At 30.3% G+C, this 72,089-nt stretch overlaps 3 protein-coding genes across 3 annotated transcripts; 1 reads left to right on the plus strand and 2 right to left on the minus strand.

The window, feature by feature from the left end:
* Positions 1-16,192: 16,192 nt before the first annotated feature.
* Positions 16,193-18,062, plus strand: RAD52-2 (cobalt ion-binding protein). The gene is made up of 4 exons (XM_079084834.1): positions 16,193-16,790; positions 16,910-16,947; positions 17,385-17,476; positions 17,761-18,062. The coding sequence occupies exons 1-4, from the start codon at positions 16,384-16,386 to the stop codon at positions 17,899-17,901; spliced, it is 678 nt and encodes a 225-aa protein (XP_078940960.1). The 5' UTR covers positions 16,193-16,383; the 3' UTR covers positions 17,902-18,062.
* Positions 18,063-18,274: 212 nt separating this feature from the next.
* LOC145165916 (Gut esterase (DUF1350)) lies at positions 18,275-21,766 on the minus strand. The gene is made up of 11 exons (XM_079084833.1): positions 21,621-21,766; positions 21,190-21,418; positions 20,730-20,802; positions 19,938-20,062; positions 19,744-19,852; positions 19,600-19,663; positions 19,467-19,522; positions 19,279-19,386; positions 19,058-19,207; positions 18,801-18,971; positions 18,275-18,719 (listed from the first exon to the last, which is right to left on the minus strand). The coding sequence occupies exons 2-11, from the start codon at positions 21,414-21,416 to the stop codon at positions 18,486-18,488; spliced, it is 1,317 nt and encodes a 438-aa protein (XP_078940959.1). The 5' UTR covers positions 21,417-21,418; positions 21,621-21,766; the 3' UTR covers positions 18,275-18,485.
* Positions 21,767-31,567: 9,801 nt separating this feature from the next.
* Positions 31,568-33,454, minus strand: LOC145163625 (uncharacterized). The gene has a single exon (XM_079082441.1). The coding sequence runs from the start codon at positions 33,452-33,454 to the stop codon at positions 31,568-31,570; it is 1,887 nt and encodes a 628-aa protein (XP_078938567.1).
* Positions 33,455-72,089: the final 38,635 nt, after the last annotated feature.

Below are 72,089 nucleotides of genomic sequence, written 5' to 3' on the forward strand. Positions count from 1 at the left end.
ATCCTCACTATGAAACAATTTGAGGAAATCAAAGGTTTCAACAATAACAGATAAAAGTCGTCAGTGAAATTGAATAAACATCTATCACAAAATTTATTCATGGATTGAAAAGATTACATACATCACTTATGTATAATTCTTTGTAAAGCCTTTTGTTCTTTAACTACTAATAGATAAAGACACTTGTGAATCATCTTCCCATATAAATAGGATCCACATATATGAAATGAATAATGCTCACCTGCCTTAAAAAATTTCATCCTTTTGAAGTTAGTATTTGTATTTCTTATTTATATAGTCATGATGATTATGACATAGATAAGTTCCAATCAAATATCATTTGATTATATAGGTGTTATGATCAGAATTATTAATTTAATGAAAGATTATATATTTACTTCATAAATGACATTATGAGAAAATATTCTTTAACACAAAATACATTGTTTCAGAACATGAATGTGAACATTCATCAAACAATAAGTAAATCTATATTTATTCATAAATTACAACTGTTACATGTCCCTATAAGGATAGGTACAATAAATCTATTGTTTAAATAAAAGACTATAACAACACTTGTTATATCTTCAACACGAAATACCATTCGATTGTCATCAGTTGATCATTTCCTCTAATCATCAACACATAATATCAATTATTAGTGTCACATGAAGTATTACATACTCAAGTGAATGATTGAAAAATAAATAGTTCTATCATATAGATATATGAAGTCTTGTCAAAGTCAGTCTTGTTCAGCTTGATGAGATGAGAGGAGCAATTCCTCCTTTAGTGTCTAATTTCTTCCACAATAGAAACAACACTAATCATTTGGTCATTTCTTGATTTATGGGTTTATGTTGTATTTACCCTAACTGAACTATAAGTCTATATGAGTGCACAGTCTCTTAGACTTCCTTTTATTCAATGCTTGAACATACTTGAAGCTATTTCTAGTGTTCTGATTGAATATATGCTTTACCCGATGAGACATCTGATATGTTTCATAATTATCCAAGACTTTCATCAAGTGATGGTTAATTTCTTCAGTATGATGTGAGACACATCAATATCATCACAATAATACTTCCATAAAAGTATCATGATCAGACTACTTGGTTGCAGAGGTTATTCAGGTATGGGATCTTTCAGTATATATAATTTCTATTTATCTTAAAGGTAGAACCTCAGGATATTATACCAGTTATAGAAATTATAACCATCAAATGTTAATGTCTCTTGAAACTCAACAAGATAGAGGTTATGCAGGGTGTAAAATTATTAACAGTTATCAACAGAATTTAACAAAGTTTCATTTAGTATTTTCAATATTTAGTCTTTAAAAGTTAATACCTTATATTGTTTCTTAAAACATTAATTTATTAAAGTCTAGGATCCAAGTAAAGAAACAAGTAAATGGTTAGGTGACCTTTATCCCATAAACTTAATCAAACTCGGTAGGTAGCGATTACCAATTGCATATGATATGTAACTCCTAGATTATGATATCCTAAACAACTATTGCTTAGCTTGACATGTTTATCCCATCTATGCCTCGGACCTCTCATGCTTAGGTGATCTTTATCACATAAGATTTCGATCAAGTCATCCTACTTGAAACAACTTGTTGCATTGTAACTAACCAGTAACAAGGTGACCATGTAGAAACCAGAAACTACAAAACTACCCCGAACATCAAAATCCAATCCTTGGCCCAGGTGACCCCGTGACGCTTAAACCCTCAAATGATAACGAATGTTCTTCAAAAGGACGACGAGGACTTGTATTTTTAGAAAAGGTTTTATATATGTTTTACATTTATAGTTTATAAAAAATATGGTCTCATGAATATTGCATGCATCCAACAATTCATGTACCCTTTTGTAAAATTCATATAAGTTGTTATGAGGTTCTTTATGTGCCAAATAAAACTTCACTTTATTGTCATTAACTGCGATCAATTATAGACTAAAATCTGGTATTTTAAAGTTTAGTCGTAGATCGGTTTTAAGAACCGATAATAGTTTTAATAAAACTTTATTTTATACTTAAGACTTGGAGTTTTGGATGAGTTATAAAATCGCTATTTTAAATCTCATTTTAACAATAAAAAAACTTATGGCTTCATGAATTTGTAGAACAAACTCATTTTATTTTATAAACTCAATTTCATGCATCTTATGCTAAAAGCCATATTTTGATAAACCAAAACTTGGGTGATGATACTTATGTTTTAAATCTCATTTCGCATGCATAAAACATAATATCAACATGTTGCGTTATGTTTAAAACACCAATATCACATATTAAGTTTCGACGCAAAAAATAATTATTGGTTTTATTATTTGTCGTTATAACGCTATAAACCGATTTTAGTCTTTTTAATAAAAACATCTTTTAAACCATTTCAAATATTTTAAAGTTGGGTATTTATAAGTTTTACAATAAAACTATTTTCAACAAATAAACATCTTATTTTATCTTTTAAATATTTTTTACTCAAACTCCAAATGATATTATCTTATGAAAAAAAATGTTATTTGACATGTAAAAACCATTTTTATCCATAAAACATAACATATATTTAACATAAAATAAACATCACAAACATGCATTATAATCTGTAAAAACCAAGCCATGTCTAGTAATAATTTTTGTAAGCCATCACAAGAATTATTAAGTCTTTCCTAAAGGACTTAAGGGACACTTCAAAAGGTCTTCAAGCTCCCACTTGCCAAGTCAACTCTTGCTTGCAAAAAGACTTCAAATCTTCATGTTGTGAAAGTTGCAACACTTAAAACATTAAGACTATAATTAATCCCAAAACCAAAAGTGGAAGCTTATGGTTTGGATTATGGTCTTAAATGGTTAAGTCGTCTTCAAGAAGGTCATTTATTTATCTTGTTACATTTAAAAAGAAATACAACTAATCTAACTAATTTATTACAACAAATCAACAAATGAAAAAAATACTTATTTGTCTATTAAATCTTATGAATAAATAAATATCAACCAAACACAACACAAATGTCCAAATGGCTTGTTTATACACAACAACATATTAAATATTACAACAAACAACTCTTTTTTTTCTAATGCAACTTTTATATGACCAAAATGCATGAAAAATGGTTATATATAAAAATAAACAGTTTTAACCAAGAAGTTGCCAAAGAAGACAAATATGAATTTTTCTTAACCAAAAGAAATACATGTTTGTTTTCCAAAAACCAAAGATTATCAAACATAAAAATTCATTCTAACATATAAAAGATGTCTCTGATACAACTGTTGGGTTTTGATATGAAATATAAGTTTGTTTTTCACAAAACCGGCAACGGAAGACTTTAAAAATAACAAGTTTATTTTTAGTTCATAGCAAAACCAAACCATCATGGATCCATTTATAGAGGTTAGAATGAAATAAAAACAACCATAGAGTGTTTAGAATGATAACCTTTGAAGCCTTTGAACCCACTTGGTTTTGGCGTGTTGATGAAGATAGCAAAGATCAAAGTGTACGATCTTCTCTACAGGTATCCACCATCAAGAGTAAGCCACTTGGAATGCTAGTTACTTCTTGTATTCTTGAGTGTCTTAAACCTTTAAGTACTTAACTCAAATAAGCACTAAAAGGAGACAACTGAAGATGGCTTCTAATCACCAAAGTAAAGCACCAAAATTCAAAGAGTTGGAGCTTCTTCATACTCACGGTTTTTAGAGAGAAAGAATGGGAAGAAAGAAGACCAAAACTTGGCAAAAATGCGAATCTCATGCATCTGTTATATAGTCCATGCAAAGTAAGACCCTTTTATTAAAATACTCTAAATTATTTCTAGCATTTAGAAGCATGGGAGACAAAGCATGAATGTTGAAAAACAACCCCCATATTTTAATATTTTTGGCCATACCTCTTGAAAAGAGGAGGATTCTTTTTTTTTTATAAACTCCAAGTTTATAAAATATAAACTTTGTCTCTAGGTAAAAGACAAAAGAATCCAACTAGTCCAAAATATTGTGCAAGACTTATTAATTCATACCATATGAAATAATAACTAGTTATACTCTCTTATAATTATTATTTTCACAAAAACAATAATTATTCCCTAATTTAAAATACAAGAATCGATATTATTTATTAATAATCATATTAATAATAAATATACAAAATGTATCAACTCGATAAAGGTGTGACCCTATAGGATCATATATTATTAGCAATATCACTCTATAATGATTTTTAGGCATACTGATCCAACATCCTTTGTCTTCCCATTTTTATCTCTGGCATTCTCGTTTGGGACATGTATTTGTATCCTGTTTGAGTTTTCTAGATTCTAGTGGTGTTTTGGGTGATTTGAACACTTGTGATATTTTTGATTGTAGTGGTTGTAAACTTGCAACATGTTCTGCTTTACTTTTCAGTAAAATTATGTCTTGATTTATTGCTCCTTTTGGTATTTTTCGTTCTGATGTGTGGGGTCCTGCACCAGTATCCATAAATGGTGGGTTGACCTATTATGTATCTTTTATAGATGATTATACTCGTTATAAATGAGTTTATCTTATGAAATGCATATCTGATTTCTTTGGCATTTACAACAATTTTAGAGTTATTGTTAAAGCTCAACATCCAGCTATGATAAATTGCTTCAGGTGTGACTTAGGGGTGAATATACCTCTAATGAGTTTACTCAGTTACTTGCTTCTGATGGTACCATACACCAGTCATCGTGTACTGATACTCCTCAACAAAACGGTGTGGAAAAACGGAGACACCGTCATATTGTTGAGACATCCCGCTCATTGCTCTTGTATGTACAGGTCCCTAATGCCTTTTGGGGAGAAGCAGTCTTAAATGATGTTTATGTGATTAATCATATTCCTACTGCATTGAATTCAGGAATGTCTCGTTTTGAGAAGTTATATGGCCACTTACTAGGCTACTCTTCTCTACGAGGTTTTGGATGTACGTGTTTTGTTCTTCGTCCTCATGTTGAGAGGAACAAGTTGGGACCAAAATTTGCTATTTGTGTATTCTTGGGGTATTGTGTTGGATAGAAAGGATATCGTTGCTATGATCTTGTGAGTCAGAAGTTATATGTTTCCCGACATGCATGTCACCTTTTTGGAACATATTCCTTTCTACTCGATTCTTGCTACAACCCATAATGTAACGAAGTTTGGTCTTCTGTATATTGATCCTTTTGATGAGGATACAGAGACTCGAGATTCATCTGTGCCACCTGATCCTCCAGCTCAGGACACACTCCCATCTTCAGAGAGTTCCTCGACTTCTCCTGAGTCCGTACCTTTGACTGTTGAGATTGAAGACCCACCTCCACTACCCCTCAGGAGGTCTACTCATCTTATTAAGTCCACCAAGCTTCCAGGTTTTGCCTACTCTACATACTCAGGATCATTTGCTTCATTTATAATGAGCATCCACCATCTGTTTAAACCTAAATCATATAGAGAAGTTGTATTGAATCCTTTTTGGCAGAATGTTATGGCTGAGGAATTCATTGCTCTTCATCAAAATCATACATGGGATTTGGTTTCCCTTCCTCTTGGGAAACATACGATTGGTTGTCGTTGGGTGTACAATATAAAAGAAAAATATGATGGGTCTGTTGAGCAGTAAAAGGCCATACTTTTAGCAAAAGGGTATTCTCAACAATACGGTTTTGACTATGAGGAGAATTTTACCCCAATGGAAAAGATGACGACAATACGTACTATGATTGCAGTTGCATCTGTTCGACAGTGGAGGATTTTTCAAATGGATGTCAAAAATGCATTTTTGAATGGTGATCTCCATGAAGAGGTTTATATGTTCCCCCCCCCCCCCCAGGAATTTAGCAACAGTCAGGTGAGGTTTGTCGACTTCACAAAGCTTTGTATGGTCTCAAGCAAGCACTTCGTGCTTGGGTTGAGAAATTCTCCACAGTGATTACCTCTCTTGGATTTGTTCAGAGTAATCATGATTCGGCTTTGTTTATTAGATGCTCAAGCACCGGACATATTATTTTGTCCTTATATGTGGATGACATTATTATTAATGGTGATGACCATGGTGGTATTGAGTATTTGAAGCATGATCTAGCTCATCGATTTGTTATGAAGGATTTGGGCTTGCTGCGCTATTTCTTGGGTAGTGAGGTAGCTCAGTCTAAGAAAGCGTATCTTCTTTCTCATACTAAATATATATCTGACTTGTTTACACGGGCATGCCTCTCTGACAATCGGAATGTAGATAATCCTCTTAAAACCAATGCACGGTACTCTCCTACTGATGGTGTTCCTTTATCCAATCCGAATCTTTACCGGACTATCGTAGGAAGTTTGATTTATCTCACAGTTACTCGTCCAGACATTGCTCGCGTTGTTCATGTTGCCAGTCAGTTTGTTACTGATCCTACTTATGTTCATTGGGGCGTTGTTCTCCGTATTCTGAGATATCTTCGTGGCACTCAGTTTCAGACCCTCTTGCTTCTCTCGATGTCATATCTTTAGTTGCGTTCCTATAATGATGTTGATTGGGATGATGATCGTCATGATCGAAAATCCACCACCGGATTTTGTGTGTTTCTTGGAGAGTCTCTCACTTCTTGGAAGAGCAAGAAACAAGACGTTTCTATATCTTCCACGGAGGCTGAGTATCGTGTTATGGTTGTGACTACATGTGAGATTATCTGGTTATAGTGGCTTCTTGCAGATATGGGGGTTCACATTTTTTCACCTACTTCCCTGCATTGTGATAAGAAAAGTGCGATATATATATTGCAAAGAATTTTGTTTTCCATGAACGGACAAAACACATTAAGAACGATTGTCACTTCATCCATCATCACTTACAGCTCGGGACCATATCGCTTCCGTTTGTTCCATCCACCTTGCAGCTTGCTGATATTTTTACAAAGGCTTTGTCAGCATCTTGATTTCGTTTCTTGTGTGACAAACTCTCAATGCTTATTACTATGGCATTGTGAGTTTGAGGGGGGGGATGTTAGCATATATATGTTTATTATAAGCCCACTTGTTTTGGGCTCATTTTTGTCTTTAGTCCATTAGGGTTAGGGTTAGCTTAGCTTGCCTTTATATTCCCCATCTTGTTGTTCTTTGCTTTTATGCTTTTCAAGAACCTTGTAATCTCTCTCCTTCATTAATCATATGACTCTATTATCACAACCGATATCAGATTATAATTGCATGTATCCAATTGCAATCTAGGTTACAAAGTCAAACCTCCATAGCCCCTACCATGTCCGACAACATGGAATACAAGTGTACAATCCTAGTTTTCACATCCTGATTGGAAACTAATCCAGATTTCAACAGGTACCCATGACACTACATGGCTGATGAAAGGTACCCAACGTTTGAAAGCACCAATCCAGATGTATACTTGTTATTAGGAGGCAGGAAAGACTCATCGTGATCTGAAATCATTGATTTAAACAAACTAACAACTTCAAAAACAAACCCATTATGGCATGCATATCCACGTGCTTCATATTTTTGAGTAAAGAGCGATCATAGCATTAATTTAAGCTATATCATCTTGAGAGCACTGATCAGACACTATGAGATGAGTGTGAATTACTTTGTTGAACTCAAGGTTTTTTGTCCCGCCTAAGTATCTTAAGAGCTTAACATTTTCATGTCGAAAAAGCATAGGGAAAGGGGTTGGCCGCATCAGGACAAACATTACTATAAATCCATCACCTCAATCCGTTCACTGATTCTTGTTTAATATTGTATAAAATTTGATATATATTAGATATTTTTCTACGAAACTTAGAGAATTTAGGCTAATCATTGTTGTTTTATTAGGCCAACGTATCAAACTAGGATCTACTTGTCTCCAAATTAATGATTCAGTTTCTTATATGAAAACAGCTACATAGTGAAAATACTTATCCTATAAGACCCAAATGGTTATTTTTATTAGGGCTGTTCAAATGCCGAAAACATGTAGGTACCAGATTTTGATATCCGAATTTGTATCTGAAATTTCAGTGACATATTCTAATAGCAAATTCTGATATCTTAAATTTTTGTCATTTTTGTTATTAGAAATTCGATTGTGTCAGCCATGGTTGTTGACAATCCAATAGATGTATTTGATACAACAGTATATACTTATAAAATTCTCAAAAGATAAGTAATTATATTTTAATGCTTGAATAGCTCGTCTCCTAAACTAATTTCAAAACCTAAGAGTTCTTACATACTATAAATAGATAAGACCGGTAAGTGTACGAGGCATGATGTTGACGTGGACATGTACACCACTACAACGTGCACACCGTGCATAGTGATGTTGATGTGTGGTGGTATTTTGGGGGAACTTACTAAGCTTTGGATTACATTTTTAGTTTGTGGTTTTAGGTACTTCCGAGGATCGCAGGAATGCGAAGACGTGATCGTACACAACTTCCTGTTTTGTCACTGGATCTTGGGGAAAAACTCTGATTTGAAATAATAGTTTAAAAACAATGACTATTTTGTAAACAATGATGATGAATGGTTGAATTTTGAAAATTTTAAATTTTTGTGATTTTTTGAGTGTTACACTTACCCTATTTATAGGGTACAATAGATGTACAAAAAATACAAGGACTAGACTTGACGTATCGAAACTATAATGCCTTGTAAATAGATACCGTGTCGAAATTGAACAACGTTCGACACTTACAGAGATAAACTGAAAGAAACAGCTTTCGACTCGCACTATCTACTTTCGACCCTACATCCCAGCCTACTCACTCTTGGTACACCCAACGTACCAGGCTGGTCATCTGCGATCACTACTGCCCAGTACGCCTAACATACTCGGCTTATCCCAAAATCTTCGTAACTTCTACTGGCCATAACTTCCGCATCGAAAATCCATTTTCGGCGTTCCTTCTATGCTCAGAAAGGTAATGAGAATCCCTACACTCCTATCAACTATCCTTTTCCTTAAACCCTTCTGAACTTAAATCCTTAATTCATGAAAAGCCCAGACCATTACTTTTACCATTATACCCTTGGGCTCCAAAGCACAAACCGAACTCTTGGATCACATAATCTACATTACCGACATCCAAATGGGTCTAAACATCTCTTTCCCCAAAGCATGAAGCCGTATGATACTTGATCTTCGGGTCATGGCCCCGAATTATGAAACAACTCGAAACAAGGTGTTACAATTTGCACACAAGGGTGTTAATATCTCATCTATTAACTATGGTTATTGCGACTATACATATGAATGTGCAAATCATGTACTTGTCAAACGTCAATTTAACAACAAGGGAATTGAGCACGAGATGGTGTGGTGTGAATTTTAATCATGTTACAAAAGTAGAGGAGCTCCTAAATTAGGCTACCACATGGGGTCGTTGCCCTAAAAAGCGAAAGGTTGTTCACTATCATCTGCTATGGTATGATGTCATGCATAATTGCATACATAGGGCGTGTAATGAGAGAATTTTTAAAAATCATAGATCTTCCCCAACCATGGTTGCAGATAGTATCCGATCCTTAACATTTATATGGTTAAAAAACATAAGAGGAGAGACAGAGAGAGAAAGAGAGAAGCATAAAAGGAATACCAATTGGTATCATTTCTATGTTTGTAAATTGTTTGTAAACTATATGTATGCTTATGAGTCCTTCCCCCAGCTACTTGCTATATATATATATATATATATATATATATATATATATATATATATATATATATATATATATATATATATATATATATATATTTTGTGTCGTTAAAAAAAAAAAGTTGCCAACAAACTTTTATATAAAACTATTTAATGTTCATGGGCTATGCCTTGATAATATTACAACTAGTTATTTGATTCTATTAATTGCTTTTAAATAGGTTGATTGCATGACAACCAAAATCTATATTGTTTTTTATTTACTTGGGCATGAAAAAAAATTATTTTTCAATTCATTCGACTTAATTAAAACGTTTTATTTAGGATAACACTAAAAAAAATTAATGATTTTTCTAATCATTGATTTAAGTGATAATTATGGTAATGAAAACTTATTGCATTGTTGCATATGGTGTTGATAAACATGTAGACTTTGTTGGTCATATTTGATGACATTTTCAGTAATATGTTCATACTAATGTTACGAAAGCTTCAAGACTTTGGTGGGTGCACGGTGGGGAAATTGTCCAAAAAAAAGCGTAAATTGCTGTTAGCTATAGAATGCTGTGGCGAATATGAAAGACGAAAAATAACAAAATATTCAATAATGTGTCTCATCCTCCTACCTCGACTGTTGATGACGTGATCTCAATGATGTTTTCATGGCACAAATATAGGGAGAATCATTATAGTTGTAAATGGACTGACCAGTGTTGTCTCCGTTTCTTTGTTATAATGTGTAACTGTAAACTCTTTTTTCCTACCCGGTTAGCTTCTTGCTAGTCTGTTGCCCTTTTAATATTATTCGTCGTTTCCAAAAAAATCTACGACATTTTGAAAATGAAGAAAGCTTTCGGTTCAAAGTCTCTCTAAAATTGCCACCATTTTCTTACATAACTTGTACCCTCATCACTAAAACACAATATTAATTTAATAATAAAGAATAATACACATATTACTATTGGAAAATCTTTGATAAAGTCTCAATATTTTCGGCAAGTTTACGATTTAATTCTAAATTATTTTTTGTTTATAAAAAGATAGATTATCGGTTAAAACTTCAGAAAAAACCTTTTTTGGCCAGTTTCGCAAATTTAGCCGGTATGACGTCTTTTTTCGCTAATTTGGTCAAAATACTGGGATTTTTTTTTGAAGATTATCAGTTTTTAATCAATAAACAAAATATTATGACTTTTCTGAAATTACTCTTGAATCAATGTATTGAGTATTGACAAATCATTTATAAATGCAACATACATTTTTAATTATAAACAAAAGAAATACAGTTGTTGATAATTTAAAGGAATGAAAAGATGGACGAGTACTTTGTACTCTCATATTGCTTGCTCAAAACTTCAGACCACGTTCCTCTTATACATCGGTGTAGGTGTCATGATTAGATGAACTATGTGGACTTTGAATGACACTTTAGATACATAATCACTCTTTACTCGTTTCCATTTAACTTTTCAGTATGGTGGATATGTGTTATATGATAGTTGTTAATATGTATGGTATAAAGGTTGGATGATAGTTAGGTTAAAGAACATAAGATGAACACCAACATCATAGGAACACCCACATAATGCATCATCATGACATCTACAACTATCATAAGAGGAACGAGAAAGTTTGAAGTTGCCAGAAAACAATATCGAAACGGGGGGGGGGGGGGGGGGTTTATTTAGTTCATATTTTCATTCCTAGAAAATTAACAACTTTATTTCTTTTGTTTATAATAAAAAAATCTGTTATGTTTATAAAAGATTTGTTAACAATAATATACATTAGTTCAAATATAATCTTCAGAAAAGTCTCACTATTTTTATTATTAATTAAAAATAACGCAATCTTCAAATAAGTCTTATTTTTTTGACCAAATTAACGAAAAAAGAAAGAATACCGGAGATATTTACAAAACCAGCCAAAAAAAGTTTTTTTGAAGTTTTAGCAAGTAATTTGTTATTTTTTTTGTAAACAAAATTCAATTCGATATTAAACCGCAAAAATATAAAACAATATATATATATATATATATATATATATATATATATATAGTAGGTTATAACCCGTGGAAACCACGGGAGGTACAATTAAAAATTTTAGACAAAAAGAAAATTAATAATTGTTTCCCTTAAAAAAAAGTAATTTTATGTGGAAGATCAGAAAAAGGTAGTAGACTTTGGGTGTGGATTGTGTCTTGCAATAAATAGGGTGCTAATTTCATAAGCGGGTCCCTCATGAAGAGTTTTTTAAAACTTATAAAATAAGTCTTTAAAACATAGCTTGAATTATAGATCCCTAAAAAAAGTATAAAATACAGCATTAGCAATTAATAAAGAAAACATATATTAAAAAAATATTATTAAAATAAAAATATACCTGTTCATCCAAGAAAACCATTTCGATTGACTATTTTTCGTTAGCATCAAATTTAGAATCGAGTGTCCACAACTTCAATATTTTTACTTTGATTGTGAAATGAGATATAACTGGGTCAATGTCTTTTATAATGTAATATTTGAAGTAGCCATATTGCTGTAAAAAAATTAGAAAAGTAAATCTTTAGTAAACCAGCATCCCAAATTATTGAAAAAGATACACAGTAATGATATTTAGTGAATTTGAAACGAAAACTGATACATAATAACGATGTACCCCTGTGAAAAATATTGAAAAAGAAATGAGGAATTAGATTCACTTCATAATGTTGTAGGATGTAGTTCCTAAATATCATTGTTGTTGAATTAGCTATAGCTGCATAAGAAAGCATTCTTCTATAACTATGTAGTACATTAATGTGCTCGAGTTAATGGGTGTTTCTTTTTGACATGATGTTTAATGTAGAAAAATTGAGAATCGGAATCAGAAATGAGAATATGCATTTCTATATATTTAAAATCAGAAATGGAATATGCTTTTTATAGCCCTTTCTAATTCAAATATCATAACTTTATCATGCAGCATAGTACTAAATCACATTTTCTGATTGATGTTCTATACTTTAATACCGACACCTGATATTTTGCACTTTCTTGTGTCAGTTGATGAGAATCCATTTTAGGAATCCACAGAGGGGTTGGACTCGATAGAAAGTAAGTAATAACTCTTAAATATCTTTTATTTTTCATGACTTGCATGAAGAAATACTATTGTACTTTTTTTTTGCCTTAATGGAAATAATGGGTGACTTAATCCAGTAAACTATAGTATAAATGAGTGTTCTTTTTGACTTAAAGCAGAAAAATCGACTTAACTTAAAAAATTAGGAAAATGAGGCTTTCCGCCATTAAGTCCTAACTTTTTGACAAATTTTCCTCATACATTATTTTTCAATATCATTTTTATCTTTATTCGTTTGAAATTCCAGTAATTTAACAACAAAGTTACTAAGACACAATAAAAAGACCAAAATGCCTTTTTCCCTGATTTCCCACGTTTTTTCAATAATTTGTACAAACATAGCAACTCAGGTGCAAAGTGAAAATGGTTAAAGCAATTAAGAAGTTATATGAAGTTACAAAGACCAAAATAAGATTGTTCATAATAAATGTACGAAAATACCCTTTTCCTAAATTTCCAAAACAATTTTTTTAATAGCGTGAAAGAAAACGATTTTACTCTTTTATTTAAACGGAATCATTTACCACTTAGTTAATATGCACTTTAAGGTGATATAAATACAATCATACTTCATACAGAAGTCATGGTGTTGGTTTTGTTCATAAAAGAATGGATTTTTACTAAATTTGAAACGAATACAGATACACAATAACAATTTACCCTTGTGAAAAATATTGAAAGTAGCATGTTTATTTGTTTGAAATTCCAGTAATTTAACAACAAAGTTATCGAGACACAATAAAAAGACCAAAATGCCCTTTTACCAGATTTCCCACGTATTTTCAATAATCTGTACAAACATAGCCAAGTCAGGTGTAAAGTGAAAATGGTAAAGCAATTAAGAAGTCATATGTAGTTACAAAGACGAAAATAACAATGTTTCATAATATATGGACAAAAATGCCCTTTTCCTAAATTTCCAAAATATTTTTTTTAACAGCAGGAAAGAAAACCATTTCTCTTTTATTGAAACGAAATCATTTACCACTTAGCTAATATGCACTCTATGATGATATAAATCCAATCATACTTCATACAGAAGTCATGGTGTTGGTTTTGTTCATAAAAAATGGATCGAACAATCCACTTTGAAAAATATATTTATCAAGAAATTGAAGAAGAATATTAACTGACTGAAGTGGGATGCGTTTTAATAAGCAGATAAGAATATTTGCTTTTTTTTTTACTGATTTTACAACAGAAATAGCAACAGATACACATACTCCATATGTATTTTATTATAAAAAAGCATATCTTATTGTGAAATTTTGCAGAAAAATGAATGATGGATTCAGAAGAGATATTTTTAGAAAATTGAAAGTACATTGGAATTAATGTATTTCCAGAAAAATGTTATAAATATTGGTTTATGAAGATGAACTAACCAGATTTGTTATGATGTCACGTCTGCAGAAATCGTATTGTTCAAGATGATAAAGCAAAATAACCTTCGACAATGGGAATGAAAATTAAAGACTTGATACTGATACTGAAATAAAAAGGGAGAGAAAATATTAATTTCAAATTGCTGATTTTTTGAATTGATCTCAAGGCCTCAAATTGCTCAGCAATTTGAATTGAAAGTTCCCTAGATAGAATTCAAGAGCAGTAAAGAAAAATAAGCATAAAATCAATGGAGTTTCCAAACAAAATACCAAATCCAGAAAAACCTTGATGGAAAATGTATGCAGAAAAACCTTGGAGCACCAAACACTATATTGTATTACAATTCGAAATAAAACTTGGAACCTTAAAATGATCACTTACCAATTGAAGGGAAGGTAAGACTGAATGAATACAAATAATTTTTAATTCCAAAGTTCTCCTGGGCATTTTATCGAACACCTACAATGCAATAATAAGGAAGGAAGAAATGCCATATTGTGAGTATCAAAAATTCAAAACAAATTTAACTAAAAGCATATTAGTTCTTAAACCATCAGAATATCAAGATATCTAAGAAGTTGATAGCAAGATATTTGTCGAATGGCCACTAAAGTTAACCTGGAGACAAAACTCGTAAATAGAGCAAAGAAAACAAACCATCAAACATGTTTAACCAATTGATCGAGAATAAGAAGCATGAAGCCTTAAGTTAGTTACATTCATTTGGGTTTCCATCGATGTACTGAGAAAGAAAACAATAATTAAAAATTCATAGATATAACAAACCCTCGATCATAATGTGTTTGTAAATAGATAAATGAAGAAGTTACGCTTCAAGCTTCAAAGATTCTGATCTTGATTGTGGGAAGTGGAGCAGATCAAAAGTGAAATACGAATAAGAGGGGTAGGGGTTTGAAATTTGATAATCCAAATCACTCCTCAATCAACGATTTTGTTGCTGAATTGTCGGATAATAAAATACTTTCTATTTGAAAATCCTAATTTGTAGGGACTAAATAAAAATTAAAGACAAACAAATTAGAGAGAAACTTTTAATAAGAAGATGTCATGTGACAAAACAGAAGTTAGAAAAGTGACATGTGCCATTTAAATGATTCATTTATTAGAGGAGGTATATATATATATATATATATATATATATATATATATATATATATATATATATATATATATATATATATATATATATTAGGGCTGTGCATGGGTCGGTTTTGGACCCAAACCCAACCCAACCCATAAATGTTCGGTTTCTGGTTTTCAGAACCCAATATGATCGGTTTCTGGTCGGTTCGGTTTCTTGGGTTCTGAGGTCGGTTTGGTCGGTTTTTCGGTTTCTTGGGTTCAACCCATAAACTCACGGGTTCTGGGTTTAAACCCATGGCTTTTGGGTTTTAACCCATTTTCCAAAAATGAAGCAAGAAGTAAAATACTTCAAAAACACCAAATTGAAGTTAAATACTTCAAAAAACATGAGTCTTACAACAAAATAGTCTACTACAAGTTACAACCAAACCCCGAAATAGTCTATTATAACCAAAAAACAATCAAGTATGAGTCGGTTTGTTGGGTTGGATGGGTCGGTTTCTTGGGGCGGTTTGTCGGTTTGAAGTATGGGTCGGTTTCTTGGGTTGGATGGGTCGGTTTCTGGGTAAAAACCGAACCCAAACCCGACTTTTCGGTTTTTAAAAAATTTAAACCCTAACCATCGGTTTTGCTTCGGTTTCGGTTTCGTCGGTTTTAGTCGGTTTCTCGGTTTGTTGGTTTGGGTTTGCTCACCCCTAATATATATATATATATATATATATATATATATATATATTTCCTATTACTATTTAGTATTTACCTGGTATATATTCTTTGATGTACGATGTACGGTGGGTTTAATTGGGAACTTAAAAAGAAAAATATTAGTCAATATCCAATGCCATTTTTGTTATTCTCAAACCTAGGTTAATATTTGAAAAAAAAATGTAAATTCAATAATTTGGTATTTGTTCGTGGAAAAAGAGAAGAATTTGGCAACTTGCACTTTCATGGGAAGGTGTGACCGGTCACCGGTGTACTATTAGAGCTCTCTCACCTACCCGCCCTGTCTATGCAAACCGCAAATCCCAAACCAAACCCACCCTTCTTCGACTAGTTCAATTCCAGTCAAGGAGAACCAGGAGCGTCTCACTGGCCGGAGAAAATGGCCTCCCAGAGCAGCATGTTCGTCGTACGCCCAATGGAGTCTCCGGCGACCGTAGCTCCTCGTTTTCCGGTGGCGATCACATTCAATTCGCGCAGCGGAGCAGCGGGTTCCGAAAATGTTTCTAAATTGAGCATTAGAAGAAGTGGTAGAAGAAGTAAGTTAGTTTTGGTGTCTGCACTGGGTGATCGTAGCAGCAGTAGCACCGGCGGCGATGGTAATAGTAATAGCAAGGGCAAGGCGGCATCATCAGTGCCTAGCTCGAATTATGTCGTACCCTTGGACAATCCCGCCTCCTCATGCATCACTCGTCCCCTGGCTGAGATTCTTCGAGACCTCAATAAGCGGATCCCTGATAACATCATCGTTAAATATCCTGATAGTATTCAGGCGGCGTCCATCCCTTGGTACATTTCAATACACTCACTCAAACTCTCTCCAAGCACCAATTTCTGTATCTATCTTTAATCTTCCCCTCTCTTCATTTAATCTGATTTTTTTTTGGTGATCTGAAAATGTCTTATAGGTACCATGCCAACAGGATGTTGAGTTTCTATGCTCCAGGTGCTTTTCTTGAACATTGCATTTCCTTTTTTCAGGAAGATGTGTCACTTTCCCAATTTCAATTCTCATTTATAAAGCTACCTGGTAGGCAATTTTGATGCTAGAAAATTATAATGCCAGGGGAAAGAGGGAAAACATAGGAGTAAATCAGATGTAGATATGGGATCAATTAATGATGTATGACTATGAGGGATCTCCATTAGTTTGCTTCCTAATCTTGAATTTTAAACTATGAACATCAGAACATGAACTTGATATTATGTAATCTTATCCAGGTGTTGATAGGCATCTTAAAAGTGTTCATGGCATAACATAACCACAAGCTTGCATTGTAATCTACTTGAGTTTGTTATTATTGTAGTTTATCTGTTTGATGAACTTGTATTTCCACATGTTTCTTTTGTTACCTAACTTATCTTATAATTATTTATTTTCAGGTTGGTGTGGAGAAATACGTGATGTAATTTTCTCAGATACTGGAAGTGTGACTGTGGTGTATCGCGTCACTGTACGTGCAACTGATGGCGAGGTATACCTAAATCATCAGAATGGCTACATTTATTTATATAATATAATACTACATGTAGACTATTTTGATTTTCCTGTACTGTGTTTGGTATGCATTGGACTAAGATTAAACTTTGGCTTACAATTATTTGCCCCACCCAAAAGGTGGGACATGGACTCACTTTTGATCTGTCGTTTGTGCAAAAGACGTGAATGCCCTTTACAATACATCCTGATGACCCAAAATAGACCTAGAAAGCGTTTGTTGTATTTTACTCATAAGCTTGAATGCATATACTGATACAGGCACACCGTGAATCAACTGGAACTGTGTCTTCCACCCCGAATGGTCAGATTACTGATCCTGTTGCTGCAGCTGAAGAAATAGCTTTTTGCAAAGCATGTGCTCGATTTGGACTCGGGTTATACTTGTACCATGAAGATTAATTAGATGAAGTAAAGAATTTTCATATGAGAGAACTTGAATAATAATATATGGTAAAATGTTTCTTTTTTAAATCAAAAGGGTAGGATATCTGAGTACTTCCCATGCTACTACCTTTCAAGGGGTAAACTATGTTAAAGATGTAATAAATGTTGCTTAAATATGTTTTGTTTTTTTTTTTTTTTTTGTATAGACAACTTCCCATCTTTTTAATTTTGTGTTGGATGAGAAATGAATTGTAACACCCCAGTTTTCTTTTGGAGGAGTAAGCTTACAAGCAAAGCATATACCCACAAATAGTTCAAAAGCACATATGCAAGTAGCTTACAAGCAACTTACAATCACAGATAGCTTACAAGCATACATTCAAACAAGTTTCATGAATAGGATATGTTATACACATGCTCTTGCCTATAAATAACAAAGATTTGTATTTTACAACATTTGGTGATGTTGGCATGTGTTTTACCATCAATTTCTATGCACCAATATGCATTTCCATGCACTTGAGTCTATATTCATTTTACAAACTTACAAATATTGAGCATATTATACTCCCATCTTAGCTTTTGGTGGGATTCTAATCCTATGGCTTCAAAAGTTTAGCACCAGTGTTTGTAATCATCCAAGCAGTAATTGTATCAGCAAGCAAATCTAACTCCTTTGAATTATTTGCACGAAGAGTTGGAGAGTCTACACCTAGTGAATTACCTACTTCTTTAGCAACTGCTTCCCATGGTGTCCCTGCAGTTAAATTTGCAAATAGCTCTCCACCCCTGTTTACAGCATCCACCATTCCCGGTGGGACATCTGGCAAAGCCTGATCAATGCAAATAGGTTTACAACACAAGATATATTATTAAGTCAACAAGTCAAAGAGAAACAACAACAGACGCCAAACCTGTTGTAAAGGAAGTCCATGATCACCAGGGAGTGAACGAATTGACATATCCAGCACTGAACTAATGGCAGCCTCTGAGCTAAGCACCTGAGCTAGGGTAGACGTTTCATCAATCGTATCATCTTTGAATTTAATTAAAAGATTCCTTGAGATTCCATAGTATGATTTTATCTGCACAACAAATTCATAATCTTTCAACTTTCAACAAAAGGATTTACATTTACATTTACATTTACATTTACGTAATTAATAGATACCAGTCTTCGAGTTTCTTCTGGTTTTGGAGTGAAATTGTCTCTTCCATTAGCCAACTCCATGTACAAAGGAGGAAGTTGCTCAATCAATGGTATAACTTGTTTCATAATGCGAGGGCTAAGGTTCTCCAAGTTTTTTAAAGTCATTTCTGCCTGTACAAATGGAATCAATCATTTTATATAAAAAAAGAAAAAGAAAAAAAGTGTTTCTTAATTGTTATTACCCCAAAACGGATAGTTGGTGATGATGCAATCTGTGAGAGGATTGGTCCAATGCTTTGAGCCATTGGTAAAAGAACAGGTGAGAGCAATGGGACAGCCATGCTGGCATCCTGAAAGACCAGTGATATTATGATATACTAAATGCAATAATTAAAGAGAAATGGATAATAACAAGTAAGTAAGTAAGTACCTTGTTGTTGAAAGCCATATATACATTACCACACCTCTGTATAGCATACCTGGAACCTGATCAATACAAACTTACTTGATTGTCAGTTTGTCACTGGTTCTAGAAAAACAAAAAAAGAAAAAAGAAAAATAACCAATCAAAAGGTGGATGACGGATCCTAGAGAGTGTCCAATTCCAAAAGATGGAAGATCCCTCACCTATATTATATGTATAGCAACCTTAATTCAGGCAAAAGAAAATGGAAACAAACTTTATATACATAAAAGAAAACACTCACTGTTTCGTGTAGAGCCCTAAGACACCTGTCAAATTTGAACTGAACTTCGTCTGCTATGAAGAAGTGGTCAAAGCCACTAGCATAAGGTGTTGCAATTACCAATGCACCCCTGGACAACAACAAGAAGAATAAATGTTATCAAAATAATTCTTTTATCATTTATGTTTAATGAATATAATAATAAGAGCAGTTACCTCTCTGAAAGGTGTTCCAGAAATAATCGATAAGTGAGCTGAGGGGCTGCCCCAACAAATATGCCACCAACAAAATGCACAACAGATGTTGGCTCTAAATTTCTTGGTTTTAATACCCAGGCTCCCTGAAATTGTATAAATAATAACCCAAATAAATTATCATAGGTGACACTAAAATCACCATCAGTTACATTTAATTCTCTAGTTAATTAGTAGTATTATTCATATAATACAACAAAAGAAGTTCATTTGTTCTGCATCGAAAGTTATGTTCAACCAAAAAAGTTTGGATTAACTGTAAATAAAGATACTATCTGGCAAAAGAACCAGATGAGGTTGGGTTTTTAAAACAATGGAAGGTGGAGGTTAATATGCAGTAAAAGTTACTTCTATTGGGATATTTATGGTGAATAACATAGTACAAGTGGCTTCAAGTATACATTTGTTGTTGCATCCCATAACTCCGTTTTGTTGATGAGTGTATGCACAAGTTGATTTCATTGAAACTACACAACATAGCCATAAATTTAGTAAAAGTGTCCACATTATTATTACAAGCAGTTATAAATAGAACATGGGATATTGGTTTCCAAAAATAAGCACAAAATTGATGAAACATGAACATTTTCAGTATATGAATCATGTGTGAATTGTTGATTGTAAGTTCTTGGTGAAAAATTGTTGTTTATAAATGATTTATAGTTCAATGTAACAACTAACAAAAAGGGGAGAAAAAGTCCACAAGAATAACAAGTAGAATGCTTATAGGCTATAGCACTATGTGAACTATACCTCAACTTCCTGCCAATCTCTTGAACTACTACCCCACCCACCTTGAGATTGCTTCACAGTCTCAGTGAGTAACCTGCAAAAGCACAAGATGTGTACGGTTATCATGAACACATACTGTGTACATATTTAGCACACTGCACATGACATGAAAAATACACCTCAATAGAAACCAGAATCTATGTGTTTAATTAGATCTAAGTTGCAATTCTTACAAAGGATTCAAAAAAAGTGAAATACATCCAGAGGGTGCTACTAATAGTTGGGCAATCGCTCATCTATTCAAGTTGGTTATATATTTTTTATTCTTTTCTCTGTCTCTCTAAAAAGCTCCCCCACTTCCCTTTCTTTTTCTAAACCACAGTTGGTGTCCTTACAGAATACAGAGTAGAGATGAGATGAAGGAAAATTATGATGATAGGGTTGGGTAGAATCAAAATTCAAAAAGACCTGCAGTGCATACCTCTCGATCTCACTGTAAAGCTGGATTCCAGTTCGTCCTGATTGGTTGTTGCTGTCCTGACCGTTGGAATTGCGACAAACTACCTTAAATCTATTGAGTTTGCGAAATCCGACAGATGACTGAGAATAATGATGAATACCATGTAATCGGACGTGACTCCGGCACAATTTAGACTCAACTTGTGGAGAGGCTAATTGCCAATGCGGCATCCACACGCAGGTAGCCATGCCTATGGACCATCAGAACCAAGAACGTGAACTTTAAATATGATCAAACAAATTTTAGGGTTCAAATTCAGAGCTCCAAAATCGAATTCAAGGATTCATTTACAAATTTGACCCATGTATCTACAACTAACAACGAATTGAGTAATTGAACAACTTATGGAGCTCTAAGTAACAAGAATTATGAGAATTAGGAATAGAAATTACTTGGAATTAGAGAAAATATGACCTAATCTCCAGAGCATCAGTCGTCGGAGTAACTATTGGAGAACTTGCAATTTGCAAACCTCCTAATTCGGAACGGATATTTTAGAAAAGTCCACAAAAAGTGCCGTGCATGCAACAGTTTCTAGACGATATTTTTACGGGAACAACGGAAGGTTAAATCTCGGTGACTAATTCGTTTCCTTAATCATAACAAACAAATATTCTCATTGCATATGCTAATGACTTAAAAGATAATCTATTTTTATTTGTATACAGTTAGTCGTTTATTTTTTTTATCAATATTTTTCCATTAAACTTGTTGAAATATACAAAAAAAAAAAACATCCACCTTCAATCGTAGGTTTAACCGGTTTTCGGTGTATTTGACATCTCGGACGAGGCTCCAGTCATCTTCTCGACAAGACTCCGACATTCATGATTTTTCCGGCGATTCTTCGGGCTATTGTTCTTGTGTGTGTATGTATTCATTTGAAAAAAAAAACTCAGAAGTTCATGTGTATATGTATTCATCTGCAAAAACCCAGAAGTTCATGGATCTGGATTTATTTATCCAAGCAACCATCGATCGCCACCTACTACAACATATTCATCAAATATCATATGAACACAAACCAACGAGAAAAAAATATTCAGATCCAAGCCACCATTTTCTCCCTTTTAAGTCATTCTTCATCTGCATCTTTTTTTTTTGTAAGTTGTTTCTTCAAATATCATATGAACACAAAATCAGATTCGATGAACACACACATACACATGATCTTCAACCGTGACATCCCTGATTTTACGGCCAGAAAATACCGATTTTGTTTATGCTTTATTTGAAAATTAGAGTATATTTATGAAGAAATATGTTGCAGAATTTGTTCCCAAAAATATGATAAAGAATTTATCAAAGCATTTCCGAAGAAATGTATTTTCATTATATTAAAAATCTCGGGATGTCATTGTCAATACACATCAAAAGCATAAACAGAAACAACATAGGCATTACAACATTTTATTTATTTCTACTGGCCTATAATCCATAATCCCTCATCAGATCATCGCATTATGCTCTTGTGTCACTACCTGTAATACAAGAAATTGAGTGGGTCAGGCTTGGGAGCGTGGTGAGCACATAGGGTTTACAACCCACAATAATTAAGTTTATTAATTTCATCAAATCATTCAACCCGATTACCCATTCCCGTTATCCTCACTTTCTGTCCCTAAAACATTTAATTCAAGGGACCTAGCCTAAGGATCATCGCGATGACAATATTGCTTAGGGGATTCCTCAGCAATATATGTCAGTAAGGCAACCATGAGGGGGATGGAGTACACCGGTGAACACATCGTTCGCAAACACTTACATGTTGCGAGCCTGCCAGCGTTCCACTAGACTGTCTAGAATAGTCCGTGGTCGTCATCTATACTCCACTAGATGACTAAGTCAGCTTAAACATCGAGGCCTCTCATCATTTTATTTCATCGCTCATCATCTATTTCATCTACCCATCTTTACCCATCATAATTATAGGTATAATATACATATACAATTTAAATCAAATAAAACGTGTATATTTTGTTCATCCAACATAAATATCAAGAACACAAATAATATGCACACATAGCACGTAGTTTATATTAAATACTTCATATCTATGTGTAAAATGAAAGTAACTATGCACTCACTTGTTAAAGTGATGACTCCAAACTCGGGCGGCGCTTCGCTTCTAACAATTTTATTTTCCTTCGACGAAACCTAGTATTATTACCACTAGATTTTAGTCTAATATTTATTGCGACTAATTATTAGTCTAAATTTACGAGCGATATTGTTTTATAAGTGTTAAACAATACTTTTCAACTACTAAGTACAGACAGGGGCCAAACATGAAACACCGGAGGGCATGACCATTTTGGCATTAAAGCTATTTTGAAATCCAACAACCCTATGCGGCCCTTCAAACCAGATTCCCCGTACCGCGAACATTTAACTATTATAATAACACTTTATATTTTATAGTACTTAGCACATATATTGTTTATAGGTTCATAATAACGATAATAAACTTAAACATAAGCTATACTTAAAGTAGGGTAAACATAACTCACTTACAAGGGGGTTTGGCTAGGAACCGGGCTCTGCAGGGGCAAAACTCTGAGCCGAAAGCTCTTCTTCTCGGAGCCTTCTGGCGCTCCGGGACTCACCTCTAGCACTTGGGAAGTACTAGGGAAGGGGAGGGGTTTAGAGAAGTAATTGAGAGAGAAAGAATGGGAAAGGTGTGACAAATATGGAGAAACCTCGCATCTATTTATAGGCTGCAGGATGCGAGTGCGCGGGGCGTACCTTCGGAGTACATGGGGCGTCCGAAGTGCTACACTGCACGTACGAGGGGGCAGGTGTCAGCATCCGAAGCAAAGCCGTGGGGAGCAAGGGAGGGTCCGGATTTGGCCACGTGTCACCCTCACATCCTCTTATAAATTAATAAACTTTTAAATTCCGTAACTTTCACATACGAGCTCAGTTTTTGACGTTCTTTATATCCACGCGTAGGTAGCGACGAGATCTACAACTTTCCTTTAGACTCTGTCGGCTAATTTTGACTTTATTTTTAAAGTTATATTTTAACAGGTCTAGACATATAAAGTCTGTTAAAATTTCATAACTTTGTCATTCGACGTCCGTTTTCGTCTGTCTTTATATCTTTGAGCTCCTATTAACGACATCTTCAATTCTCGTTTAGATTGTGTCGGCTAAAAATCAGTCGATCTAAAATTCGAATTCCGGGCTGTGCACTACTATGTCAAATCTTAGAAAAATCATAACTTCCTCATACGAAGTCAAATTTTGGACGTTCTTTTTATGTACATTCTCTTTTTAACATACACTACGACTTTCGTTTAGGTTACTAAGGCTAAAAAGTAGTTTATCGAAAATTCACTTTTTACGATACACAACGTCGTGCCGGTTTTGTCGCAAAACTTCGACATGTCATAACTTCCTCTTTATAAGTCTCAGCGTTCCTTATATCCTTGAAATCCTTGTTACGACTACTTCAATTTTCTTCATAGATATTGAGTCTATTTATTATTTTATTTTTGACGCTTATTTTTATTATTATTTTATTACATCGTTAATAGCAAGTATAATGCACATAAAATCACACAATTCACATAATACTAAAATAATTCTTCTTCATTACTTCAAAATAGGTTACAATCACTACTAGAAAACATGGAATGGGATACGGCTATTTTTGCAAATATAATACGGATAATCATTTGTATTCTATTGGGGGTGTATCCTATTACAAAATAAATAGAATACGGTTAAAACAACCGTATGCTATCCAACGGTGTACGATATATGGTGTAGTTTGACGTATCTTATATGGTGTATCTTATTGTACATGGTGTATCTTATATGGTGTATCTTATTGTATATGGTGTATCCTATATGGTGTATCTTTTTTACCTTGTTGTATCCTATATGGTGTATCTTATTGTATATGGTGTATCATATATGGTGTATCCTATTTACCTTGCCATATCCTATATGGTGTATCTTATATGGTGTATTCTATACAATTAGTGTATCTACGTGAAGTGTATCCAATCATATTTATCAGCCAACATTCTATCATCCACTAGAATGTGATAAAATAGACGTAAATTACAATAAAGGATAAAAAAAGGAATATTTTATTATATAGATGAAATAGCTATATGTTATGTTCAATATGAGGCAAATCAACTATAAACAACGTATTGTTATGTTCAATAAAAATCTTAATTACATTTGCTTATTTCTTTCCATCTAAACCGTTTTGTATGTAGCTCTTGAGGTCTTCTTGGTCACCACCATAGCATATTCCAAATCTGTTGAAAACATTGACAATATACACAATTAACTTGTAGCTTGAAAGAATCATTTAACATAAATAACTTGTTATTGCAATAATAATTTAAGATTAAGATTTTTTTATTCATTCCCACCCAAACAAAAAATACATTTTTGTAATTTATTTCCAAATTTGAATCAAGCGGAAGATAAAAAAGACCATTATAATAGTAATAACAACTAACCATATAACATAGCTTCATTTCAAATAGTTCTTCACAAAAGATGTCATCCAAAACTCAACAAAATCGTCCAACTCCGCATCCGAAAATGGTGTTTTATCGTTCCAAAGGTTCTACATACAAAGTATAACAAAATACTTACTTTAATAAAAATTAAGGTTTAGTTTTAAAATTAAAAAAACTACTTACTTTAGGAAATCCTCGTTGTCTGTACAACACCATTTCATGCATCCACTTTGAGATGTAATAGCCACACTCCCAATTCGACGTTTGTTGGTTGCACTAAATATAAAATACACATGAGGATATTATATATATATATATATATATATATATATATATATATATATATATATATATATATATATAGAAAGTAAAATTAGTTACCTTTGCGATATTCCATGTCATTGCACGTGATCTGGATTTGGATTGTTTATTTAGCGTTGCAACAGCTCTAAAAAAATAAGCATTATTGATTTCTTAGAATCTATTGAAAAAATAACAGTCACAGAATACTAAATAAGAAACTTCTTACTTTTCGATATGTGTTACGATATCATAGTCTTCAAATGTCTTCATACCTTGACATGAATCCAAAATGTAGCACGCATGTGTACGAGGGCAGACTACAAATAATATGTAGTGAAACCTAGTAAAGTTTAAACATGTCAGCAAAAATTATTGACAAACATATAAGGCGTATAGCATTTTCTAAAATATCATACCCTTGCAAATACGGTGCTAGAAAAATATCTTTATCTTGATGAAAGTTCATTGCATCAACTAACTCATTTACAACAACGTTTGTTCCGATTTCCTCATCGGTTCCACATTTCAAGGTCGTGATTTTTTGCGGGTTTATGAAGGCACATTTATTATCGTGTTGAAACATTGAATGTAGCATCCTGAAAAAAATGTATATATTATAAAGGTAAACTACTATGAAATATTAGTTATTTAAATGTTAACATACTCACATCTGAAAGCAAAAAATAGAATCAACATCGAGTTGCTTATTCTTCATAAGCTCTTTAATCACGTCCGGATAGATTACAACGTCAGTCCTCCCAGCTCCAAAGATTATCCCTGGCTCACTTCTAACATGAATTGGATATTCAATGTTGCGGGTCATAAAATTTTTATACAGTAACTTGATCTTCGGCCTGCCATTTAGTTCTTTTGGCATCACAAATTGTCGTATTTTCTTTGTAAGGGGCAAACTGTTGGTCTCCTCGTACTTTCTTTTTTGGTGTATCTACGTTAAAAAACCATTTGATCAACTAAAAGTTTTAAGGCCTAACAATAAGTTTAAGCTACTACTTTATCACCAGGATTATGAGAAGTATTAACCTGTGTTGATGATGGTGTCGGTGTCGGTGTTGGTATTGTCGTCGATGTGTGGGGAGGTCTTTGATCTTTTTGCACAGTTGGAGTGGGCTGGGAAGTTTAGAAATGGTTACATATTGATTTCATTATATATGACTATAATATTAAAAAATAAAGGAAATTTGTATTTTACCTTAACTAGAGCAATTGAATTTCGTGGCCATTGTTTAAAACCATACAATGCATTCCTCAAATTACATGTTTCTTCAGTCGGCACAGGAAGAGGGAACAACTTATAACCATCATAAATCTTTCGTATAGATACCTTCACATGATGCTCTTTGAGCGGTATCCCATGTGACATCCCATTCTCTGATGGGTAGACTTTCCCTTCGGCAACTATATGATGTTGTGTATCTGATGGTAGCAACAACTGACACTCAATGGGAGCCTACACACACATACACACACACACACACACATATATATATATATATATATATATATATATATATATATATATATATAACATCTACTTAATTAGTTTGTTAATGCGTGTTTAAATATATTCTATATGAAGAAACAATGTATACCTTTATATTATCTAATGCATCCATCATTGTAGATACAACACTAGGTTTCTTCAATTTTGGGCTTCTAACTTTTATCTCCTCGTTCCTACGAGTATCATCATGTTGCATCATGCCATGATTCACACTAGTAGCCACCATAGAGTCGACCATGTCTCCAACAGTATCTACCACCTTAGCCATCATATCAGGCACCATATCAGTCATCAGCTTATCATATAACTTCTCATATAACTTATTAAACAATCTCTCCTCTAGCTTCGTCACCAAATCTTCCAAATTTGGTAACTCTTGTTGTTTCTTATTTCTCTGGTTAATCCTTGATTCTTTTAGAGTGACATTATAACCCACCGCCCTCGTGCGACCTGGGTGCTCTTTTCCTAAAACCGTTGCCATCAAATCAACTCCGGGTTTATCTTTTGATATCTGTACATGCAAACAAAAGGATTTTATTAAAACTTACTTATTAAATAAATGGTATATAGAGATGAAGAAAAAAAATACACTTACAAACTCATCCGCTAATTGCTCACTCTCAGGCGCTACAATGTAATCCCCTGAGGGAGTGCGTTTTGTCCTAGCATAGATAAAATCTCTTGCCTGCTCGCTTGATATATGGTCTCCTTTTATTTTCGCACCTAACTCGATATCTTTATCCCACCGAGCTTTGTTCCCACGATACCCCAATGGGCCTAAGTGAGCTGGATTTTTGTTCTTCTTCACAGTCTCTTTCCCTTTTTTCCTTTTTTCCTTCACACATATAAATGCAATTAGAATATGTATTGTATAAAAATATCATAAATAGGTACTAAAGCCTGAAAAACCTGGAATTCTTCAGTGGATTTTAGCTTAACAAAATCTTCCCATGCTTCTTTGGTTAGGTACGGGTAAAAACTTGATGCATCAAGACCATTGTCCATGAAATCAGTAACAAGCGTCGACTTGTAGGCCCTCCATGACTTGTTGCATACTTGAAGTGTTTGTTTTTTGGGAGCATCATTTGGTATATTCCAATAATTCTGTTTTTTTAAATAAAGTATAGTAACTATTAGTAACAAATATTAATTAAAGAACATTTAGCAAGTAATAAATATCATACCTTAATGTCCAACCACAAGTCGTGGAGCTCTGACTTAGATACTTTATCCCAACTCTCTTTAAGGATAGAAATCCTACTCCTGGCTGTGACTCCACAATAACTTGCAAACTTAGGTTGATACTCTCCAATAGCTCGATTATGTTTATCGAAATCAACATGCATTGCTGCTAATTTTTCTTTAGTCTTTTCCCTTATCAATGTGACGCTTCTCTTACTCATTTCTATATTTTCCATTGTTGGACGGGTAGGTTACTGTAGAACTCGGATTCAATGCAACTATCATGTTAGTTTAGTAACAATTTGTTTAAATTCATCCCAACAGTTCAACAAAAAATCGGTCAAAACCGTTCTAGTCAAACCGGAATACCCGGTATATATTAAAATATTATTAAATTACTAAAAGAAAATGCATGGACACCAACGTTTTGATTATGTAGGTCCACACTTTGCTTTTTAAAACTACTTAACACTCCCCTCCCTTTATAAAACTCTCATACACTCATAAATTTTCTTTTCTGGTGGGATGTGGCATGTGGGAATATGAATTGTGATGCAACCTAAACATATAAAAACAATCATAATTCTTCTCCCATATTCTAATATTGAATACAATCTAATACATTTTTTTATTCTTTCTATTATCTTTATTTTTTTTCAAATAAAATCTACATAATGACATTTATTGTTACTTATTTTTATTGCAGACTATTCTAGGATGCCATATTTCATCTTTTCTCCACTTTATGATGCTTATCGTGGATTAGATAAACAAAAACTATTTATATTATTGAACAAAAGTTTAAGAAAAAATCACATGTAACTTATTAGAACGCAGAGATGAATTGGATCGACCTTTTGCACAATTGGGTATTTAGTTGTTTACTAATAGTATAAAGAAGAGTGAAGATGGTAGCGGGTCACGTAGTAAAATTAGAACAAAATGTTAAAAAACGTCGACTAAAAGAAACATACCTGGTGGTCAACGACTGTGAATGTGGTGGCGGAGGTTTGACTGGTGGTCGCCGGTTATGGAGAGTTTATGGCCAATTGACGTCTAATTTTGACAGATGGTCACTGGCCATAAAGGCAGAGTTGATAGTAGTCGCCAGTGATGAAGAATTGCTAGTGTCGCAGTCTTTGTTGGCGAAAGATGTTGCAACGTGGAGAGGGTAAACACGGTAATTCTTGGAGGAGGATACTTACGGTCTAATTTAGGGTACAGGGGGTAATTTTTGGATGGGGATTTTAAATACTTTGGGTAAATTAATTGCCCTGTTCCAATAAACGATCGGCCTATTTTTTTTCTTAATTATTTTTCTAATATATGCCATCGGAGTTGGTACATTTTTAACAAAATACCTTTTGATTTTGTTTTTCTAATACACTCCCCATCATTCTCATATGTATTTACCTTTTCTTACATACCCATGATATATATATATATATATATATATATATATATATATATATATTAATCGATTACAATAATTTTGACTTTTAGCTAGTTTATTTGAAAATTTTGAAAGATTTTAACTATATTCTAGTTATATAACATACATAATGAATTCTATAATATTAAATAATAAATAACAAAAGCAATATATTTAAAAAAACAAAATATTAAATTGTTTACAATATTGAACTGAAATACATTATAATTAAATAAAAGAAAACAAAGTCAATAAACACAAATATCTTCTCTAGTAGATGTCTTCATAACTCCTTCGTTGTGGTCTGACCTTAAATTAAATAAATGACATTATACCTTTTCCTCTTCTTAGATTCAACATAAACTCCTTCGTTGTGGTCTGACCTTAAATAAGCACTATCATTGATAATGACATCTGAAGATGTGATGCCGATAGAAAATGGAGGTAGCTCGTCAAATTGGTTGTATTCTTCCTCGTCCTCAACATTTTCAACACCAAGTATACGTCGTTTACCTTGTAGGACGATGTGTCATCTAGAATTCTTTGGGTCCTCAACATAAAATACCTGATTAGCTTGATTGGCTAGAATAAATGGCTCAGATGTATAGCCATCTGTGGAAAGGTCAACAAGTGTGAAACCATCTTCGTCAACTTTAACACCTCCTTTATTCTTGACCCACTTACACTTGAAGAGCGGTACTATAGTTGATGAATCATATTTTAATTCTCAAATTTCTTGAATGACACCATAATATGAATCTTTGGCTATTATAGCTCGTGCCTCATGATTCACATTAGAGTATCCAATCGAGGTTGCTATTAACGTCACACCACTATTTTGTTGTGTACTCTTTCGATCCTGTTTTTCAGTCTAAAATGTATATCCGTTAATGTCGTAGCTCTGGTAAGTGGACACGGCATTTCGCGGACCATACACTAATAATTTAACCAAAGGATCAAGAGTTTCTCTATCTAACTTTTCTTTCACCTTTTCCTTCAACCATGCTGGAAATGTTCTGATTTGCTCCTTAACATACCATTTTTCATACCTTTGTTTGTTTCTAGACCGTAACTTTGACATGTGCTTATTTATGTACGGAGCAACAACTGTCATGTGTTGTAACACTGTAAAATGTGCTAGGTGGAATTCATCACGATTAGGCACGATCACTTTCAATCCAACTACACCTATACCTTGAAGTCTACCTTCATGTCTTGATTGTGGCATCCCAATAGCGGGAACACCTTTTAGATAGTTTGTACAAAATTCAATCACCTCTTCTGAAGCATATCCTTTAACAATACTGCCTTCTGGTCGATGTCGATTTCTTACATACCCTTTTAAGAAACCCATGTATCTCTCAAATGGGTACATGTATCTCAGATATACTGGACCACAAACCTTTATTTCTCTTACAATATGAGATATAAGGTGAACCATGACATCAAAAATGAAGGTGGAAAGTACATTTCAAGTTGGCATAAAGTGATGATAATATCGCGTTGCCATGAATCTAACACTTGGGGATCAATAACCTTTGAATGAATCATGTTAAAAAACAAGCATAACTTTGTAATTGCGTGTCGGACGTCGTCTGGTAGTATTCCACGGATTGCAATGGGAATCATATGTGTGATTAGAACATGAAAATCATGCGACTTCATACCCATTAATTTAAGGTCTTTCATTGACACCAACCTACTGATGTTTGAAGAATAGCCAGATGGAACTTTCACACCATGCAAACATTTACAAAATTTTGTTTTCTCATCTTTAGACAAAGTATGACAAGCTGGTGGTAAATACGTGCGCTTTCCTTCTTTTTCAACGGGTGCAAGTTGTGGTCGTATTCCCATTATCACCATGTCCCTTCGAACGTTGACCCCATCCTTTGATTTCTTATAAATGTCCAATAACAATGCTATCAAGGCATCACAAACATTCTTCTCGATATGCATAACATCAAGACAATGTCGTACCTCTAACTTTTCCCAATATGGTAATTCCCAAAAGATAGACCGCTTTTTCCAATTACTTGGCTGCTTATTGATATTGTGTTTTCCAAACTGAATATCTAAATTCTGAACTCGGGAAAATGTAGTTTTTCCGTCCATTGGGTCAGGCATATCTCGCTTTTCAGTTTTACCATCAAACAAATCTCCCTTCTTACGATAAACATGGGTCTTTGGAAGAAATCGTTGATGGCCCATATATACATGTTTCTTGCATTCTCCCAACCATAAAAATACTGTGTCTTTTTCACAAACTGGACAAGCCTTCTTTCCTTTTGTTGCGTAAGCTGGAAAATCACTTATAGTGCAAAATATCATGGCGTGTAGTTGGAAATACTCCTTCTCAAATGCATCATACACTCTAACACCAAAATTCCATAATACTTTCATTTCCTCAATTAATGGAGCCAAAAACACATCAATGTCATTACCAGGTTGTTTTGGACCTTGAATTAGTAATGGCATCATGATGTATTTTCTTTTCATGCATAACCAAGGTGGAAGATTATAAATGCATAGAAGTACTGGCCATGTGCTATGACTGCTACTCATGTTTCCGAACGGATTGATTCCATCTGAACTAAGTCCAAACCGAATATTTCTAATCTCACCACCAAATTCTTTAAATTCAGAATCAATATTCTCCCATTGAGGAGAATCAGCCACATGTCTTAATTTTCCGTCTACCGTACGCTTATCGGCATGCCAACGTAACAATTTCGCATCGTCGGCGTTTGCAAATAATTGTTTCAATCTTGGTATGACTGGCAAATACCATAACACTTTTGCAGGGGTGTCGTTCTTTTTCACATCACTGTTTACTTTTGTTTGTTTCTTTTTCATATATCTTGACGCCCCACAAGTGATACATTCATGTAGATTAGCATGCTCATTTCTATATAACATACAATCATTTGGACATGCATGTATTCTTTCGACTTCTAAATCCATTGGACACAATAGTTTTTTGGCTTGGTATAATGAAATAGGCAACTCATTATTTTCAGGGAGCATGTCATGTAGAAGCTCTAGCAAGTCCGTGAAACTTTTATCACTCCAACCATTGCTTGCTTTTAAATTAAACAATTTTAGCACGGCGGAAATTTTGGTAAATTCAGTGCAACCAACATACAATGGTTTTTCAGCGTCGTCAAACATTTGTTGAAATTTTTCATAATCTTTATCGGGAATATTATCTTCGATATCATACAGCATGTCATCTACTTTATCAGAATTTTCATTTTGTGGATCATCAATATCATCACCATTATTTTCAGTATCAACCATGTTACGATCAACAAATAATTCACCATGTCGTGTCCAACATGTATAGCCATTCATAAATCCATAGCATATCAGATGTTCTTGTAGTATGTGTAATTCCCTAAACTTTTTGCAGTTATGACACTTTTTAAAAGGACACCAAATGTGAGTCTCTCCTTCTTTCACCCGATGATCATCAACAACTTTAAGAAAAAAATTCAAGCAATCTAAATATTCATTGCTAGCACGGGGCAAGTCATACATCCAAGTTTCACGGTCCATCTATAAATTGTAAAATCAATATTTAGTAAATACATATACATGAGATGAATATAGATGATGCAGGTAGACACACTTAAACCACTTTTTGAATAATTTGTCTAGGGAATAAATATTAACATATCGACTATATTTAAGAAAAAGTTGGCAACATTTCACATTAACATATTGAGAATTTATGAAAAAATCAACAAAAGTGAATATGCATATTTAACCTTAGGTATATAACCATCATAAACTGACTTAGTTTTATTTCTCATTATCTTGTTTTCTTAGCTTAATATAATTTTTCAAACGCCCATGATTTTAAAATCTATAAGTTTTGTAGATTGTTTTTTTATTACTTTTAATTGGATACATCTTTTAAGAATATAATATATTTTCCAACATTAGAAGCCAACACCAATTTTCCATCGTTTAATAATTTCAATTTGAAAACTTGAGCTATTATCTTTAAAGGAAAACCTAAAATCTAGGCCAATAAATAGATTTAATCTAAATTTAATCAAAACTACGATCAAATCAACAAACAACAATATAATATCATTTACTAAAACTAATTTGATTGATAAATGATTATATAAAGATTATTAAAGGAAAATAAAAAACATACCTCAACTAAGCAAGTAGGCCGTCCATTTGATTCTCAATTGACCAGATAGGTCCTCGATTTGATTAGAAAAAAGATGATGTTACGGCTTCAAATTTACATATAATAGGGTTGAAGTGTTTATATATATAATAGGGTTGAAGTGTTTGTATAGTAATCGTTTATGAGTAAAAATAGGAACTAAATAGATAAACAGAGATTGATTAAATAAGTTTTTTTTAGATAAATAAGAACTAAATAGGATCTATTACGTATAAAAGGGCGTTTGAAAATATAAACTTAAATGGAATACAACAAATTAATCTAAACCAAATACAATACATCAAATAGAATACGACATATTTTGTTAGTGTATTGTATATCTCAACTAGAATACACTAAATAGAATACATCTACTAGTATTTCCGTATCCTAATTTATATTTGAGATAGCATACACCTAATAGAATACGTTTATTTGATATCATGTATCCTATTTCCCATTAGGATACGAAACTAGTTATATCCGTATTATATATGGTGTCTCCTATTTGTTATTTTCTAGTAGTGAATTGTTGACCCTAACTATTACATCATCATACTAACGCTTAGTCAGAATCACGGGCGTTACATCAACACACACATAAAACCATACCTATTGCTCTCTGTGTGTTTTCCAGAAACACAAGACCAAAAATCGAACTCAAGAAGAACCCTAAGTCACATGTGAAGGTTTTCTCAAACCCAGAAATCCATTTCCAATAACAAAGAAGAAAATGATTTTGTATTTTGGGTTCCTTGAAGATTAACACACTTACATGTGAAAGTTTTCCCAAAATCGAGCTTGAAAGTCTGACGCGCTTCAAGATGAACTTGAGTTGGGGTTTTCAAACCCAAAAATTGAGCTTGGAGATGAACTTGAATCTCGAATATATATATATATATATATATATATATATATATATATATATATATATATGATTTGTGTTAATCTTTGTTTGAGAAAATAGAATAAAGAGAGAGAATGAGAGAATAAAAATAGGAAAATGTGTATCGTTCAAGAACCCATACCGTCAGAAAAATCATAATCACCGGAGAAGATGATCGGAGCCTCGCCGAAAACCAGCTAAATCTACGATTGCAGGTTATAAGGATGTTTTTTGAACGTTTCAACAAGTTTAATGGAAAAATATGGACAAAAACACAATGACTAAACGTGTAAAAATCGAAAAATAATTTATCTTTTTAAGTAATTATACTGCATATTTAATATAAATTACATGTGTACACGTAGTTAGTTACACATACCCATCATTTGCCATAATCTTATTATAGTTAATTTAACACGAACAATGATACATGTACACCACATCACATCACATGACTATAAAAAGTATGCTAAAATTAAATTCAGTTTGTTACACAAATTTAGAAAACTAAAATACAGAAGAGACAAAATAACCTAATAAAAGTGTTTTTCTCCCAATCAAACGAAACAATAACTAGAGATGGAATTACATTGTTGTAAATATTGCTCACTATATATACATAGTACAAAAAATAAATAAATATCAACAACTCTTTCGTGATTTTAATGTCTTCAATACATTTACTGTAGTTAGGATTGTATTCAAGACAAACTTAGTTCTATTTGATTATATTCTAAAACAGGAGGTATGAAATGCACACTCAGATAGCTAATTAGGACTCTGGAACAGAGATAGACCGTTGTCAGTGCCCCTAGCAGGGTCCAATGGATACTGCCAAATACCCATTTGGCAGTTTGTGTGTGATAATCAACTTGAATAGACGAGTAAGGAAACTGGATTTTTCCAACCAAAAACCCAAGGTTTGCATCAATTACAAAAGGAGCATCGTTTCCATTAAAATCGTTGTCTTATATATATATATATATATATATATATATATATATATATATATATATATGATACCATTTTTCTTACAGTTAAAAGACATAGAATTTCATATTAAAATACAAATAAATTTCATATCAAAATACAAATAGTTTTGCTTTTAGATAACGTATTTGCTTGTAACGAATTTTAATACTAGCTCTTATGAACTGTCTAACATCATGAATATGATTATTGTTTAAAATCGTACCTAGATTATTAGGTTTGTAAGAATCCTTGAGATTTTGCTCAGAATTATTTATAGATTCTTGGATTTGTTGTATTCTTACAAGAATATCTTTATTATGAATACAATTCATCAAGATTTTGTTAGACATATTTAAATAATTCAAGCATGAATTTGATTAATTTGATTATTAAAAACGACTACTATTTTAACAAATATTTCAAATCTTGTAGAATTAATGGTTAGAACAACTCGAAATGAAATTATCATGGAGAAATAGAAGCAATACAACAATTGAATAAAATATTTTAGATAATACCTTCTTGAATTAAGCTTGAATTACAATAAGTACATACATCTGGAGAAAGAATTATCTGAAAATCTAGAGACTTTGAACATCTGCTAGTAGAAAGAGAGACTCTTGGAGATTTTTTAGACATAGAATGAACATTTTTTAGAGAATGAATGTTTTTGCCTGCTTTCTTCTACTAACACATGATGTCTATTTATATTGCTTTTGAAGTCTTCAAAACCTTGAAATCTTGTAGTGAAATCTTGCCGTAAGATTCAATGGCCAATCAATTATTTTTAAGTGGTTGTCACTTTCATCTTTTGAAGAAATTGTCGTTTGTAATCAATAAATATCACCTTTTGATAAAGCATGTCTTCATAGAGCATCTTCTAAAGTTTTTTGTCTTCATATTATCCATCATAGAGCATCTTGTAAAGTTTTTTGTCTTCATATAATTATTGATGATGAGAACAAATAATTTTGATAATAAATTTGATAATATTTGTTTTGTTTTATACACTATAAATACATATAGTGTATAATCACACAGTATATACACACTCGTATTTGAAAATAATGAATTTGATAAATAGAAGAAACGAAATACCCTACATTGAAGGTATTACACCAAATTTAATGATAAGAATTTCTTATTCTTCATAAGGATCATCAAAAGGGTCTTGAGCGTCTTGAAATAAACCATTCTTTATAGATTTTGGAGAATCATCAGAAACTGATGGAGTTTGGCGAATTTCTTGAAGTAAGTTTTGAAGTTCTTCAGGAGAAGAGGTAGCAGCATCTTTAATTCTTGAAATTAAATCCACATCACTTTGAGGAAGACTTTTGATAAAAGTGGCTTCAACCTCCGGTTTTTGAATATATATTTCTTGATAATATTTAATTACTGCTTGTTCACTGGCTTGAGAAATCTTCATTTTATCCCACCATTTTGAGCGAAATTGTCGATTAAGCCAGGGAGGAGAGGTATCCTTTGCTTATTGATAATGAAAAGTCCAAGACATTATCCATGGAACTCTGAATATCATAGTGAATTGTAGCATATATTCAAATTCTGGAATTTGTTGAATAAACAATTCCTTAAATTTGAGATATCCATCGTAAATTTCTTTTGGTAAACAATTTGGAAGAATTCCCATATATTTATATCAATTGATAAACCATCTTGGGTATTCACAATTGAAGTTTAAATCAAAGAAGATAAACCATGAGTGTGAATAATTTCGAATAAAGAACGCCTTAGTCCAGGCATCTTGATAATCATAGTAAGAAAATCTGGGATAAGCAGGATAACTTATAAGAGGTTTTTCAGAATGAAGGTTTGGAACCCAACTTTCTGGAGAAATGATTTTGATGATGTGAGCTTTGCTAAAATCAATGTTTCCTTCTTTTGAATTAGAACGATGAACAAAATTGACCGAACCAGACTCTTGCAAAATAGCTTGATAATATTCTCGAGTTTTATATGAATCAACATAAAAGGTTTTCCCTTGACCAAAAAGATGATTTGTGAGAATATGAAAACCTTGATGTAACTTATGGATTTGAAAATCTTCAAGAATTTGAACTCTTAAGAAATTTGGATTAAGAACATAAGGAGTTTTTGTAGGAGTGCTAGGAGTCACAGAATTTTGAGTTTGAGGAGTAAAAGGTCTTACAAAAGGGCTTATCGGTTCAGGATTATCTTTTAATCTGTTATAAAGTGGTTTACATATAATCCCTAAATCTTTGAAAAATCATGGATATAATTTAAGCATCCTAAAAATCTTTGAAGGTTTTTTTTATCCTTAATTTCATCAGGAAATTTAGTAGAAAATTGCAAACTTTTTGTAATAGGTCTAATAGTGTTTTTGACAATATCATGCCCTAAAAAATGAATTTCATTTTTAAATAAATGCATTTTTGCTGCAGAGACAGCTAAACCATTTTGATAAATTAAATCATAAAATTGATTCAAATGTTTGAAATGTTGATCAATTGATTTTGAAAAAATTAGGACATCGTCAATATAAGCAATAGCAAAACTACTTATAGGAATTATGATATCATTCATAATATTTTGGAATTCAGAAGGGGCATTTTTTAATCCAAAAGGCATTACATTCCATTCAAAATGCCCGAAGGGAACATTAAAACCAGTTTTGTATTTATCTTCCTCATGAAGTTGTATTTGCCAAAATCCTGATTTCATATCAAACTTTGAAAATATATTTGAATCATAAAGTTTTTTTAGCAAGTCTCGTTTATTAGGAATAGGATAACGAATCCATTCTAAAACTTTGTTTAAAGGTTTATAATTGATAACTAGTCTTGGTGATTCTCTTTCTAATTCTGCGGCATTCATAACATAAAATGTTGAACAAGACCATGGTGATTTAGAATGTCTTATAAGTTTTTTATTTATTAAATCTTGAATTTCATTTTTACAATGACTTTCTAGTTCACTATTCATGTGAATGGCTCTAGATTTTGAAGGAAAATATCCTTTTCATCAAAAATTTTTATATACGGTAATTTTACAATATGTTGTTTTCTATTTCAAAAGGCATTAGGAATATTAGAACAGACATTTTTTTCAAATTTTAATTTTAAACCTATTATTTTATTTTGAATATTATTGTCATTTAATTGATTAGTTATTCGAACATTATTTATTTCGTTAATAAGATATTTAGCTTGTTGTGTTTTATAATTAAGGACATTAATGGTTGAATATAGAGGAGGTTCACAAAATTTAAATATAATTTCTTTTCCAAAAACATTGGTTCTTATACCATCATCATGAACCATAAAAGGATATAGTTTTGTAATAAAAGGTGTTCCTAGAATTAAAGGGGAAGATAGATCTTTTACTAAAATTAGATGAGTTTTATAACAGTAATCTTGGTTATTACAAATATGAACATCGGAAACTTTATAATTTACAATTAATTTTGTACCTCCGGCACCAGTAAGTCTAGATGCAGTTTTTTCATAGAATTGTGTAGGAAAAATTCCTTCTTGAATACAATTCATATCAGCACCACTATCAATTAAAGCAGTTAGGTTGATTTTAAAATTATCCTTGACTAAAGTAATTTGAGTATTCCATTTTTGAGAAACTTGATTATTTATAATTTTTCCAATAGTTACATTTTCAATTTTATTTTCTTCTTCTTTATTAATTTCTATATTTTTGTTTTTAAAAATAGAAGGTTTTTCTTTTTCTAAAATTAAAATTTTATTTTTTATTTCTTTTATCTCTTGTTTTACTATTTTTAATTCTTCTTGAAGTTTTTGCATAGAGATTGACTTTGCTTCAGTAAATCTTTCATATATATTTTTTAAATTAAAATTTTCATTATTATCAGGAGTTATGTTATTAGTTTTATTAAGCATCTGCTTTATTAATAATTCTTGGATATTTTTATCTTTTATAGAATCAAGAGAGTTTAAAAGATCTTTATCATCTTGTGAAAGAACGTTAATAGAACTACTAGTAATTACATTGATTAAATTTTTACAATGACATTTACCAATACATTCGCAAACATCAGAATCTTCTGAACTTGAAGTAGTATTTTCGAGAATATTTAAATCATTTGTTTGAAAATCAGAAATACTTTGATCGGAATCTGAATCAGTATTTAAAATAATTTTTCTTATTTGTTCTTTTAAATCATCAGAAACATTTAACTCATTTATTTTTGTCTTAGCATAACAATTATTAGCTGTATGACCATTACGCCCACATTTATGACAAATAATAATGTCTTTTGATTTTCTCTTAGATTTTTTATAATTTGGTTTATAAGGTTTTTTGGATTTTGACGCATAATCTTGGCCTTTTTTATAATTTTCTGGAAGATTATAATTCTTTTTTCTGAAATATTTTGAAGGTCTTTTCTTATATACTTTAGATTTTGAAGTAGACGGACCATTCAAGGGCTGATAACCATATTGTTGGCAAAAATTTCCCAATTCATTTTTACTGTTAATTCTATGTTTTTGAGCTTTTCTTTAAACCTAAGATCAGCACAAACTGCTAATCCCTCTTTATTAATGTAGTTTATTAGATCTCCATAAGTTAAATTTTGATAAGGGATGGTATTATTAAAACTTTCTCTTAATTTTTGTCTAACTCTTTCAGCAAAGAGTTTTGGAAGGCCAGCAATAAAACGTTCTTTCCAATAAGACTCTTTACAATCAGGTCTTGAAAAAACTTTAACAAGATAATTATCTTTATACCATCTAAAATCAGTAAGTTTTCTGCAATGTAAATTCATTAAAATTTCTGAAGTTTTTTCTTGAAAAGTAGTAGGATCTCCTACAAAGTTTTTGATAATAGCAAAAATTAAAGTGTTAACCATATCATCTTCAAACGTTTGTATTTGTTGATTATTTTCTTGTTTTATAATAGTTTTCTTAGCAGATAAAATATAATCTTTTTCTTCTTGTGAAATATAGAAATCCCACCATCCTTTGAGACTACCAGTAAAACCAGAAGTAATAATATTAACAATTTGAAGTTGAGTATTATTATGAGCTTTATAAGCATTAGCAGCCATAGTCATTTCTTGTACAATATTCATAATTTGATGTTCAGAATGGCCATCAACATTCCATTCATAAACAGAATTACCATCATATTGAGAACGATCAAATTGAAAAGTTCATTCTTCTAGTTGAACATCTGGAAGAGAGGGCCTATTCCAATAATTTCTTATGGTTGGCTTTGGATTCTTTCCGAAAGAGCTTCGCTTTGATTGATGAATTTTATTAAGATTTGAAAAATCATTAGTGAGTTGACTAATATCATCATTTGAATTATCAAATTGTCGAGCAAGGGTTTCAAAATTTGTTTCACTATTAATATCACTATTTTCAGCTTCATCATTTGTAAGGGTATTAATACTGTTAGTGTTTGAGATATGGAGTTTTGAAAGTCTTTTTTCTAATTCGTTAATTAAATCCGTATTTCCTAGATTAAAATTACCATCGATTTGACAAGGAACAAAACTTATATTGCTAGTGCTTGCCATATCTTGCTTATTATCATTCTTGTCTTTGAAAATTTTTTCTTCAATTTTAACTAAATGCTCGGTAATACTAGATAAGGTTTCGTTTGCATAATTATTTTGGTAAATGATTTTTTGAAGACCCTTTTCTGTAGTTAATTAATTTGGGGCTTGAACTAAAGGAGTCGCAATAAACATATCGTTAATAATAATTTCTCCTTTTGGTGGAAAATTAGCAATAATTTCTTTATTAGAAATAATATCTTTATATTTTTTCTCTAAAATGGGAGTGATAGAATCATTTTTAAATGGGTAAGTTATTTTATGTTTAGGGGCATAAATTAACTCAAACCATTGAAAAAAAAGGAGAATGAATTTTATTTGATAAAACATAATCTTCCCAAAGGCCTAAATGGAGAAATCTTAAGTAGTATGAGAAATTTTCTTCATGCCAAGCCCTTTTTTTATTATTGTAATCTTTGTAATACTCAATATTTTTTAAGTAATCAAAGTCAACTTGATATTCTAAATTCGAGAAATTCATTTTAACAGGTTGTTTTTGTTAGGATTGAAGAAATATGTTTTATTGATTCTAAATTATGACTTCGTGATTTTTCGTATTTTTTTATTCCTATTGTTAGCCTAGAAATTTTTTCTATTTGTTTATTATATTTATTAGTATATGGAAGTATTTTGTATAAATTATAATCTTCATGAGTTCTAGTTTCTTCTAAATGTTGAATGGTTTTGCATATATTAGAATTTATCTTCCAATGTCTTTTTAACATATTAGCCCAAAACTTATTATTTTTTGAACAATTAATTTGTACTTTAGAACTCATATTTGTTGTTTAAAATTTTGAAGTTCATCAATAAAATCTGATTTAGTAGGACTAGGAAAACTATTTTCACTATTTTGATCATCTTGATATAATGGTTTGGGAATAGAATTAGTATAGTCAACAGTTTTTAGTTTTAAAGATCTTCACTTTGATAACGAAGATTTTGAAGAGCTTGTTTCTGGGATAAAAGAAGTTGATAATCTGGATGATGCAATTTTTAAGGACGAAAAATTTATATCTACTGAACCATCATTATATTCTATAATATTTGAGATTTGTTTTGAAGAGTCTAGTGGTTTTGGATCGATAACATTTTGTAAATTCCAATTACATGATTGAGTTATATCAGACCATTTTAACCTTTTTGGTGTGTGGACTTTGGTATGGTTAGTATTTGCTTCAAAAATAATTGTTTCATTTTTAGGACTTGATAAACGTGTTTTCGGTTCAAGTGTAGTTGTCATAGTTTTGTAACAGACACGATAAATTATTGCTAAAGGCTTTGTATCATCTTTAAATTCTAAATTTTTTGTTTCTACAGTTAACACTAAAGTATCTAAAATATTTTTATCAAATAACCCTACAGAAAAATTTGGATAACAATTGAAATAAATAGGTCCGTTAGCAATATTTGTTTCAGCCATAGCTAAAATAGAATTTTGAAAATCTTTATGTCTCTTGTCTCTTAAAATAAGGAGAACAGGGGCATCTATTCCAAGTCTGAATAGAGGCTTGATAGCAATTTGGACTAAACCGACATGTAAAAATTTATATTTCATTCTATGTTCTAGAATAGATCGTGATGATAATAAATGTAAATTTTGTTGGTTTTGACCAATAGACAAAGTTTGTTCTGTCATTTTAATAGAATAACCTTGAAAATAGTCAAAAGTTCATATTCTATATATTGTATTAACATTAGTTTTAGGTATTGTCCAATCATTCAAACTTTGTTCTATGCCATTAACGGTTTCTTCAATAGAATTTATTTGATTATCATAATCTTGTTCATTATCGATATTTTTACCAGGAATATATTTTTTAGATAGTATGCGTGAAAATTTACTCATATTTAAATAATTTTGCTTTAAAATTCTTTAAGAAAACTTACTTGTTTTAATAACGATGAACAAAGGCGAATCGTCTCGACGATGATTGTGGTCCGGCACCGCGACTTACGTCCTTATCTGCGCGTTTTACGCTAATCCAACCAATCACTGGTCTTGTCTCTGAATCATACTTATTAAAACTTGTAAATTTCTTAGAGAATATTAAACCCAAATTAAATAAATATGAAATAAATATATCATGCATAACCACCCCAAAAACTTTCTTGGCTCTGATACCATTTTTCTTACAGTTAAAAGACGTAGAATTTCATATTAAAAGCAAAACTATTTGTATTTTGATATGAAATTTATTTGTATTTTGATATGAAAACTATTTGTATTTTGATATGAAATTTCTTGGCTCTGATACCATTTTGCTTTAAAATTCTTTAAGAAAACTTACTTGTTTTAATACAAATAAATTTCATATCAAAATACAAATAGTTTTGCTTTTAATATGAAATTCTATGTCTTTTAACTGTAAGAAAAATGGTATCAGAGCCAAGAAAAGTTTTTGGGGTGGTTATGCATGATATATTTATTTCATATTTATTTAATTTGGGTTTAATATTCTCTAAGAAATTTACAAGTTTTAATAAGTATGATTCAGAGACAAGACCAGTGATTGGTTGGATTAGCGTAAAACGCGCAGATAAGGACGTAAGTCGCGGTGCCGGACCACAATCATCGTCGAGACGATTCGCCTCTGTTCATCGTTATTAAAACAAGTAAGTTTTCTTAAAGAATTTTAAAGCAAAATTATTTAAATATGAGTAAATTTTCACGCATACTATCTAAAAAATATATTCCTGGTAAAAATATCGATAATGAACAAGATTATGATAATCAAATAAATTCTATTGAAGAAACCGTTAATGGCATAGAACAAAGTTTGAATGATTGGACAATACCTAAAACTAATGTTAATACAATATATAGAATATGAACTTTTGACTATTTTCAAGGTTATTCTATTAAAATGACAGAACAAACTTTGTCTATTGGTCAAAACCAACAAAATTTACATTTATTATCATCACGATCTATTCTAGAACATAGAATGAAATATAAATTTTTACATGTCGGTTTAGTCCAAATTGCTATCAAGCCTCTATTCAGACTTGGAATAGATGCCCCTGTTCTCCTTATTTTAAGAGACAAGAGACATAAAGATTTTCAAAATTCTATTTTAGCTATGGCTGAAACAAATATTGCTAACGGACCTATTTATTTCAATTGTTATCCAAATTTTTCTGTAGGGTTATTTGATAAAAATATTTTAGATACTTTAGTGTTAACTGTAGAAACAAAAAATTTAGAATTTAAAGATGATACAAAGCCTTTAGCAATAATTTATCGTGTCTGTTACAAAACTATGACAACTACACTTGAACCGAAAACACGTTTATCAAGTCCTAAAAATGAAACAATTATTTTTGAAGCAAATACTAACCATACCAAAGTCCACACACCAAAAAGGTTAAAATGGTCTGATATAACTCAATCATGTAATTGGAATTTACAAAATGTTATCGATCCAAAACCACTAGACTCTTCAAAACAAATCTCAAATATTATAGAATATAATGATGGTTCAGTAGATATAAATTTTTCGTCCTTAAAAATTTCATCATCCAGATTATCAACTTCTTTTATCCCAGAAACAAGCTCTTCAAAATCTTCGTTATCAAAGTCAAGATCTTTAAAACTAAAAACTGTTGACTATACTAATTCTATTCCCAAACCATTATATCAAGATGATCAAAATAGTGAAAATAGTTTTCCTAGTCCTACTAAATCAGATTTTATTGATAAACTTCAAAATTTTAAACAACAAATATGAGTTCTAAAGTACAAATTAATTGTTCAAAAAATAATAAGTTTTGGGCTAATATGTTAAAAAGACATTGGAAGATAAATTCTAATATATGCAAAACCATTCAACATTTAGAAGAAACTAGAACTCATGAAGATTATAATTTATACAAAATACTTCCATATACTAATAAATATAATAAACAAATAGAAAAATTTTCTAGGCTAACAATAGGAATAAAAAAAAATACGAAAAATCACGAAGTCATAATTTAGAATCAATAAAACATATTTCTTCAATCCTAACAAAAACAACCTGTTAAAATGAATTTCTCGAATTTAGAATATCAAGTTGACTTTGATTACTTAAAAAATATTGAGTACTGCAAAGATTACAATAATAAAAAAAGGGCTTGGCATGAAGAAAATTTCTCATACTACTTAAGATTTCTCCATTTAGGCCTTTGGGAAGATTATGTTTTATCAAATAAAGTTCATTCTCCTTTTTTTTCAATGGTTTGAGTTAATTTATGCCCCTAAACATAAAATAAATTACCCATTTAAAAATGATTCTATCACTCCCATTTTAGAGAAAAAATATAAAGATATTATTTCTAATAAAGAAATTATTGCTAATTTTCCACCAAAAGGAGAAATTATTATTAACGATATGTTTATTGTGACTCCTTTAGTTCAAGCCCCAAATCAATTAACTACAGAAAAGGGTCTTCAAAAAATCATTTACCAAAATAATTATGCAAACGAAACCTTATCTAGTATTACCGAGCATTTAGTTAAAATTGAAGAAAAAATTTTCAAAGACAAGAATGATAATAAGCAAGATATGGCAAGCACTAGCAATATAAGTTTTGTTCCTTGTCAAATCGATGGTAATTTTAATCTAGGAAATACGGATTTAATTAACGAATTAGAAAAAAGACTTTCAAAACTCCATATCTCAAACACTAACAGTATTAATACCCTTACAAATGATGAAGCTGAAAATAGTGATATTAATAGTGAAACAAATTTTGAAACCCTTGCTCGACAATTTGATAATTCAAATGATGATATTAGTCAACTCACTAATGATTTTTCAAATCTTAATAAAATTCATCAATCAAAGCGAAGCTCTTTCGGAAAGAATCCAAAGCCAACCATAAGAAATTATTGGAATAGGCCCTCTCTTCCAGATGTTCAACTAGAAGAACGAACTTTTCAATTTGATCGTTCTCAATATGATGGTAATTCTGTTTATGAATGGAATGTTGATGGCCATTCTGAACATCAAATTATGAATATTGTACAAGAAATGACTATGGCTGCTAATGCTTATAAAGCTCATAATAATACTCAACTTCAAATTGTTAATATTATTACTTCTGGTTTTACTGGTAGTCTCAAAGGATGGTGGGATTTCTATATTTCACAAGAAGAAAAAGATTATATTTTATCTGCTAAGAAAACTATTATAAAACAAGAAAATAATCAACAAATACAAACCTTTGAAGATGATATGGTTAACACTTTAATTTTTGCTATTATCAAAAACTTTGTAGGAGATCCTACTACTTTTCAAGAAAAAACTTCAGAAATTTTAATGAATTTACATTGCAGAAAACTTACTGATTTTAGATGGTATAAAGATAATTATCTTGTTAAAGTTTTTTCAATACCTGATTGTAAAGAGTCTTATTGGAAAGAACGTTTTATTGCTGGCCTTCCAAAACTCTTTGCTGAAAGAGTTAGACAAAAATTAAGAGAAAGTTTTAATAATACCATCCCTTATCAAAATTTAACTTATGGAGATCTAATAAACTACATTAATAAAGAGGGATTAGCAGTTTGTGCTGATCTTAGGTTTAAAGAAAAGCTCAAAAAAGATAGAATTAACAGTAAAAATGAATTGGGAAATTTTTGCCAACAATACGGTTATCAGCCCTTGAATGGTCCGTCTACTTCAAAATCTAAAATATATAAGAAAAGACCTTCAAAATATTTCAGAAAAAAGAATTATAATCTTCCAAAAAATTATAAAAAAGGCCAAGATTATGCGTCAAAATCCAAAAAACCTTATAAACCAAATTATAAAAAATCTAAGAGAAAATCAAAAGACATTATTATTTGTCATAAATGTGGGCGTAATGGTCATACAGCTAATAATTGTTATGCTAAGACAAAAATAAATGAGTTAAATGTTTCTGATGATTTAAAAGAACAAATAAGAAAAATTATTTTAAATACTGATTCAGATTCCGATCAAAGTATTTCTGATTTTCAAACAAATGATTTAAATATTCTCAAAAATACTACTTCAAGTTCAGAAGATTCTGATGTTTGCGAATGTATTGGTAAATGTCATTGTAAAAATTTAATCAATGTAATTACTAGTAGTTCTATTAACGTTCTTTCACAAGATGATAAAGATCTTTTAAACTCTCTTGATTCTATAAAAGATAAAAATATCCAAGAATTATTAATAAAGCAGATGCTTAATAAAACTAATAACATAACTCCTGATAATAATGAAAATTTTAATTTAAAAAATATATATGAAAGATTTACTGAAGCAAAGCCAATCTCTATGCAAGAACTTCAAGAAGAATTAAAAATAGTAAAACAAGAGATAAAAGAAATAAAAAATAAAATTTTAATTTTAGAAAAAGAAAAACCTTCTATTTTTAAAAACAAAAATATAGAAATTAATAAAGAAGAAGAAAATAAAATTGAAAATGTAACTATTGGAAAAATTATAAATAATCAAGTTTCTCAAAAATGGAATACTCAAATTACTTTAGTCAAGGATAATTTTAAAATCAACCTAACTGCTTTAATTGATAGTGGTGCTGATATGAATTGTATTCAAGAAGGAATTTTTCCTACACAATTCTATGAAAAAACTGCATCTAGACTTACTGGTGCCGGAGGTACAAAATTAATTGTAAATTATAAAGTTTCCGATGTTCATATTTGTAATAACCAAGATTACTGTTATAAAACTCATCTAATTTTAGTAAAAAATCTATCTTCCCCTTTAATTCTAGGAACACCTTTTATTACAAAACTATATCCTTTTATGGTTCATGATGATGGTATAAGAACCAATGTTTTTGGAAAAGAAATTATATTTAAATTTTGTAAACCTCCTCTATATTCAACCATTAATGTCCTTAATTATAAAACACAACAAGCTAAATATCTTATTAACGAAATAAATAATGTTCGAATAACTAATCAATTAAATGACAATAATATTCAAAATAAAATAATAGGTTAAAATTAAAATTTGAAAAAAATGTCTGTTCTAATATTCCTAATGCCTTTTGGAATAGAAAACAACATATTGTAAAATTACCGTATATAAAAAATTTTGATGAAAAGGATATTCCTTCAAAATCTAGAGCCATTCACATGAATAGTGAACTAGAAAGTCATTGTAAAAATGAAATTCAAGATTTAATAAATAAAAAACTTATAAGACATTCTAAATCACCATGGTCTTGTTCAACATTTTATGTTATGAATGCTGCAGAATTAGAAAGAGGATCACCAAGACTAGTTATCAATTATAAACCTTTAAACAAAGTTTTAGAATGGATTCGTTATCCTATTCCTAATAAACGAGACTTGCTAAAAAAACTTTATGATTCAAATATATTTTCAAAGTTTGATATGAAATCAGGATTTTGGCAAATACAACTTCATGAGGAAGATAAATACAAAACTGGTTTTAATGTTCCCTTCGGGCATTTTGAATGGAATGTAATGCCTTTTGGATTAAAAAAAATGCCCCTTCTGAATTCCAAAATATTATGAATGATATCATAATTCCTATAAGTAGTTTTGCTATTGCTTATATTGACGATGTCCTAATTTTTTCAAAATCAATTGATCAACATTTCAAACATTTGAATCAATTTTATGATTTAATTTATCAAAATGGTTTAGCTGTCTCTGCAGCAAAAATGCATTTATTTAAAAATGAAATTCGTTTTTTAGGGCATGATATTGTCAAAAACACTATTAGACCTATTACAAGAAGTTTGCAATTTTCTACTAAATTTCCTGATGAAATTAAGGATAAAAAACAACTTCAAAGATTTTTAGGATGCTTAAATTATATCCATGATTTTTTCAAAGATTTAGGGATTATATGTAAACCACTTTATAACAGATTAAAAGATAATCCTGAACCATGGACTCAAAAACATACAGATATAATTAAATATATAAAACAAAAGGTTCCTACTTTGCCATGTTTAAATTTACCTCATCCAAATGCCAATATCATAGTTGAAACCGATGCTAGTGATATTGGATTCGGAGGAATTCTAAAACAAAAATTTGTTAATTCAAAAGAAGAACAATTGGTTCGATATTACTCTGGTGCATGGAATGATACACAAAAAAATTATTCAACTGTCAAAAAAGAAATTTTAAGCATTGTTTTATGTATTAAAAAATTTGAAGATGATTTATTTATGAAAAGTTTTTTAAGAATAGATTGTCAATCTGCAAAAACTATTTTAGAAAAGGATGTGAAAAATATTATTTCCAAACAAATTTTTGCTCGATGGCAAGCCCTTTTAGGAAACTTTGATTTCGAAATAGAATTCATAAAAGGCGAAAATAATTCGCTTCCTGACTTTCTTTCTCGAGAATTTTTGCAGGGAAAATGAGTTCATCGTCCTCTTCCAAACATGATGACAAGAAACCCGTCTATCAAAAGCTTGTTCCATTTCAAAATCAAAATCGTTTTTCTCCTTTAACCCCTACTTCTAAGAATTCACAACTTTATTCTAATATCCTTCAATCAAAACTTGTTACTCCAAAAGTTACTTCAAGAAATACGATAAGCCCTTTTGTAAGACCTTTTACGCCTCAAACTCAAAATTCTGTGACTCCTAGCCCTCCTACAAAAACTCCTTATGTTCTTAATCCAAATTTCTTAAGAGTTCAAGTTCTTGAAGATTTTCAAATCCATAAGTTACATCAAGGTTTTCATATTCTCACAAATCATCTTTTTGGTCAAGGGAAAACCTTTTATGTTGATTCATATAAAACTCGAGAATATTATCAAGCTATTTTGCAAGAGTCTGGTTCGGTCAATTTTGTTCATCGTTCTAATTCAAAAGAAGGAAACATTGATTTTAGCAAAGCTCACATCATCAAAATCATTTCTCCAGAAAGTTGGGTTCCAAACCTTCATTCTGAAAAACCTCTTATAAGTTATCCTGCCTATCCCAGATTTTCTTACTATGATTATCAAGATGCCTGGACTAAGGCGTTCTTTATTCGAAATTATTCACACTCATGGTTTATCTTCTTTGATTTAAACTTCAATTGTGAATACCCAAGATGGTTTATCAATTGGTATAAATATATGGGAATTCTTCCAAATTGTTTACCAAAAGAAATTTACGATGGATATCTCAAATTTAAAGAATTGTTTATTCAACAAATTCCAGAATTTGAATATATGCTACAATTCACTATGATATTCAGAGTTCCATGGATAATGTCTTGGACTTTTCATTATCAAGAAGCAAAGGATACCTCTCCTCCCTGGCTTAATCGACAATTTCGCTCAAAATGGTGGGATAAAATGAAGATTTCTCAAGCCAGTGAACAAGCAGTAATTAAATATTATCAAGAAATATATATTCAAAAACCGGAGGTTGAAGCCACTTTTATCAAAAGTCTTCCTCAAAGTGATGTGGATTTAATTTCAAGAATTAAAGATGCTGCTACCTCTTCTCTTGAAGAACTTCAAAACTTACTTCAAGAAATTCGCCAAACTCCATCAGTTTCTGATGATTCTCCAAAATCTATAAAGAATGGTTTATTTCAAGACGCTCAAGACCCTTTTGATGATCCTTATGAAGAATAAGAAATTCTTATCATTAAATTTGGTGTAATACCTTCAATGTAGGGTATTTCGTTTCTTCTATTTATCAAATTCATTATTTTCAAATACGAGTGTGTATATACTGTGTGATTATACACTATATGTATTTATAGTGTATAAAACAAAACAAATATTATCAAATTTATTATCAAAATTATTTGTTCTCATCATCAATAATTATATGAAGACAAAAAACTTTACAAGATGCTCTATGATGGATAATATGAAGACAAAAAACTTTAGAAGATGCTCTATGAAGACATGCTTTATCAAAAGGTGATATTTATTGATTACAAACGACAATTTCTTCAAAAGATGAAAGTGACAACCACTTAAAAATAATTGATTGGCCATTGAATCTTACGGCAAGATTTCACTACAAGATTTCAAGGTTTTGAAGACTTCAAAAGCAATATAAATAGACATCATGTGTTAGTAGAAGAAAGCAGGCAAAAACATTCATTCTCTAAAAAATGTTCATTCTATGTCTAAAAAATCTCCAAGAGTCTCTCTTTCTACTAGCAGATGTTCAAAGTCTCTAGATTTTCAGATAATTCTTTCTCCAGATGTATGTACTGATTGTAATTCAAGCTTAATTCAAGAAGGTATTATCTAAAATATTTTATTCAATTGTTGTATTGCTTCTATTTCTCCATGATAATTTCATTTCGAGTTGTTCTAACCATTAATTCTACAAGATTTGAAATATTTGTTAAAATAGTAGTCGTTTTTAATAATCAAATTAATCAAATTCATGCTTGAATTATTTAAATATGTCTAACAAAATCTTGATGAATTGTATTCCTAATAAAGATATTCTTGTAAGAATACAACAAATCCAAGAATCTATAAATAATTCTGAGCAAAATCTCAAGGATTCTTACAAACCTAATAATCTAGGTACGATTTTAAACAATAATCATATTCATGATGTTAGACAGTTCATAAGAGCTAGTATTAAAATTCGTTACAAGCAAATACGTTATCTAAAAGCAAAACTATTTGTATTTTGATATGAAATTTATTTGTATTTTAATATGAAATTCTATGTCTTTTAACTGTAAGAAAAATGGTATCAGAGCCAAGAAAAGTTTTTGGGGTGGTTATGCATGATATATTTATTTCATATTTATTTAATTTGGGTTTAATATTCTCTAAGAAATTTACAAGTTTTAATAAGTATGATTCAGAGACAAGACCAGTGATTGGTTGGATTAGCGTAAAACGCGCAGATAAGGACGTAAGTCGCGGTGCCGGACCACAATCATCGTCGAGACGATTCGCCTCTGTTCATCGTTATTAAAACAAGTAAGTTTTCTTAAAGAATTTTAAAGCAAAATTATTTAAATATGAGTAAATTTTCACGCATACTATCTAAAAAATATATTCCTGGTAAAAATATCGATAATGAACAAGATTATGATAATCAAATAAATTCTATTGAAGAAACCGTTAATGGCATAGAACAAAGTTTGAATGATTGGACAATACCTAAAACTAATGTTAATACAATATATAGAATATGAACTTTTGACTATTTTCAAGGTTATTCTATTAAAATGACAGAACAAACTTTGTCTATTGGTCAAAACCAACAAAATTTACATTTATTATCATCACGATCTATTCTAGAACATAGAATGAAATATAAATTTTTACATGTCGGTTTAGTCCAAATTGCTATCAAGCCTCTATTCAGACTTGGAATAGATGCCCCTGTTCTCCTTATTTTAAGAGACAAGAGACATAAAGATTTTCAAAATTCTATTTTAGCTATGGCTGAAACAAATATTGCTAACGGACCTATTTATTTCAATTGTTATCCAAATTTTTCTGTAGGGTTATTTGATAAAAATATTTTAGATACTTTAGTGTTAACTGTAGAAACAAAAAATTTAGAATTTAAAGATGATACAAAGCCTTTAGCAATAATTTATCGTGTCTGTTACAAAACTATGACAACTACACTTGAACCGAAAACACGTTTATCAAGTCCTAAAAATGAAACAATTATTTTTGAAGCAAATACTAACCATACCAAAGTCCACACACCAAAAAGGTTAAAATGGTCTGATATAACTCAATCATGTAATTGGAATTTACAAAATGTTATCGATCCAAAACCACTAGACTCTTCAAAACAAATCTCAAATATTATAGAATATAATGATGGTTCAGTAGATATAAATTTTTCGTCCTTAAAAATTTCATCATCCAGATTATCAACTTCTTTTATCCCAGAAACAAGCTCTTCAAAATCTTCGTTATCAAAGTCAAGATCTTTAAAACTAAAAACTGTTGACTATACTAATTCTATTCCCAAACCATTATATCAAGATGATCAAAACAGTGAAAATAGTTTTCCTAGTCCTACTAAATCAGATTTTATTGATAAACTTCAAAATTTTAAACAACAAATATGAGTTCTAAAGTACAAATTAATTGTTCAAAAAATAATAAGTTTTGGGCTAATATGTTAAAAAGACATTGGAAGATAAATTCTAATATATGCAAAACCATTCAACATTTAGAAGAAACTAGAACTCATGAAGATTATAATTTATACAAAATACTTCCATATACTAATAAATATAATAAACAAATAGAAAAATTTTCTAGGCTAACAATAGGAATAAAAAAAAATACGAAAAATCACGAAGTCATAATTTAGAATCAATAAAACATATTTCTTCAATCCTAACAAAAACAACCCGTTAAAATGAATTTCTCGAATTTAGAATATCAAGTTGACTTTGATTACTTAAAAAATATTGAGTACTGCAAAGATTACAATAATAAAAAAAGGGCTTGGCATGAAGAAAATTTCTCATACTACTTAAGATTTCTCCATTTAGGCCTTTGGGAAGATTATGTTTTATCAAATAAAGTTCATTCTCCTTTTTTTCAATGGTTTGAGTTAATTTATGCCCCTAAACATAAAATAAATTACCCATTTAAAAATGATTCTATCACTCCCATTTTAGAGAAAAAATATAAAGATATTATTTCTAATAAAGAAATTATTGCTAATTTTCCACCAAAAGGAGAAATTATTATTAACGATATGTTTATTGCGACTCCTTTAGTTCAAGCCCCAAATCAATTAACTACAGAAAAGGGTCTTCAAAAAATCATTTACCAAAATAATTATGCAAACGAAACCTTATCTAGTATTACCGAGCATTTAGTTAAAATTGAAGAAAAAATTTTCAAAGACAAGAATGATAATAAGCAAGATATGGCAAGCACTAGCAATATAAGTTTTGTTCCTTGTCAAATCGATGGTAATTTTAATCTAGGAAATACGGATTTAATTAACGAATTAGAAAAAAGACTTTCAAAACTCCATATCTCAAACACTAACAGTATTAATACCCTTACAAATGATGAAGCTGAAAATAGTGATATTAATAGTGAAACAAATTTTGAAACCCTTGCTCGACAATTTGATAATTCAAATGATGATATTAGTCAACTCACTAATGATTTTTCAAATCTTAATAAAATTCATCAATCAAAGCGAAGCTCTTTCGGAAAGAATCCAAAGCCAACCATAAGAAATTATTGGAATAGGCCCTCTCTTCCAGATGTTCAACTAGAAGAACGAACTTTTCAATTTGATCGTTCTCAATATGATGGTAATTCTGTTTATGAATGGAATGTTGATGGCCATTCTGAACATCAAATTATGAATATTGTACAAGAAATGACTATGGCTGCTAATGCTTATAAAGCTCATAATAATACTCAACTTCAAATTGTTAATATTATTACTTCTGGTTTTACTGGTAGTCTCAAAGGATGGTGGGATTTCTATATTTCACAAGAAGAAAAAGATTATATTTTATCTGCTAAGAAAACTATTATAAAACAAGAAAATAATCAACAAATACAAACGTTTGAAGATGATATGGTTAACACTTTAATTTTTGCTATTATCAAAAACTTTGTAGGAGATCCTACTACTTTTCAAGAAAAAACTTCAGAAATTTTAATGAATTTACATTGCAGAAAACTTACTGATTTTAGATGGTATAAAGATAATTATCTTGTTAAAGTTTTTTCAAGACCTGATTGTAAAGAGTCTTATTGGAAAGAACGTTTTATTGCTGGCCTTCCAAAACTCTTTGCTGAAAGAGTTAGACAAAAATTAAGAGAAAGTTTTAATAATACCATCCCTTATCAAAATTTAACTTATGGAGATCTAATAAACTACATTAATAAAGAGGGATTAGCAGTTTGTGCTGATCTTAGGTTTAAAGAAAAGCTCAAAAAAGATAGAGTTAACAGTAAAAATGAATTGGGAAATTTTTGCCAACAATACGGTTATCAGCCCTTGAATGGTCCGTCTACTTCAAAATCTAAAGTATATAAGAAAAGACCTTCAAAATATTTCAGAAAAAAGAATTATAATCTTCCAGAAAATTATAAAAAAGGCCAAGATTATGCGTCAAAATCCAAAAAACCTTATAAACCAAATTGTAAAAAATCTAAGAGAAAATCAAAAGACATTATTATTTGTCATAAATGTGGGCGTAATGGTCATACAGCTAATAATTGTTATGCTAAGACAAAAATAAATGAGTTAAATGTTTCTGATGATTTAAAAGAACAAATAAGAAAAATTATTTTAAATACTGATTCAGATTCCGATCAAAGTATTTCTGATTTTCAAACAAATGATTTAAATATTCTCAAAAATACTACTTCAAGTTCAGAAGATTCTGATGTTTGCGAATGTATTGGTAAATGTCATTGTAAAAATTTAATCAATGTAATTACTAGTAGTTCTATTAACGTTCTTTCACAAGATGATAAAGATCTTTTAAACTCTCTTGATTCTATAAAAGATAAAAATATCCAAGAATTATTAATAAAGCAGATGCTTAATAAAACTAATAACATAACTCCTGATAATAATGAAAATTTTAATTTAAAAAATATATATGAAAGATTTACTGAAGCAAAGCCAATCTCTATGCAAGAACTTCAAGAAGAATTAAAAATAGTAAAACAAGAGATAAAAGAAATAAAAAATAAAATTTTAATTTTAGAAAAAGAAAAACCTTCTATTTTTAAAAACAAAAATATAGAAATTAATAAAGAAGAAGAAAATAAAATTGAAAATGTAACTATTGGAAAAATTATAAATAATCAAGTTTCTCAAAAATGGAATACTCAAATTACTTTAGTCAAGGATAATTTTAAAATCAACCTAACTGCTTTAATTGATAGTGGTGCTGATATGAATTGTATTCAAGAAGGAATTTTTCCTACACAATTCTATGAAAAAACTGCATCTAGACTTACTGGTGCCGGAGGTACAAAATTAATTGTAAATTATAAAGTTTCCGATGTTCATATTTGTAATAACCAAGATTACTGTTATAAAACTCATCTAATTTTAGTAAAAAATCTATCTTCCCCTTTAATTCTAGGAACACCTTTTATTACAAAACTATATCCTTTTATGGTTCATGATGATGGTATAAGAACCAATGTTTTTGGAAAAGAAATTATATTTAAATTTTGTAAACCTCCTCTATATTCAACCATTAATGTCCTTAATTATAAAACACAACAAGCTAAATATCTTATTAACGAAATAAATAATGTTCGAATAACTAATCAATTAAATGACAATAATATTCAAAATAAAATAATAGGTTAAAATTAAAATTTGAAAAAAATGTCTGTTCTAATATTCCTAATGCCTTTTGGAATAGAAAACAACATATTGTAAAATTACCGTATATAAAAAATTTTGATGAAAAGGATATTCCTTCAAAATCTAGAGCCATTCACATGAATAGTGAACTAGAAAGTCATTGTAAAAATGAAATTCAAGATTTAATAAATAAAAAACTTATAAGACATTCTAAATCACTATGGTCTTGTTCAGCATTTTATGTTATGAATGCTGCAGAATTAGAAAGAGGATCACCAAGACTAGTTATCAATTATAAACCTTTAAACAAAGTTTTAGAATGGATTCGTTATCCTATTCCTAATAAACGAGACTTGCTAAAAAAACTTTATGATTCAAATATATTTTCAAAGTTTGATATGAAATCAGGATTTTGGCAAATACAACTTCATGAGGAAGATAAATACAAAACTGGTTTTAATGTTCCCTTCGGGCATTTTGAATGGAATGTAATGCCTTTTGGATTAAAAAAAATGCCCCTTCTGAATTCCAAAATATTATGAATGATATCATAATTCCTATAAGTAGTTTTGCTATTGCTTATATTGACGATGTCCTAATTTTTTCAAAATCAATTGATCAACATTTCAAACATTTGAATCAATTTTATGATTTAATTTATCAAAATGGTTTAGCTGTCTCTGCAGCAAAAATGCATTTATTTAAAAATGAAATTCGTTTTTTAGGGCATGATATTGTCAAAAACACTATTAGACCTATTACAAGAAGTTTGCAATTTTCTACTAAATTTCCTGATGAAATTAAGGATAAAAAACAACTTCAAAGATTTTTAGGATGCTTAAATTATATCCATGATTTTTTCAAAGATTTAGGGATTATATGTAAACCACTTTATAACAGATTAAAAGATAATCCTGAACCATGGACTCAAAAACATACAGATATAATTAAATATATAAAACAAAAGGTTCCTACTTTGCCATGTTTAAATTTACCTCATCCAAATGCCAATATCATAGTTGAAACCGATGCTAGTGATATTGGATTCGGAGGAATTCTAAAACAAAAATTTGTTAATTCAAAAGAAGAACAATTGGTTCGATATTACTCTGGTGCATGGAATGATACACAAAAAAATTATTCAACTGTCAAAAAAGAAATTTTAAGCATTGTTTTATGTATTAAAAAATTTGAAGATGATTTATTTATGAAAAGTTTTTTAAGAATAGATTGTCAATCTGCAAAAACTATTTTAGAAAAGGATGTGAAAAATATTATTTCCAAACAAATTTTTGCTCGATGGCAAGCCCTTTTAGGAAACTTTGATTTCGAAATAGAATTCATAAAAGGCGAAAATAATTCGCTTCCTGACTTTCTTTCTCGAGAATTTTTGCAGGGAAAATGAGTTCATCGTCCTCTTCCAAACATGATGACAAGAAACCCGTCTATCAAAAGCTTGTTCCATTTCAAAATCAAAATCGTTTTTCTCCTTTAACCCCTACTTCTAAGAATTCACAACTTTATTCTAATATCCTTCAATCAAAACTTGTTACTCCAAAAGTTACTTCAAGAAATACGATAAGCCCTTTTGTAAGACCTTTTACGCCTCAAACTCAAAATTCTGTGACTCCTAGCCCTCCTACAAAAACTCCTTATGTTCTTAATCCAAATTTCTTAAGAGTTCAAGTTCTTGAAGATTTTCAAATCCATAAGTTACATCAAGGTTTTCATATTCTCACAAATCATCTTTTTGGTCAAGGGAAAACCTTTTATGTTGATTCATATAAAACTCGAGAATATTATCAAGCTATTTTGCAAGAGTCTGGTTCGGTCAATTTTGTTCATCGTTCTAATTCAAAAGAAGGAAACATTGATTTTAGCAAAGCTCACATCATCAAAATCATTTCTCCAGAAAGTTGGGTTCCAAACCTTCATTCTGAAAAACCTCTTATAAGTTATCCTGCCTATCCCAGATTTTCTTACTATGATTATCAAGATGCCTGGACTAAGGCGTTCTTTATTCGAAATTATTCACACTCATGGTTTATCTTCTTTGATTTAAACTTCAATTGTGAATACCCAAGATGGTTTATCAATTGGTATAAATATATGGGAATTCTTCCAAATTGTTTACCAAAAGAAATTTACGATGGATATCTCAAATTTAAGGAATTGTTTATTCAACAAATTCCAGAATTTGAATATATGCTACAATTCACTATGATATTCAGAGTTCCATGGATAATGTCTTGGACTTTTCATTATCAAGAAGCAAAGGATACCTCTCCTCCCTGGCTTAATCGACAATTTCGCTCAAAATGGGGGGATAAAATGAAGATTTCTCAAGCCAGTGAACAAGCAGTAATTAAATATTATCAAGAAATATATATTCAAAAACCGGACGTTGAAGCCACTTTTATCAAAAGTCTTCCTCAAAGTGATGTGGATTTAATTTCAAGAATTAAAGATGCTGCTACCTCTTCTCCTGAAGAACTTCAAAACTTACTTCAACAAATTCGCCAAACTCCATCAGTTTCTGATGATTCTCCAAAATCTATAAAGAATGGTTTATTTCAAGACGCTCAAGACCCTTTTGATGATCCTTATAAAGAATAAGAAATTCTTATCATTAAATTTGGTGTAATACCTTCAATGTAGGGTATTTCGTTTCTTCTATTTATCAAATTCATTATTTTCAAATACGAGTGTGTATATACTGTGTGATTATACACTATATGTATTTATAGTGTATAAAACAAAACAAATATTATCAAATTTATTATCAAAATTATTTGTTCTCATCATCAATAATTATATGAAGACAAAAAACTTTACAAGATGCTCTATGATGGATAATATGAAGACAAAAAACTTTAGAAGATGCTCTATGAAGACATGCTTTATCAAAAGGTGATATTTATTGATTACAAACGACAATTTCTTCAAAAGATGAAAGTGACAACCACTTAAAAATAATTGATTGACCATTGAATCTTACGGCAAGATTTCACTACAAGATTTCAAGGTTTTGAAGACTTCAAAAGCAATATAAATAGACATCATGTGTTAGTAGAAGAAAGCAGGCAAAAACATTCATTCTCTAAAAAATGTTCATTCTATGTCTAAAAAATCTCCAAGAGTCTCTCTTTCTACTAGCAGATGTTCAAAGTCTCTAGATTTTCAGATAATTCTTTCTGCAGATGTATGTACTGATTGTAATTCAAGCTTAATTCAAGAAGGTATTATCTAAAATATTTTATTCAATTGTTGTATTGCTTCTATTTCTCCATGATAATTTCATTTCGAGTTGTTCTAACCATTAATTCTACAAGATTTGAAATATTTGTTAAAATAGTAGTCGTTTTTAATAATCAAATTAATCAAATTCATGCTTGAATTATTTAAATATGTCTAACAAAATCTTGATGAATTGTATTCCTAATAAAGATATTCTTGTAAGAATACAACAAATCCAAGAATCTATAAATAATTCTGAGCAAAATCTCAAGGATTCTTACAAACCTAATAATCTAGGTACGATTTTAAACAATAATCATATTCATGATGTTAGACAGTTCATAAGAGCTAGTATTAAAATTCGTTACAAGCAAATACGTTATCTAAAAGCAAAACTATTTGTATTTTGATATGAAATTTATTTGTATTTTAATATGAAATTATATGTCTTTTAACTGTAAGAAAAATGGTATTAGAGCCAAGAAAAGTTTTTGGGGTGGTTATGCATGATATATTTATTTCATATTTATTTAATTTGGGTTTAATATTCTCTAAGAAATTTACAAGTTTTAATAAGTATGATTCAGAGACAAGACCAGTGATTAGTTGGATTAGCGTAAAACGCGCAGATAAGGACGTAAGTCGCGGTGCCGGACCACAATCATCGTCGAGACGATTCGCCTCTGTTCATCGTTATTAAAACAAGTAAGTTTTCTTAAAGAATTTTAAAGCAAAATTATTTAAATATGAGTAAATTTTCACGCATACTATCTAAAAAATATATTCCTGGTAAAAATATCGATAATGAACAAGATTATGATAATCAAATAAATTCTATTGAAGAAACCGTTAATGGCATAGAACAAAGTTTGAATGATTGGACAATACCTAAAACTAATGTTAATACAATATATAGAATAGGAACTTTTGACTATTTTCAAGGTTATTCTATTAAAATGACAGAACAAACTTTGTCTATTGGTCAAAACCAACAAAATTTACATTTATTATCATCACGATCTATTCTAGAACATAGAATGAAATATAAATTTTTACATGTCGGTTTAGTCCAAATTGCTATCAAGCCTCTATTCAGACTTGGAATAGATGCCTCTGTTCTCCTTATTTTAAAAGACAAGAGACATAAAGATTTTCAAAATTCTATTTTAGCTATGGCTGAAACAAATATTGCTAACGGACCTATTTATTTCAATTGTTATCCAAATTTTTCTGTAGGGTTATTTGATAAAAATATTTTAGATACTTTAGTGTTAACTGTAGAAACAAAAAATTTAGAATTTAAAGATGATACAAAGCCTTTAGCAATAATTTATCGTGTCTGTTACAAAACTATGACAACTACACTTGAACCGAAAACACGTTTATCAAGTCCTAAAAATGAAACAATTATTTTTGAAGCAAATACTAACCATACCAAAGTCCACACACCAAAAAGGTTAAAATGGTCTGATATAACTCAATCATGTAATTGGAATTTACAAAATGTTATCGATCCAAAACCACTAGACTCTTCAAAACAAATCTCAAATATTATAGAATATAATGATGGTTCAGTAGATATAAATTTTTCGTCCTTAAAAATTTCATCATCCAGATTATCAACTTCTTTTATCCCAGAAACAAGCTCTTCAAAATCTTCGTTATCAAAGTCAAGATCTTTAAAACTAAAAACTGTTGACTATACTAATTCTATTCCCAAACCATTATATCAAGATGATCAAAATAGTGAAAATAGTTTTCCTAGTCCTACTAAATCAGATTTTATTGATAAACTTCAAAATTTTAAACAACAAATATGAGTTCTAAAGTACAAATTAATTGTTCAAAAAATAATAAGTTTTGGGCTAATATGTTAAAAAGACATTGGAAGATAAATTCTAATATATGCAAAACCATTCAACATTTAGAAGAAACTAGAACTCATGAAGATTATAATTTATACAAAATACTTCCATATACTAATAAATATAATAAACAAATAGAAAAAATTTCTAGGCTAACAATAGGAATAAAAAAATACGAAAAATCACGAAGTCATAATTTAGAATCAATAAAACATATTTCTTCAATCCTAACAAAAACAACCTGTTAAAATGAATTTCTCGAATTTAGAATATCAAGTTGACTTTGATTACTTAAAAAATATTGAGTATTACAAAGATTACAATAAAAAAAAAAGGGCTTGGCATGAAGAAAATTTCTCATACTACTTAAGATTTCTCAATTTAGGCCTTTGGGAAGATTATGTTTTATCAAATAAAATTCATTCTCCTTTTTTTCAATGGTTTGAGTTAATTTATGCCCCTAAACATAAAATAAATTACCCATTTAAAAATGATTCTATCACTCCCATTTTAGAGAAAAAATATAAAGATATTATTTCTAATAAAGAAATTATTGCTAATTTTCCACCAAAAGGAGAAATTATTATTAACGATATGTTTATTGCGACTCCTTTAGTTCAAGCCCCAAATCAATTAACTACAGAAAAGGGTCTTCAAAAAATCATTTACCAAAATAATTATGCAAACGAAACCTTATCTAGTATTACCGAGCATTTAGTTAAAATTGAAGAAAAATTTTTCAAAGACAAGAATGATAATAAGCAAGATATGGCAAGCACTAGCAATATAAGTTTTGTTCCTTGTCAAATCGATGGTAATTTTAATCTAGGAAATACGGATTTAATTAACGAATTAGAAAAAAGACTTTCAAAACTCCATATCTCAAACACTAACAGTATTAATACCCTTACAAATGATGAAGCTGAAAATAGTGATATTAATAGTGAAACAAATTTTGAAACCCTTGCTCGACAATTTGATAATTCAAATGATGATATTAGTCAACTCACTAATGATTTTTCAAATCTTAATAAAATTCATCAATCAAAGCGAAGCTCTTTCGGAAAGAATCCAAAGCCAACCATAAGAAATTATTGGAATAGGCCCTCTCTTCCAGATGTTCAACTAGAAGAACGAACTTTTCAATTTGATCGTTCTCAATATGATGGTAATTCTGTTTATGAATGGAATGTTGATGGCCATTCTGAACATCAAATTATGAATATTGTACAAGAAATGACTATGGCTGCTAATGCTTATAAAGCTCATAATAATACTCAACTTCAAATTGTTAATATTATTACTTCTGGTTTTACTGGTAGTCTCAAAGGATGGTGGGATTTCTATATTTCACAAGAAGAAAAAGATTATATTTTATCTGCTAAGAAAACTATTATAAAACAAGAAAATAATCAACAAATACAAACGTTTGAAGATGATATGGTTAACACTTTAATTTTTGCTATTATCAAAAACTTTGTAGGAGATCCTACTACTTTTCAAGAAAAAACTTCAGAAATTTTAATGAATTTACATTGCAGAAAACTTACTGATTTTAGATGGTATAAAGATAATTATCTTGTTAAAGTTTTTTCAATACCTGATTGTAAAGAGTCTTATTGGAAAGAACGTTTTATTGCTGGCCTTCCAAAACTCTTTGCTGAAAGAGTTAGACAAAAATTAAGAGAAAGTTTTAATAATACCATCCCTTATCAAAATTTAACTTATGGAGATCTAATAAACTACATTAATAAAGAGGGATTAGCAGTTTGTGCTGATCTTAGGTTTAAAGAAAAGCTCAAAAAAGATAGAATTAACAGTAAAAATGAATTGGGAAATTTTTGCCAACAATATGGTTATCAGCCCTTGAATGGTCCGTCTACTTCAAAATCTAAAGTATATAAGAAAAGACCTTCAAAATATTTCAGAAAAAAGAATTATAATCTTCCAGAAAATTATAAAAAAGGCCAAGATTATGCGTCAAAATCCAAAAAACCTTATAAACCAAATTATAAAAAATCTAAGAGAAAATCAAAAGACATTATTATTTGTCATAAATGTGGGCGTAATGGTCATACAGCTAATAATTGTTATGCTAAGACAAAAATAAATGAGTTAAATGTTTCTGATGATTTAAAAGAACAAATAAGAAAAATTATTTTAAATACTGATTCAGATTCCGATCAAAGTATTTCTGATTTTCAAACAAATGATTTAAATATTCTCGAAAATACTACTTCAAGTTTAGAAGATTCTGATGTTTGCGAATGTATTGATAAATGTCATTGTAAAAATTTAATCAATGTAATTACTAGTAGTTCTATTAACGTTCTTTCACAAGATGATAAAGATCTTTTAAACTCTCTTGATTCTATAAAAGATAAAAATATCCAAGAATTATTAATAAAGCAGATGCTTAATAAAACTAATAACATAACTCCTGATAATAATGAAAATTTTAATTTAAAAAATATATATAAAAGATTTACTGAAGCAAAGCCAATCTCTATGCAAGAACTTCAAGAAGAATTAAAAAAAGTAAAACAAGAGATAAAAGAAATAAAAAATAAAATTTTAATTTTAGAAAAAGAAAAACCTTCTATTTTTAAAAACAAAAATATAGAAATTAATAAAGAAGAAGAAAATAAAATTGAAAATGTAACTATTGGAAAAATTATAAATAATCAAGTTTCTCAAAAATGGAATACTCATATTACTTTAGTCAAGGATAATTTTAAAATCAACCTAACTGCTTTAATTGATAGTGGTGCTGATATGAATTGTATTCAAGAAGGAATTTTTCCTACACAATTCTATGAAAAAACTGCATCTACACTTACTGGTGCCGGAGGTACAAAATTAATTGTAAATTATAAAGTTTCCGATGTTCATATTTGTAATAACCAAGATTACTGTTATAAAACTCATCTAATTTTAGTAAAAGATCTATCTTCCCCTTTAATTCTAGGAACACCTTTTATTACAAAACTATATCCTTTTATGGTTCATGATGATGGTATAAGAACCAATGTTTTTGGAAAAGAAATTATATTTAAATTTTGTGAACCTCCTTTATATTCAACCATTAATGTCCTTAATTATAAAACACAACAAGCTAAATATCTTATTAACGAAATAAATAATGTTCGAATAACTAATCAATTAAATGACAATAATATTCAAAATAAAATAACAGGTTTAAAATTAAAATTTGAAAAAAAATGTATGTTCTAATATTCCTAATGCCTTTTGGAATAGAAAACAACATATTGTAAAATTACCGTATATAAAAATTTTTGATGAAAAAGATATTCCTTCAAAATCTAGAGCCATTCACATGAATAGTGAACTAGAAAGTCATTGTAAAAATGAAATTCAAGATTTAATAAATAAAAAACTTATAAGACATTCTAAATCACCATGGTCTTGTTCAGCATTTTATGTTATGAATGCCGCAGAATTAGAAAGAGGATCACCAAGACTAGTTATCAATTATAAACCTTTAAACAAAGTTTTAGAATGGATTCGTTATCCTATTCCTAATAAACGAGACTTGCTAAAAAAACTTTATGATTCAAATATATTTTCAAAGTTTGATATGAAATCAGGATTTTGGCAAATACAACTTCATGAGGAAGATAAATACAAAACTGGTTTTAATGTTCCCTTCGGGCATTTTGAATGGAATGTAATGCCTTTTGGATTAAAAAATGCCCCTTCTGAATTCCAAAATATTATGAATGATATCATAATTCCTATAAGTAGTTTTGCTATTGCTTATATTGACGATGTCCTAATTTTTTCAAAATCAATTGATCAACATTTCAAACATTTGAATCAATTTTATGATTTAATTTATCAAAATGGTTTAGCTGTCTCTGCAGCAAAAATGCATTTATTTAAAAATGAAATTCGTTTTTTAGGGCATGATATTGTCAAAAACACTATTAGACCTATTACAAAAAGTTTGCAATTTTCTACTAAATTTCCTGATGAAATTAAGGATAAAAAAAACCTTCAAAGATTTTTAGGATGCTTAAATTATATCCATGATTTTTCAAAGATTTAGGGATTATATGTAAACCACTTTATAACAGATTAAAAGATAATCCTGAACCGATAAGCCCTTTTGTAAGACCTTTTACTCCTCAAACTCAAAATTCTGTGACTCCTAGCCCTCCTACAAAAACTCCTTATGTTCTTAATCCAAATTTCTTAAGAGTTCAAATTCTTGAAGATTTTCAAATCCATAAGTTACATCAAGGTTTTCATATTCTCACAAATCATCTTTTTGGTCAAGGGAAAACCTTTTATGTTGATTCATATAAAACTCGAGAATATTATCAAGCTATTTTGCAAGAGTCTGGTTCGGTCAATTTTGTTCATCGTTCTAATTCAAAAGAAGGAAACATTGATTTTAGCAAAGCTCACATCATCAAAATCATTTCTCCAGAAAGTTGGGTTCCAAACCTTCATTCTGAAAAACCTCTTATAAGTTATCCTGCTTATCCCAGATTTTCTTACTATGATTATCAAGATGCCTGGACTAAGGCGTTCTTTATTCGAAATTATTCACACTCATGGTTTATCTTCTTTGATTTAAACTTCAATTGTGAATACCCAAGATGGTTTATCAATTGGTATAAATATATGGGAATTCTTCCAAATTGTTTACCAAAAGAAATTTACGATGGATATCTCAAATTTAAGGAATTGTTTATTCAACAAATTCCAGAATTTGAATATATGCTACAATTCACTATGATATTCAGAGTTCCATGGATAATGTCTTGGACTTTTCATTATCAAGAAGCAAAGGATACCTCTCCTCCCTGGCTTAATCGACAATTTCGCTCAAAATGGGGGGATAAAATGAAGATTTCTCAAGCCAGTGAACAAGCAGTAATTAAATATTATCAAGAAATATATATTCAAAAACCGGAGGTTGAAGCCACTTTTATCAAAAGTCTTCCTCAAAGTGATGTGGATTTAATTTCAAGAATTAAAGATGCTGCTACCTCTTCTCCTGAAGAACTTCAAAACTTACTTCAAGAAATTCGCCAAACTCCATCAGTTTCTGATGATTCTCCAAAATCTATAAAGAATGGTTTATTTCAAGACGCTCAAGACCCTTTTGATGATCCTTATGAAGAATAAGAAATTCTTATCATTAAATTTGGTGTAATACCTTCAATGTAGGGTATTTCGTTTCTTCTATTTATCAAATTCATTATTTTCAAATACGAGTGTGTATATACTGTGTGATTATACACTATATGTATTTATAGTGTATAAAACAAAACAAATATTATCAAATTTATTATCAAAATTATTTGTTCTCATCATCAATAATTATATGAAGACAAAAAACTTTACAAGATGCTCTATGATGGATAATATGAAGACAAAAAACTTTAGAAGATGCTCTATGAAGACATGCTTTATCAAAAGGTGATATTTATTGATTACAAACGACAATTTCTTCAAAAGATGAAAGTGACAACCACTTAAAAATAATTGATTGGCCATTGAATCTTACGGCAAGATTTCACTACAAGATTTCAAGGTTTTGAAGACTTCAAAAGCAATATAAATAGACATCATGTGTTAGTAGAAGAAAGCAGGCAAAAACATTCATTCTCTAAAAAATGTTCATTCTATGTCTAAAAAATCTCCAAGAGTCTCTCTTTCTACTAGCAGATGTTCAAAGTCTCTAGATTTTCAGATAATTCTTTCTCCAGATGTATGTACTTATTGTAATTCAAGCTTAATTCAAGAAGGTATTATCTAAAATATTTTATTCAATTGTTGTATTGCTTCTATTTCTCCATGATAATTTCATTTCGAGTTGTTCTAACCATTAATTCTACAAGATTTGAAATATTTGTTAAAATAGTAGTCGTTTTTAATAATCAAATTAATCAAATTCATGCTTGAATTATTTAAATATGTCTAACAAAATCTTGATGAATTGTATTTTTTTTTCATTTTTATTCAACTTCCACCTATTAAATGTCACCTCATAGTATTTAATGTGAATTAGGGATGGCAAAAAAACTCGAACCCAACGGGGAACCCGAAACCCGATCATTTCGGGTCGGGTAACGGGTCGTTATCAGGTTTTTTATCGGGTCCGGGGCAGGGAGTGGGTTCTCCTCGCCCCGACCCGACCCGTCCCGATTATATATATATATATATATATATATATATATATATATATATATATATATATATATATATATATATATATATATATACACACGAATCCTTTTGATGTTAATTGCACACATTCAAAAATAAAATACTTACTGTGAACAATCTTTTTAGTTTTTTAAAAATATGGTGTGAATGATCATTTTTTATGTTTTAACGTATTACACTAAACTTAAATCAAATAATCTTTTTGGTTATTAACAATTATTTATGTTTTGAGGTATTATACTAAACTTAAATCAAATAATTTTTGATATAACGTCCAATTTATTTTATTAAAGTGATGCATCATATTTTTAATTTAAAATGGACCCTAAAACTGAATAAAGATTTTGTTATAAATTATTATAAACCCGATAAGATATTTGAAACCCGACGGGAAAACTCGAAACCCAATAGGGCGCCCCGATAAGATACCCAAAAAATATCGAGGCGGGTTTGGGAAACCATGCCCCGCCCCGAACCCGCCCCGTTGCCATTCCTAATGTGAATTAATGTATATAGTAAACCTTCCATTTGTGAATTCTTATTTCTATTAATATATTAATGAATTCCATTTGTGAATTTATATTAATTAGTTTTATTGGTATAGAGTAATTAAGACAAAGTACATAAATGGTCCTTGTGGTTTATTCTATTTATTGTTTTTATTTCGAAAGTTTACTTTAAAAAATACTTAATTTTTACACATTCATATTCAGCATGATTATTTAAAACATGATAATAATTTTTTATTAGTATAGATTGAATTACTTATTCATCGTTTCATTTATATTTATTTCAAAATTTTACTTTAGAAAATACTTAATATCTACACCTTATATTTAACTTTTTTAATCAACTCGTGTAATACACGGGTCTCACACCTAGTATATATATATATATATATATATATATATATATATATATATATATATATATATATATATATATATATATATATATATATATATATAAAAGATTTGAACGTTGCAGAAGGGTGAATATAAATCACGAAAACTGCTTCTTCATTTTGAAAAATGTTCCTGACAAACATAATACAAAACAAGGTATTTATGTGTTTAGGATTTGGAATAGACATGTAATTCCAAATCAAATTTATTGAATTATCCCAAATCGGTTTTATGATGCCCCGGATAATATGATCGACATCACAGATTTTGGAAACTATTTATATATACAATCCTTGAATTATCCATATATTTTCATTAATATCTGAAACCCAAAATCTAACATTAACAAACAGACTTAATATACAAACGTTTTAGAATATTTATGATAAGTGTCTAATATAGCACTTCACAACATGCATACCAAAATTGAAAACATGAAATCCAAAATCCGTTGTAACTATTTCCACATTAGGAGATTTTTCATAACCATCTACTTAAATTGATGTTTTAAACAACAATAATTACTCTTTCAACACAATCAAACTATTCATAATATTTATCATTCTCTCTTCATGAAATATCGACAATATGTTTAAAAGATTTTACTAAACAAATATACAAATCGATATTGAAAAAACAACTCTCATAAAATACAAGTAAAAGCATAAAGAATAACATCTTAATTAATTAAATGAAATAATTAAGGTATAAACTAACAATGATGATCGTAAACAGAATTACTATGTAACTTGGGTTTACACTGACAATAAAATAGAAGACTCCACACATTCATAAAAAGAGTGTCTTTCACATTCTAACATTAATCTCCAAAACACCCTTGCTCCTCTCCTTCAAAAGTAGTACACAATTCATTAGTAGATCAAAATTTTAATATCCCTAAATTTTAACAAAAAATCTTGTTTGAATCATTGAATGTGGGAAAGCCTCGCTGATTAGGGTTTTGTATTTCAGGAATATATATATATATATATATATATATATATATATATATATATATATATATAATGAAGTTACATAAGGGGCCCTACACTATACATAAAGTATAAATAGACAATAAACTAGAACACCCCCTCATTTTGAGCATGAGGTTTACAAATGTTTACAGTGTCCCGAAAGTCTAAAAATAATTGTGTAGGAAGGCCCTTAGTAAATATATCTGCAAATTGGTGAGCTGATGGCACATGCAAGACATGCACATGTCCAATACCAACACGTTCCCTAAGAAAATGTAAATTTATTTCCACATGTTTGGTACGTTGATGTTGTACAGGTTAGAAGATAAATACATAGCACTCACATTATCGCAAAACACAACCGTTGCTTTAGACAATGGACAAGATAACTCAAGAAGAAGGTTGTGAAGCCAGGCAGCCTCAACAACCACATTGGCCACCCCGCGATACTCAACCTTAGCTGAGGAGCGCGAAACATGTTGCCGTTTATATGTGTCCTTGGCCCTTGCCTTGACAAAAATCGAGTTCTATTACTTGTGAATACGCTGTAATGTAATTGTACATAAAATGTTAGGCACCATGAATCCGAAAATAATAATAATAAATATAAAACATATAAGAATGAATCGGTAACAAAAGATAGAAAAATATACCTGAAAGTTATCTTCACTTCATACATAAGGAACAAAAGATTAATAACAACCTCATCACGTTCAGCTACATATATTTCTCTCCCTAATTGTTGTTTATCTGGTTGAAAGTTGAACACATCATGTAGAAGTTCATTTTCCTATTTTGCAAATTAAAAAAATAATTTCAATAAATAAGATAAAAATTAATAATCAATAGATAGAAATATATAGGGTAAAGAACACCCCACCCTCACGTGTACCATGAAACCGGAAGTCCGGAACCAAGCAACCGCCTCACAAAATTAAGCTGCATGAGATGCAAAAGTGTAAACAATCAAAAACTATTTTAAAATATTATCTCTAAATATTATTAAAAAATAACCTTTAATTTATCAATGAAGCAATCAGGGCTCTTGATTTTGTTTTAATCCTATGTTTTCCACCCTTAGATCAAATTCCTGACATCATCTTCCCCAAATAAAATTCAAACACAATTACATTTAATTATAGAATCTGTAATAATTATAGAATCTTTAAATTCAGTAATTATTTTATCAATTGAAATATATCATTCTATTTATATACATGATATCAGTTTCTCTAATTAATATTGTTCCTAATTTAACTCCATTATTTATAGTTTTTGATTTCCAAATTCAAACCCGTTTATATTTTATTTTTTATTTATGAAAAAAACTCATTAAACAAGCATATCAATAATTAAGTTATTAACCTATAAAATCTAATCTAGTCCCATTAAATCAGCAAAATATTTAAGAGTCAAAATTAAAGTCAATATTATTCATAAATTATCTCCCACTATATCCCACATAAAATGAATCAATTTGAGATAATTGTTTGAATTTTAAAACTGATTAAATAAGAAAGTCAATTAATTTGAAGTTTTGAATTAATATAGCTGATATCTTTCTTTTTTTTTTCAGATGAATAGCCGAAAATCCCCAAGATTATATCTTAGGATCCCAATTTTTTTAGAAGATAATGATTTCCTTATTCAAAAACACCCTATATATACGATTACACTGAAGTGGTTATTCTTACGATTTTGGATTGAGTCCTATGATTTACAGTGTTCTTCTTGAGCAATCTTTTTCTCCAATTCTTTTTCCAAGCTCTTACTTTACTCTGTTCTCCTTATTCTTCTTCAATTTCTTGCATTTACTATGTTCTTATTATTTGTTATTATTGTGTTCTTGTTGAGAGGTCAT

Source organism: Lactuca virosa, chromosome 3 (assembly GCF_052849685.1).
Source record: "Lactuca virosa cultivar CGN04683 chromosome 3, Lactuca_virosa_CGN04683_v6, whole genome shotgun sequence".
Taxonomy (NCBI): domain Eukaryota; kingdom Viridiplantae; phylum Streptophyta; class Magnoliopsida; order Asterales; family Asteraceae; genus Lactuca; species Lactuca virosa.

Excerpts from the sequence above, each read along its gene's own strand:
- LOC145165916 (XM_079084833.1), bottom strand. The coding sequence starts at position 21,416 with ATGGCTACCTGCGTGTGGATGCCGCATTGGCAATTAGCCTCTCCACAA. Across the intron at positions 19,853-19,937 it reads CTGGAACACCTTTCAGAGAG|GGGTGCATTGGTAATTGCAA; the intron begins GTAACTGCTCTT and ends GTTGTTGTCCAG. Across the intron at positions 18,720-18,800 it reads ATGGACTTCCTTTACAACAG|GCTTTGCCAGATGTCCCACC; the intron begins GTTTGGCGTCTG and ends TGCATTGATCAG.
- RAD52-2 (XM_079084834.1), top strand. The coding sequence starts at position 16,384 with ATGGCCTCCCAGAGCAGCATGTTCGTCGTACGCCCAATGGAGTCTCCG. Across the intron at positions 16,791-16,909 it reads CAGGCGGCGTCCATCCCTTG|GTACCATGCCAACAGGATGT; the intron begins GTACATTTCAAT and ends AATGTCTTATAG. Across the intron at positions 17,477-17,760 it reads TACGTGCAACTGATGGCGAG|GCACACCGTGAATCAACTGG; the intron begins GTATACCTAAAT and ends ATACTGATACAG.
- LOC145163625 (XM_079082441.1), bottom strand. The coding sequence starts at position 33,454 with ATGGTTGATACTGAAAATAATGGTGATGATATTGATGATCCACAAAAT.